This window comes from Tamandua tetradactyla, chromosome X, assembly GCF_023851605.1.
Source record: "Tamandua tetradactyla isolate mTamTet1 chromosome X, mTamTet1.pri, whole genome shotgun sequence".
In the NCBI taxonomy this organism is placed as follows: Eukaryota; Metazoa; Chordata; class Mammalia; order Pilosa; family Myrmecophagidae; genus Tamandua; species Tamandua tetradactyla.
Genome location: NC_135353.1, coordinates 46938145 through 47010233, shown reverse-complemented (window position 1 = coordinate 47010233; position 72089 = coordinate 46938145). Strand labels below are relative to the sequence as shown.

The 72089-nt window shown below is 38.4% G+C and overlaps 2 protein-coding genes, 1 non-coding gene and 1 pseudogene across 5 annotated transcripts; 1 reads left to right on the top strand and 3 right to left on the bottom strand.

The window, feature by feature from the left end:
• Positions 1-5569: 5569 nt before the first annotated feature.
• Positions 5570-9335, bottom strand: RPL39 (ribosomal protein L39). Its single transcript, XM_077147053.1, has 3 exons — positions 8952-9335; positions 7410-7513; positions 5570-5806 (listed from the first exon to the last, which is right to left on the bottom strand). Exons 1-3 carry the CDS (start codon positions 9129-9131, stop codon positions 5758-5760), a joined length of 333 nt encoding a protein of 110 aa, XP_077003168.1. The 5' UTR covers positions 9132-9335; the 3' UTR covers positions 5570-5757.
• Positions 6428-6557, bottom strand: LOC143672354 (small nucleolar RNA SNORA69). The gene has a single exon (XR_013169808.1). It is a non-coding gene; the product is annotated as a small nucleolar RNA SNORA69 (small nucleolar RNA).
• A 22964-nt stretch (positions 9336-32299) lies between the features above and the next one.
• Positions 32300-33220, top strand: LOC143671587 (sodium/potassium-transporting ATPase subunit beta-3 pseudogene; annotated as a pseudogene).
• Positions 33221-36556: 3336 nt separating this feature from the next.
• Positions 36557-51899, bottom strand: UPF3B (UPF3B regulator of nonsense mediated mRNA decay). 3 transcript variants are annotated; one of them, XM_077146647.1, is made up of 11 exons: positions 51691-51899; positions 50550-50656; positions 50265-50371; positions 47508-47606; positions 46043-46153; positions 44614-44657; positions 43954-44136; positions 43501-43539; positions 41529-41689; positions 40941-41235; positions 36557-37561 (listed from the first exon to the last, which is right to left on the bottom strand). In XM_077146647.1, exons 1-11 carry the CDS (start codon positions 51727-51729, stop codon positions 37412-37414), a joined length of 1335 nt encoding a protein of 444 aa, XP_077002762.1. In that variant the 5' UTR covers positions 51730-51899; the 3' UTR covers positions 36557-37411. The 3 variants fall into 3 exon arrangements, with proteins under 3 accessions (XP_077002762.1, XP_077002760.1, XP_077002761.1); XM_077146645.1 differs by having other exon boundaries at positions 51574-51893; XM_077146646.1 differs by lacking the exon at positions 43501-43539 and having other exon boundaries at positions 51574-51886.
• Positions 51900-72089: the final 20190 nt, after the last annotated feature.

Genomic DNA, 72089 nt, shown 5'->3' with positions numbered 1-72089 from the left:
AGCCTACTTAAAATTAGGCCTAAGAGTCACTCCCAAGAGAGCCTCTTTTGTTGTTCAGATGTGGCCTCTCTCTCCAGCCAACACAACAAGCAAACTCACCACCCTCCCCCGGTCTATGTGGGACATGACTCCCAAGGGTATGGACCTTCCTGGCAATGTAGGACAGAAATTCTAGAATGAGCTGAGACTCAGCATCAAGGGATTGAGAAAACCTGCTCGACCAAAAGGGGGAAGAGTGAAAAGAGACAAAATAAAGTGTCAATGGCTGAGAGATTCCAAACAGAGTCCAGAGGTTATCCTGGAGGTTATTCTTACTCACTAAATAGATATCACCTTGTTAGTCAAGATGCAATGGAGAGAGGGCGGGGCACGGTGGCTCAGCAAGCAAGAATGCTTGCCTGCCATGCCAGAGGACCCAGGTTCGATTCCTGGTGCCTGCCCATGTACAAAAAAAAAAAAAAAAAAAAAGATGTAATGGAGAGGCTGCAGGTAACTGCCTGAAAATATAGAGCTGTCTTCCAGTAGCCATGTCTCTTGAAGATGATTGTATAATGATACAGCTTTCACAATGTGATGTGTGATTGTGAAAACCTTGTGTCTGATGCTCCATTTATCTACCTACCTTATCAACAGATGAGTAAAACATATGGAATGGAATAAAAATAAATAATAGGAGGAACAAATGTTAAAATAAATTTAGATTGAAATGCTAGTGATCAATGAAAGGGAGGGGTAAGGAGTATGGTACGTATGAATTTTTTTCTGTTGTCTTTTTATTTTTTTCTGAATTGATGTAAATGTTCTAAGAAATGATCATGATGATGAATATGTAACTATGTGATGATATTGTGAATTACTGATTATATATGTAGAACGGAATGATCATAAAAAAATTAAAAATTAGAAAAAAATAAAAAAAAATGACTATGCCTGTCACATGAATGTGACTGTGTGATTGTGAAAACCTTGTGGGTGACACTCCCTTCATCCAGGGTACGGACAGATGTGTAAATAAGGACAAAAACTAAATAAATAACGGAAAGGGGGTAAGGGGTAAAAATTTAATAGATTGCAATACTAGTGGTCAATTAGAGGGAGGGGTAAGGGGTATGGGATGTATGGGTTTTTTTTTTTTTTTGCCTTTTTCTTTTTCTGGAGTGACTCAAATGTTCTAAAAACGATCATGGTGAAGAATACAGAACTACGTGATGATATTGTGAACCACTGTACAATATGGTTGGACTGTGTGTGTGGATATTTCTCAATAAAAATATTTTTTAAATTATCATGGTGATGAATACACAACTGTGTGATAATATTGTGAGCCATTGATTGTATCCTTTGGATGGACTGTGTGTACGTGAAGCTATTTTTTAAAAAAACAAAAGAATGACTGTGCTGGACCATTTACTTAGTTCAGCCTGATGTTTGTTTTCTAGGGTGAGGGTTCACCACATTTCCTCCTTTCACTCCCAGAGACACACTCCTACTGGTGCACATGCACAGTGCCTTGAGTGTGACAACCTCGAATGTCATACTTAACTCTGGCTCTCCAAACACTGACCAGTGCTTCACATAGGCAGGGGCTCTATGTTTGTTGGATGAACACTACTGAGTACAACATCATCAGGGAAGTGTAAAGGGTTATTGTTTTTACCTTCTTCTTTCCAAGAATCTCCCTCCCTATTCATTCCCATTCCTGCTAACAGCAGCTACCTGGGCCTGTTACAAACTCAAAAAACTACTCGTTGCTGTTAGCAGGAATGAGCGTTGCTTAACCTCTTTTATCTTATCTGTAAAACTGGACACTATCCGGTAGACCTTATCCTTTGTAGACATTGTAATTCAATCCTTACAAACCTGAGACCATGTTCCCAAAGCCAGTTCAGTGATGGAGCTAGGAGTCAACCGTAGGCCTGACTGCAAGGTCCAGAATTTTTCTTTTACTTTTTTTTTTTTACTGTATTTTATTTTATTTTTAAAATTTTATTTATTAAGCACACCAACATACAAACAAAACATTCTTACCATATGATCACTTCATTCCATATATACAATCAGTAACTCACAATATCATCACATATTTGTATATTCATCATTTGTTTATTTTTATTCCATATTTTACTGATCTGTTGATAAAAGGAGCATCAGACACAAGGTTTTCACAATCACAGTCACATTGTGAAAGCTATATCATTATTCAATCATCATCAAGAAACATGGCTACTGGAAGACAGCTCCACATTTTCAGGCAGTTCCCTCCAGCCTCTCCATTATATCATGGATAACAAGGTGATATCTACTTAATGCGTAAGAATAACCTCCAGGATAACCTCTCGACTCTGTTTGGAATCCCTCAGCCATTGACACTTTGTCTCATTTCACTCTTCCCCCTTTTGGTCGAGGTTTTCTCAATCCCTTGATGCTGACTCCCAGCTCAATCTACGATTTCCATCCCACATTAAGGCCCAGGAGTTTAACTGTCATCACTCTGACTCTTTTTTAAGGCCTTGAGGAGTTATTCCACCCCCTCCAAATTAAAATCCTAGAATTGATAAGGAACCCGGATATCATCCATCTAGTAGGTGACACAGCACACCAACCCCATGCCAGCTCTGCCTGACTCCTGAGTCGTCTCCCCTGTCAATCCCTCCCCACTACCTTCGCTCCACGGGCTTTATTTGAACTTTACCCAGCATACAGCACGTGTAAACTGGGGAAGGAATTAGATACCAAAGCTTTAATTCTGCTCCAATTCCTTTTCCTTTTAGTCTAAGTACTGAAAAAAGTGCTTTCATATACTACTTTTCATTCTCACAGCCCTATGAAGCCAGTCCTATTAGCCCCATGTTGCTGATGAAGACACTGAGACTCACAGGTGGTGAATGATGAAAAGCAGGGTTTGAATTCAGGCTGGTCATGCTCCAGTCTGCAAACTCTTGACTGCCACTCTGCTGCTGTCTCTCATTAGATCAACAGATAAACAGTATTACCACAGGGTAGGGTGACTTCAGGTCTTTCAAAGCTGACACGTCATGCTTTACTTCTTGTAGGTAAATGCCCTATTTCAGTAACTTCTTGAAATCTAAAACATCTCACAAGCTCCCACGCCTCCCTCCCTTCCCACTCACTACACAGATGAGGAAATGGGTACTGGCAGACAATTATACTAGCTGGAACCCAAACCCACATCCCAGACTCGGAGGCTCAAAAGAAACCCTATACAGAGCCATCCGCCACCCCTACTGTCCACATCACTTCCCTCTCAATTCTAATCCTACCTTTTCTAGAAATTCTATGTAAAGATGTGTGACCTTGGCCTTGTCACTTAGGCTCCCTGGGCTCAGTGGGAATGTCCCAAGCTATTATAATAACCTAGGCTATTTCTAATGGTCAGAAATTTCCGTGGCATGAGTGTTAACTGATCCAAGTCCCTCTGCTTTATACTTGAATAACATGCACATTAACATTCACCACCTGTTCAGTGGCAGCTGCCTTGGAGTATGAATGCAATTATCAACGCAATGAGAAAATACTTGAAATACAGAGGCCTGCAAGGGAAGATGTGTTCCAAAGGTTCTGGGGTTGGTTGGTCGTTCTACAGCCTACTCTGCAAATGTACAGGAAGCATGGTGGTCCTTAAGGTTTGCATTCAGTGTGGTTCTAGGCAGGAACCTCTTTGCTGCACAGTTCTCACTACCACTTGCTGCATGCTGTACACAGGCCTGGGGATCTACTGCCATTTGCCTTCTCAACTGCTGTCCTGCATAGGGCCTCTATGGGTAGGGAGTTACCACCAAACCTCATTTTCCTTTCCCTTGCTTGCAGTTTTACTAATTCTACAATCAGGGAACTTTATTCCCTTTCACAGATGTTTGCTATGGTTTGTGCATTGGCCTATATTAGCACTTATCACCTTCTAATAGTGTATTATAATTTATCCAGATTAATTTCAAGTATTTATAACAGTATCTGCCCCAGCACATGTATGTATTCATTTACAGAAACTTAAATGAGCATCTTACTCTCTAAATATTAAAATTATATTCATGAAGTTGCTAGTGGTTCTTTGTGAAGTGCTAAACATAAGCAATTCCCTGACGATTTTTCTTTTCAACAGGGAAACTAGAAGAGTTAAAGTGCACTACCTTTGTAAAAAGCCCATTAAGATTCAGGTACCTTAGAGCTTTGTTCCAGTATCCATGTTTCTTAAAGATGATTATATAATGATACAGCTTTTGCAATGTGACTGTGAAAACCTTGTGTCTGATGCACCTTTTATCTACGGTATGGACAGATGAGTAAAAAATATGGATAAAAATAAATATTAGGGGGAACAAAGTTTAAAATAAATTGAGTAGATTGAAATAGTGGTCAATGAAAGGTAAAGGGTATGGCATGTGTTCTAGTTTGCTAGCTGCTGGAATGCACCACACCAGAAACAGATTGGCTTTTAATAAAAGGGGATTTAATTTGTTAGTTCTTCAGAGGAAAGGCAGCTAGTTAACTTTCCACTGAGGTTCTTTCTTACGTGGGAAGGCACAGGATGGTCTCTTATGGCCTTCTCTCCAGGCCCTGGGTTCCAACAACTTTCACCGGGATGACTTCTTTCTGCCTCTCCAAAGGCCTGGGCTGAGCTGCTGAGTGCTGAGATGAGGAATGCCGAGCTGCTTAGACTGTGCTACCTCGCGCTCTTTCATTTAAGCACCAGCCAATTGAGTCAAACATCACTCATTGCAGCAGACACACCTCCTAGCCAACTGCAGATGTAATTAGCAACAGATGAGGTTCACGTACCATTGGCTTATGTCCACAGCAACAAGACTAGGTATGCTCACCTGGCCAAGTTGACAACTGAATCTAACTAACACAGCATGTATGAATTTTTCTTTCTGGCAATGCAAATGTTGGAAAAAATGATCATGGTGATGAACACACAACTATATGATGATATTGTAAACTACTGGCTGTAATCATATCAAGAATGTTGGTATATCTTTTCATTGTTTATAAAATATTAAAAAAAGATTCAGGCACTTTAACTTAGCCATACAGCTCTTCTGTATGGCAAGCCACACCATCAGCCCTTGACTGAACAATTAACCTAGATCTTTTAAGCAAGAGTAAATTCTCCTGAATCCAGGTGTTCAAATCAGGGTTTGGTATTTTTCTGTCAAGGGCCAAATATTTATAAATATTATTTATAAGGAACAGCAGGTCACATGATCTCCACTGCAATAGGGTAACAGGCACAAAAAAAATTGTAAATGAATGAGTATGGGTGTGTTTCAACAAAATTTTACTTATGGACACACACACACACAAATGTGAATTTCATCCAATTTTCAAATGTCAGTGACGGTGTTGTACCTGTGCCATCCAGTAGAGTTAGCCACCAGTCATATGAAGCTAGCTAAATATACTAAAAAAAAATAATAATTTAAAAACCTGTTGCAGAAAGAACATTTATATCATTGCAGAATGTTCTATCAAACAGTGCTATGCTAGATTATCTGACTGGGGGATGGGGGATAAATTCAGTATTTCATAAACCAGAATAAAACAGTAGTTCAAATAAAAAGTCTCACATATTTATTACTGAACCAATTTATTTATGCAAAAGCATAAAAACAAGGAAAACTCAGGTTTTCGCCCAATAAAATTAAGTCCAACTATTCAGAGAGGATGACTTCTTCACCTTAAAGGTGCTAGTGAATGTGGCACAGCATCAACATGTGTGCCATCATGTATGATTCCTTACAGACCCAGCTTGGTTCTTCTCCAATGTCTCCTCTTGGAGTTGTACCTACATAGAAACAAACTACAAGTTACAAAAGCATTCTGACTGATTTCTGGCCCATGCATTTCCCAAACAAACAAGCAAATAAATGAAAAACCAAACCAAACAAAAATTCAACAAATGGTACTGCAATGACGGGATACTCACATAGAAAAAGAATGAAATGTGACCCCCACCATACAGCATACAAAGGAGAAAAAAAAGCAGCCTGACCTCACTTTAGCTGTTCTCCACAGCCACAAACCTTGCCCTTTAGGTACACCACAAAATCCTCTAAAGGCAAAAGGTTCCACCTTCCCTTCCTTTAACAAGTCTGGAGCTCTTTATGAAGAATAAAACAGACGATCTGCTAGATATGTTTACCTTTCAAAATGATCCAAGGCTAGGAATAAGTACTGGCTCTTAACTGCATGCAAATAGTGGGGAAGCTCTTCCCTCCAAGTGTACTCACCTCACCCACTTTTGATTCAGCAGACACATATTTTGAACTCTCCTTCTTTGTAAACTACTTCAAGAACAGTTACTTCTATATACTGGGTCACACAAAAGTTCCTACCTAATTTTTACAATAGACCATTTCATTACAATCCCAGATCAAGTGATTTGTGGAACCAAAAGCCATCTCAAAGTTGTCCATGTCGATCTGTCATGATTTTACCCATATGGGCAAAATCGGAAACTATCAACACAGCTTTTCTTTCAGCAGGATAATGTCAATACTTCCACAAAACGAAGCACTGAAATTGCAACCTGCTTTCAATACATTTAAAAAGTATTTTTCCATTGCCCCCTTTCCACTATTATGCTGGGAACACTGGGTTCTAAAATCTAGCTGTACCTGTAACAGTGAGCATCCTCTAAACATATTAGCACACATAAATAAAGGCCTATGTTTAGTAAAAAGTAGACCAATCGTAAAAATTAACCGGTCTACAAAGGTACAGTGTGGTGATTTTTCATGTCTTTTTAACTGGCTAAATGTATTTAGGAAACAGGTCAATTTTATTACTGACAATTCACATGTCATATCAGCCAACGAATGCCATTAAATCTGCCACAGAACCAAACCAAAGTTCTGTACTAGCTGATCATGCACTAGTATCTTCATGTTTCAAGTGGTGACCTACTTGCTAGGCCCACTTTACAGTGTTATACTGAACAATCTCGGCCTAGTATTATAAAAGTGCTTTGACGTTAAGAATTTTGGTAAGCCTTTCTTATGGACTTCTAGGCTCATATTTGGGAACAAGCCAGGAAACCTGATACTTCATTTTAAACAAATCAAAGTTCTGAAAACTGTTTAACACACTGGGGCTGTCACTGGCTGCGTGAACCTGGGCAACCGGCAAAGATTCTTTTTCCTCCTCTCATGGTCAGTCTTCAAGGCACACCTGGCTCAAATAGAAGTGGGCTAAGGCAGGCAAGAGACCCACGTTTTAGTCCCAGTTGTGCCTGGAGTTGGCCTGAAAGACCTCAGAGATACTAGTAATGTCTTCTTGAAAGATAAAGACTTTAATTCTATGTTTATGCCCCCCAAATAATGATTTAAAATTTAACAACAACAACAACAAAAAAAAACAAGCGGGGTAATGGAGGCAGAGGGTCTCACCTGATTTTATTGCCAGTTTTCATTCGAATCCATTGAGGAATTGGACGATTCTGTTTTTGTTTCTTGGCCAGGAATCGCTTGATTCTAAAAGTCTTATGAGAAGACTGAGGAGGAAATGTATTTAATTTAGACAATCACAATAGAGCTTGTCCAAATGATGCAAGTCAAGAATCCCCTCAAACCAACAAACACAGGAGTGGCCTAATATATACCCCAAACATTCTTCTCAATGCTATACACATCATGCCCTTTGTTCCTCACAACTTCTGGGATTCAAATCCAGGTCATCTGCTCCAAGGCCCGATCACTTTCAAGTCTACCCTGTTGTCACCCAAAGACTCAGAAGACAGCATAAGGGATGGCTGAGGCTGGGAAGGCTTGGCTTCCTAGACAGAGTACAACTTCCAATCAACGAGAACAATATCACTTACAAGTCAACAGGTCTCAGTGCCCTATTTGGTAAAATGGGTCTACCTCTTTTCAAGGTTCATAGTGAGGATAACTAAAATTATTTATGCAGAAGTGCCTGGCAGCCAGTAGCTCTCTTCTCCGCCACTCACCACTTTGGTAATAACCCCAACTCAACCACTGGAGTCTAAATGTCACTTTTTCAAGGACGACCTCCAAATTTCCCGTTGCATCTTTTAGCTTTCACGAAGAATCTGGGTCCTCTAATTCCAACCCTCTTCCCACCAAGATATGCACGACAATTGAACGAAATGGCATAAGGACTGGTCTACAACTCGGCCCAACATATTCTTGCAAAAAGGGGCCATTAAAAAGCAAAGACAAAAAAGTCCTCTTTCCCAGCACACGGAGGTAGTTATGGTAAATTTTCTGTCAGGTAATAAACTAAATAAAACAGCTGATAATGATGGCCTCCCATGTCTAAAAGCTTATAAACATTTTAAATTTTTCATCAAGTATTACAGAAAAACCTGTTAACAGTGACTGATTGGCAGTTAGCTTTCACTAAGAACGCCCGAATGGGTTCACACCACAGCACCCCTTGTTCCAGCCGCTGCCACGACGTTCAAGGCTGTGAATACACGCCTTACGGTACGCTCCTGGCCCCCAGGTTAAAAACCTTCCGCAAACCAGTAGCCCACATTCCTCCCCCAATACCCAACATATTCCACAAGCCAAGAGCAGCCCTCAACCGGTCCGCGGTTTCAGGAGTGTCCCCCACCTTCACCCTCGACAGCTCTCCCTACTCCAATGATAGCAGCACGCTCCAGGCCTGGGACTTCGGCCTCAACCCGGACAGCCCCGGTAGACAGGCGACAGGAAGCATAAATCTCTACCCGTCTCGGAGGCGGCCCGGCACAAAAAAAAAATGCCCTCTTGGGCCCAGCGGCACCAGCGCAGCCACCCCCTGCCGAGGTGCACGTTAGCGTCCCGCCAGGCCCACGTACTGGAGCGGTGGCCAAAGTTGGCTTTCCCTTGAAAAAGCCTTAGAGAGGTCCCCTCATCTCGATACTCTGCGCGCGGCCCCAGGTCTTGGGAAGCCGCCCCGCGGCCGATGGCGACGGATTAGCTTACCATGTCGAAGGTAACAATCAAGCCCGCACACAACGATGGCGGACGAGGAGAAAGAGAGGGAAGCGAACGGAAGGACGCGTTTAGAAGGCGCCTCCGGAGGCGGGGCTTGGGAGATAACGTCAGGCACAGAGCACCGCCTCTTAATGTCCCGTCGGTCTGCACTCCCGTGGGAAATTGCATCAGGTCTGTGCGGAATTGAATTCGTTTTGACTCACTGTCGCGAATGGCTGCCCCAGGAGTCCGTCGGTGTGCTAGAACACCACTCTGTTCAGCGGGTGAGGGAGATAGCCTGTGATAAATGCAAAAGTAGAAGCCCTTCGCAGTACACAGGGGGCAGGGCTAACTCCTAGGAAGCGCGGAAAGGGCCTCAGGCCGAACCACGGGATCGTAGGTCCTGAGCTTGGGAGGAAGCGCGCGGAGGGGCGGGGCCTGGGAAGTCGTTGCCGAGACAGGCCGGCTTTTTTAAAAGACCTGGAAATACTTTCTGCCAAGCTGGTAGAGGCAGTGGTATTGCAGAAGGTGGGAGAGGACAAAGCGGACCCTGTAAGCCTAGGGACAGCCCTTAGGCTTTTAAGCCTAGGCAAATGGTTGCCAATAAAGGTTTTAAACTGAGAAAAGTAGGGGCATAACCTCGTCTTTGGCTACTAGGAAGCCCAGACTGGCATTGTAGTCCGCTTTTGGCAAAACATGCGAGAATTAATGGAATTAGTTTTGGCTATAAACGTTGCCCGTTTCCATCATTTTTCTTCTCCCCACTCGATAAATCTTTGCACTCACCTCTGACATTTTGCAGCAATGGATTATGGCAAGGATTTTTGACCTGAGGTTCATGTATAGAATTGAGAGGGTCACAAAACTGACTGAACTTGAGCTCTTTCTCCATTTACAAACGTAGGTAACAAACCGCGGTGATATTGGTAGTACAATAGAAGTCATATATGGTGTCATATAATATTACCGTTGATGCTGATGTTCTGAAATATTTATCATCAATTCTTTGAAATTACTGTAGTTGTTAGACCCACAAGTAGAACTGTTAAGAAACCCATATGTTACCAGACCCTGCATCAAATATTCTGCCTCCTTCCTGTTACTATAGATGAAGTGTTCTTGTTTTGGCCAGCCTTTCTACTTGTGCCCTAACCCCACTTGTTTATTCATGAACCCTGATCTGGGAGTTTTTCCCTTTGTCCTACGTCAACAATTTTTTGCATCCCACTGGATTGGTAAATAAGCTTTTTTTCTCCCATTTTAAAAAACTGCTATTCATGGTGAAGAATGCACAACTATGTGATGATATTGTGAGGTATTGATTGTATAATATGGTTGGACTGTACGTGTATGGATATTTCTCAATAAAAATATTTAAAAAGAACAGCCCGCAAAGCAACATAAAGTTTTATTGTGACTACTACCATACATACTTCACCCATTGACTCTCCATCTGTGAGAAAGACACACTGCAATGATACGAAACACAAAGAGAATGTGAAAGACTGCTATTAGAAATGGATGGAAAGCCTTAGAACTGTAAACTAGCAACTTATTAAATTCCGTTAAAAAAAAAAGAAATGGATGGAAGAGCAAGCTCAGAGCCTGATTGTCAAAACAACCTTTGCATTTCAACAAAGAACATACCTCCTACTCCATTTTTCTGCTCCTCCTCCTTCAGGGGCGATGATCCCACCTATCCCCAGTCTCCCAGGCCCCCCTGGGGCTGGGATGATCCAGCACTCTGTATGCCCCACCCCCCATAATGCCAATGATGGGCCTTCCTCCTCCTGGGATAATGCCAGTGGGACTTGCCACTGGAATGAGACTACATGCCAATGATGCCTTGACCCCCAATGATGAGACCTCCTGCCGGCCTCATGATGGTGCCCACTCGGCCACGAATGACCTGACCAGACAGATAAGGATAGAGGGGCTCTTCTTTGAATCAGTTTTATATTTCTTCACCAGGAGATATGGTGCTGTGAGTTTGTTGTTTTCTAACACTATGACAAGGAAGATTTGTGCCCCATTCCTATCAAAAAAAAAAAAGCATAGTTTTGGAGGGGATTAGTGGGACGAAAAAAGTAATTTTCATTTGTGTTATGAAATGTTGTGCTGGTTTGAAAAGATGTGTGTCCCCTAGAAAAGCCATGTTTTAATCCTTATCCCGTTTTGTAAAGACAGCCGTTTCTTCTAATCCCTATTCAGCGTTGTATGTTTGAAACTAATTAGATCATCTCCCTGGAGATGTGATGTAATCGAGAGTGGTTGTTAAACTGGATTAACTGATGACATGTCTCCACCCATTTGGGTGGGTCTTGATTAGTTTGTGAAGTCCTATAAAAGAGGAAACATTTTGGAGATAAGAGATTCAGAGGGAGCAGAGAATGCTGCAGCACCACGAAGCAGAGAGTCCACGATCCAGCGACCTTTGGAGATGAAGGAGGAAAATGCCTCCTGGGGAGCTTCATGAAACCGGGAGCCGGGAGAAGAAGCTAGCAGATGATGCCATGTCCGCCATGTGCCCTTCCAGATGAGAGAGAAACTGTGACTGTGTCTGCCATGTACCTTCTAACATGAGAGAGAAACCCTGAACTTCATTGGCCTTCTTGAACCAAGGTATCTTTACCTGGATGCCTTTGATTGGACATTTCTATAGACTTGTTTTAATTGGAACATTTTCTCGGCCTTAGAACTGTAAACTAGCAACTTATTAAATTCCCCCTTTTAAAAGCCATTCTATTTCTGGTATATTGCATTCCGGCAGCCAGCAAACTAGAACAAATGTTGTCAACTCTTATAGTAAAAAAAAAAAAAATTTTTTAAAGATCAAAAAAAAGAAACAACTGCTATTCACCCCAATTGCTTTTACAGCTCCTGCTTCTTTCCCTCCTTTTTATGACAAAATTCTGAAAGATTTGTTTATACTCATTGTTTTCAATTTCCTCCTGTTCACATTTTTTGTAAATTGAGATATAACTTACCTACCATAAAATTCACCAGTTTAAAGCATATAATCCAGTGTTTTTTCCTAGTATATTTACAAGGTTGTACAAATTGCATCATTATCTAATTCCAGAACATTTTCATTACCCCAAAAAGAAACCCTATAGCCATTAGCATTCACTCCCCCTTCCTCCCTACTCCAAGTCTCTGGCAACAAACAATCTAATTTTTATCTCTATGAATTTGCCTATCCTAGTCTGGACATTTCATATAAATAAGGAATATAACATATGGTCTTTTGTGTCTGGCTTCTTTCACTTAGCGTAATATTTTCAAGGTTCATCCATGTTGTTGCATGTATCAGAACTCCATTCCTTTCAATAGCTGAATAATATTCCATTGTATGAATATTGTACATTTTGTTTATCCATTCATTAGTCGATGGTCATTTGCGTTGTTTTTATGGTTGAGCTATTATGAGTAATACTGCTATGAACGTTTACATGTATACCTTTGTACGGAAATGTTTTAAATATTTCTTTTTAAATTTATCAATTAAAAAAATTTAACAAATGCACTAAAACATTAACGTGATCATTCCATTCTACATATATAATCAGTAAATCACAATATCATCACTTAGTTGCATACTCATCATTTCTTAGAACATTTGCATCATTTCAGAAAAAGAATTAAAAAGACAACAGAAAAAGAAAGAAAATGAAAACTGAAAAAAAAGATTGTACATACCATATCCCTTACCCCTTGCTTTCATTGATTGCTAGCATTCAAACTAAATTTATTTTAACATTTGTTCCTCCTATTATTTATTTTTATTCCATATGTTCTACTCATCTGTTGACAAGGTAGATAAAAGGAGCATCAGACACAAGGTTTTCGCAATCACACGGTCACATTGTGAAAGCAATATCATTATTCAATCATCCTCAAGAAACATGGCTTCTGGAACACAGCTCTACACTTTCAGGCAGTTCCCTCCAGCCTCTCCATTACATCTTAAATAACAAGGTGATATCTACTTAATGTGTAAGAATAACCTCCAGGATAACCTCTCGACTCTGTTTGGAATCTCTCAGCCATTGACACTTTGTCCCATTTCACTCTTCCCTCTTTTGGTCGAGAAGGTTTTCTCAATCCCTTGATGCTGAGTCTCAGCTCATTCTAGGGTTTTTCTCAATCTCTTGATGCTGAGTCTCAGCTCATTCTAGGATTTCTGTCCCACGTGGCCAGGAAGGTCCACACCCCTGGGAGTCATGTCCCACATAGACAGGGGGAGGGTGGTGAGTTAGCTTGTGTTGGCTAGAGAGAGAGGCCACATCTGAGCAACAAAAGAGGCTCTCTTGGGGATGACTCTTAGGCCTAAATTTTAAGTAAGATTGACCTATCCTTTGTGGGGTTAAGTTTCATATGAACAAACCCCAAGACTGGGGGCTCAGCCTATAGCTTTGGTTGTCCACACTGCTTGTGAGAATATCAAGAATTCAACTTGGGGAAGTTGGATTTCTCCCGGTTCTCACCATTCCCCGAAGGCGACTTTGCAAATACTTTTCCACGCACTGATAGAAGCACTCTGGGATTCATCGGGGCATCACTCTGGATGAACAAAAAAAATCTCACATCCTACTGAGATTCCAAGTACTTATGGTGTTCAATCAAGCTATCTACATAAGTTATATGAGGAAATGCTCTAGTCAAAATATAAATTTTGTACCAAATGTTTTATTTTTAGTCTCACACATAAGGTGAAATTTTAAAATATAATTGCCATGTATTTTCAGCACCATGCAGTAATGACATTCCTATGTTCTTCCTCATGCACAAATATTTTTAAAATTTGTACATTTAGTCACTATCGTTATACACTCTAGGCATTCCTAGATTATACCATCTCAATCTTTAACGTCTATCTTTCTTTCTGATTTCATTTATGCCCCCAGCCCTCCTCCCTCTATCATTCTCACATGCAGCTTCATTCAGTGTTTTAACATAATTGTATTACAGTTATGTAGTATTGTGCTGTCCATTTCTGAGTTTTTATATTCAGTCCTGTTGCACAATCTATATCCCTTCAGCTCCAATTACCCAATTATCTTACTCTATTTCTATCTCCTGGTGGTCTCTGTTACCAACGAAATATTCCGAGTTTATTCACTAATGTCAGTTCATATCAGTGAGACCAGACAGTATTTGTCCTTTTGTTTCTGGCCAATCTCACTCAGCATAATGTCCTCAAGGTCCATCCATGTTGTTACATAGTTCATAACTTTATTCTGTCTTACAGCTGCATAATATTCCATCGTATGTATATACCACAGTTTGTTTAGCCACTTGTCTGTTGATGGACAGTTTGGCTGTTTCCATCTCTTTGCAATTGTAAATAATACTGCTATAAACATTGATGTGCAAATATCCGTTTGTATCTTTCGCTTATGTCCTTTGAGTAGCAACCTAGCAATGGTATTGCCAGGTCATATGGCAATTCTATATTCCGCTTTTTGAGGAACTGCCAAACTGCCTTCCACAGCGGTTGCACCATTTGACATTCCCACCAATAGTGAATAAGTGTGCCTCTTTCTCCATATCCTCTCCAGCACTTGTCATTTTCTGTTTTGTTGATAATGGCCATTCTGGTGGGTGTGAGATGATATCTCGTTGTGTTTTTTTTTTTTAACTTTTTTTATTAATTAAAAAAATTAACAAACAAAGCATTAAGATTTCATTCCATTCTAGATATACAATCAGCAATTCTTTTTTTTTTTTGGAACTTGAATAAATTGAAGCAGTTTATTGTTTAACAAAAGACTAAAAAATGAAGATACAAGATAGAAGATGAAAACAGAAGTAGACCTGAAAAACACTGAATTTTTCACAGAGAAATAAATGAAGTTTCATACACATACACACACTTACACACATGTGCAAAATTTAAGCAATAGCAAGTTAATTATTATGGAGAATAGAGAATAAAAAGAAAAAGTGGCTGACATTTTCTTAAAACTATAAAATGTATGAATCCATGTGTTCAGAAACAGAAAAATATTTCAATTAGGATAAAGAAAAAGGAATAAATATCTGGTGTTTAGACATTTTTGTTTAACCTTCAAAGCTACCTTTTGTCTTTCTCAAGTCTTCTTTGTTACCTGGAATCTAAACAAATTGGACTGTAACAAGGAGCTTTCTGCTTTCGGTTTTGTTGAATATGGCCAAGAGGTAAGTACTGGTTTGAAACTGTAATGTACAGAAGAGAAGCCATGTTCTTCTAATCATGATTCAGTCTTGCAGGGCAGACCTATTGTTTAGAGTGGAAACTTTGCTTAGGCTGTTTCTTTGGAGATGTAATCCACTCAGTTGTGACTGTGAGCATTTGATTAGATAATTTCCATGGGGTTGTGACTCCACACATGCAATATGGACCTTAGTTTACTAGAATCCTCAAAAGAGCCAACACAAGAAAACATTTTTGGAGGAAGAACAGACACAGACGTTTAGAGATACTGGGAGTGCTGACACAGATGCTTGGAAAGGCGTTAGAAACCAGATCCCAACAAATATTGCCAGGGGCCTTCCCTGAGATGTTAAGCAACTCAGAACTTGGAGAAAGCCAATATTGAGTATCTAAGAGAGAGCCTCCAGATGCTTGGAAAGGAAGCCACTGAAATCAGAAGCACAATGCAATGAACCATGAGCAAGGACCTCAGGCACCAGCCACATGACTTCCTAGTGGACAGAGAAATCCTAGACACCATTTGGCTTTTCTTCATGGTCAAGGTATCTATCTCTGGATTCCTTAGTTTGGACATTTTTATGGCCTTAGTACTGTAAACTTGTAACTTAATAAATCCCCTTTATAAAAGCCAATCCATTTCCTGTATATTTCATTCCATCAGCATTAACAAAGTGGAACAAGGGGTCTTTCACAAAATCAGATGGCAGGAGATTAGTGTTTTCAAAAGAGTTTATTCTCAGTTCTTATTTTGTGGATGACCCTGAGGCTGGTAGACTTTTTTTTTTTTATTAATTAACAGAAAAAAAAATTAACCCAACATTTAGAAATCATACCATTCTACATATGCAATCAGTAATTCTTAACATCATCACATAGATGCATGAATATTGTTTCTTAGTACATTTGCATCGGTTTAGAAGAACTAGCAACACAACCGAAAAAGATATAGAATGTTAATATAGAGAAAAAAATAAAAGTAATAATAGTAAAATCAAAACAAAACAACACAAAACAAAACAAAAACCTATAGCTCAGATGCAGCTTCATTCAGTGTTTTAACATGATTACTTTACAATTAGGTATTATTGTGCTGTCCATTTTTGAGTTTTTGTATCTAGTCCTGTTGCACAGTCTGTATCCCTTCAGCTTCAATTACCCATTGTCTTACCCTGTTTCTAACTCCTGCTGAACTCTGTTACCAATGACATATTTCAAGTTTATTCTCGAATGTCCGTTCACATCAGTGGGACCATACAGTATTTGTCCTTTAGTTTTTGGCTGGATTCACTTAGCATAATATTCTCTAGGTCCATCCATGTTATTACATGGTTCATAAGTTTATCTTGTCTTAAAGCTGCATAATATTCCATCGTATGTATATACCACAGTTTGTTTAGCCACTCTTCTGTTGATGGAGATTTTGGCTGTTTCCATCTCTTTGCAATTGTAAATAATGCTGCTATAAACATTGGTGTGCAAATGTCCGTTTGTGTCTTTGCCCTTAAGTCCTTTGAGTAGATACCTAGCAATGGTATTGCTGGGTCGTATGGCAGTTCTATATTCAGCTTTTTGAGGAACCGCCAAACTGCCTTCCACAGTGGTTGCACCCTTTGACATTCCCACCAACAGTGGATAAGTGTGCCTCTTTCTCCGCATCCTCTCCAGCACTTGTCATTTTCTGTTTTGTTGATAATGGCCATTCTGGTGGGTGTGAGATGATATCTCATTGTGGTTTTGATTTGCATTTCTCTAATGGCCAGGGACATTGAGCATCTCTTCATGTGCCTTTTGGCCATTTGTATTTCCTCTTCTGGTAGGTGTCTGTTCAAGTCTTTTTCCCATTTTGTAATTGGGTTGGCTGTCTTTTTGTTGTTGAGTTGAACAATCTCTTTATAAATTCTGGATACTAGACCTTTATCTGATATGTCGTTTCCAAATATTGTCTCCCATTGTGTAGGCTGTCTTTCTACTTTCTTGATGAAGTTCTTTGATGCACAAAAGTGTTTAATTTTGAGGAGCTCCCATTTATTTATTTCCTTCTTCAGTGCTCTTGCTTTATGTTTAAGGTCCATGAAACCACCTCCAATTGTAAGTTTCATAAGATATCTCCCTACATTTTCCTCTAACTGTTTTATGGTCTTAGACCTAATGTTTAGATCTTTGATCCATTTTGAGTTAATTTTTGTATAGGGTGTGAGATATGGGTCTTCTTTCATTGTTTTGCATATGGATATCCAGTTCTCTAGGCACCATTTATTGAAGAGACTGTTCTGTCCCAGGTGAGTTGGTTTGACTGCCTTATCAAAGATCAAATGTCCATAGATGAGAGGGTCTATATCTGAGCACTCTATTCGATTCCATTGGTCGATATATCTATCTTTATGCCAATACCATGCTGTTTTGACCACTGTGGCTTCATAATATGCCTTAAAGTCAGGCAGTGCAAGACCTCCAGCTTCGTTTTTTTTCCTCAAGATGTTTTTAGCAATTCGGGGCACCCTGCCCTTCCAGATAAATTTGCTTATTGGTTTTTCTATTTCTGAAAAATAAGTTGTTGGGATTTGATTGGTATTGCATTGAATCTGTAGATCAATTTAGGTAGGATTGACATCTTAACTATATTTAGTCTTCCAATCCATGAACACGGTATGCCCTTCCATCTATTTAGGTCTTCTGTGATTTCTTTTAACAGTTTTTTGTAGTTTTCTTTATATATGTTTTTTGTCTCTTTAGTTAAATTTATTCCTAGGTATTTCATTCTTTTAGTTGCAATTGTAAATGGGATTCGTTTCTTGATTTCCCCCTCAGCTTGTTCATTACTAGTGTATAGAAATGCTACAGATTTTTGAATGTTGATCTTGTAACCTGCTACTTTGCTGTACTCATTTATTAGCTCTAGTAGTTTTGTTGTGGATTTTTCCGGATTTTCGATGTATAGTATCATATCGTCTGCAAACAGTGATAGTTTTACTTCTTCCTTTCCAATTTTGATGCCTTATACTTCTTTTTCTTGTCTAATTGCTCTGGCTAGAACCTCCAACACAATGTTGAATAATAGTGGTGATAGTGGACATCCTTGTCTTGTTCCTGATCTTAGGGGGAAAGTTTTCAATTTTTCCCCATTGAGGATGATTTTAGCTGTGGGTTTTTCATATATTCCCTCTATCATTTTAAGGAAGTTCCCTTGTATTCCTATTTTTTTGAAGTGTTTTCAACAGGAAAGGATGTTGAATCTTGTCAAATGCCTTCTCTGCATCAATTGAGATGATCATGTGATTTTTCTGCTTTGATTTGTTGATATGGTGTATTACATTAATTGATTTTCTTATGTTGAACCATCCTTGCATACCTGGGATGAATCCTACTTGGTCATGATGTATAATTCTTTTAATGTGTTGTTGGATACGATTTGCTAGAATTTTATTGAGGATTTTTGCATCTATATTCATTAGAGAAATTGGCCTGTAGTTTTCTTTTTTTGTAATACCTTTGCCTGGTTTTGGTATGAGGGTGATGTTGGCTTCATAGAATGAATTAGGTAGTTTTCCCTCCACTTCGATTTTTTTGAAGAGTTTGAGGAGAGTTGGTACTAATTCTTTCTGGAATGTTTGATAGAATTCACATGTGAAGCCGTCTGGTCCTGGACTTTTCTTTTTAGGAAGGTTTTGAATGAGTAATTCAATTTCTTTACTTGTGATTGGTTTGTTGAGGTCATCTATGTCTTCTTGAGTCAAAGTTGGTTGTTCATGTCTTTCCAGGAACCCGTCCATTTCATCTAAATTATTGTATTTATTAGCGTAAAGTTGTTCATAGTATCCTGTTATTAACTCCTTTATTTCTATGAGGTCAGTAGATATGTCTCCTCTTCCATTTCTGATCTTATTTATTTGCATCCTCTCTCTTCTTCTTTTTGTCAATCTTGATAAGGGCCCATCAATCTTATTGATTTTCTCATAGAACCAACTTCTGGTCTTATTGATTTTCTCTATTGTTTTCATGTTTTCAATTTCATTTATTTCTGCTCTAATCTTTGTTATTTCTTTCCTTTTGCTTGCTTTGGGATTCGTTTGCTCTTCTTTCTGCAGTTCTTCCAAGTGGACAGTTAATTTCTGAATTTTTGCCTTTTCTTCTTTTCTGATATAGGCATTTAGGGCAATAAATTTCCCTCTTAGCACTGCCTTTGCTGCGTCCCATAAGTTTTGATATGTTGTGTTTTCATTTTCATTCGCCTTGAGGTATTTGCTAATTTCTCTTGCAATTTCTTCTTTGACCCACTCGTTGTTTAAGAGTGTGTTGTTGAGCCTCCATGTATTTGTGAATTTTATGGCACTCGGCCTATTATTGATTTCCAACTTCATTCCTTTTTGATCCGAGAAAGTGTTGTGCATGATTTCAATCTTTTTAAATTTGTTACGACTTGCTTTGTGACCCAGCATATGGTCTATCTTTGAGAATGATCCATGAGCACTTGAGAAAAAGGTGTATCCTGCTGTTGTGGGATGTAATGTCCTATAAATGTCTGTTAAGTCTAGCTCATTTATAGTAATATTCAGATTCTCTATTTCTTTATTGATCCTCTGTCTAGATGTTCTGTTCATTGATGAGAGTGGTGAATTGAAGTCTCCAACTATTATGGTATATGAGTCTATTTCCCTTTTCAGTATTTGCAGTGTATTCCTCACGTATTTTGGGGCATTCTGGTTCGGTGCGTAAATATTTATGATTGTTATGTCTTCTTGTTTAATTGTTCCTTTTATTAGTAGATAGTGTCCTTCTTTGTCTCTTTTAACTGTTTTACATTTGAAGTCTAATTTGTTGGATATTAGTATAGCCACTCCTGCTCTTTTCTGGTTGTTATTTGCATGAAATATCTTTTCCCAACCTTTCACTTTCAACCTATGTTTATCTTTGGGTCTAAGATGTGTTTCCTGTAGACAGCATATGGAAGGATCCTGTTTTTTAATCCATTCTGCCAGTCTATGTCTTTTGATTGGGGAATTCAGTCCATTAACATTTAGTGTTATTGCTGTTTGGAATATATTTTCCTCTACCATTTTGCCTTTTGTATTATATGTATCATATCTGATTTTCCTTCTTTCTACACTCTTTTCCATACCTCTTTCTTCTGTCTTTTTGTATCTGACTCTAGTGCTCCCTTTAGTATTTCTTGCAGAGCTGGTCTCTTGGTCACAAATTCTCTCAGTGACTTTTTGTCTGAGAATGTTTTAATTTCTCCCTCATTTTTGAAGGACAATTTTGCTGGATATAGGAGTCTTGGTTGGCAGTTTTTCTCTTTTAGTAATTTAAATATATCATCCCACTGTCTTCTAGCTTCCATGGTTTCTGCTGAGAAATCTACACATAGTCTTATTGGGTTTCCCTTGTATGTGATGGATTGTTTTTCTCTTGTTGCTTTCAAGATCCTCTCTTTCTCTTTGACCTCTGACATTCTAACTAGTAAGTGTCTTGGAGAACGCCTATTTGGGTCTAATCTCTTTGGGGTGCGCTGCACTTCTTGGATCTGTAATTTTAGGTCTTTCATAAGAGTTGGGAAATTTTCAGTGATAATTCTTCCATTAGTTTTTCTCCTCCTTTTCCCTTCTCTTCTCCTTCTGGGACACCCACAACACGTATATTTGTGCGCTTCATATTGTCCTTGAGTTCCCTGATACCCTGTTCAAATTTTTCAATTCTTTTCCCGAAAGTTTCTGTTTCTTTTTGGAATTCAGATGTTCCATCCTCCAAATCACTAATTCTATCTTCTGTCTCTTTAAATCTATCATTGTAGGTATCCATTGTTTTTTCCATCTTTTCTACTTTGTCCTTCACTTCCATAAGTTCTGTGATTTGTTTTTTCAGTTTTTCTATTTCTTCTTTTTGTTCAGCCCATGTCTTCTTCATGTCCTCCCTCAATTTATCGATTTCGTTTTTGAAGAGGTTTTCCATTTCTGTTCGTATATTCAGCATTAGTTGTCTCAGCTCCTGTATCTCATTTGAACTATTGGTTTGTTCCTTTGACTGGGCCATATTCTCAATCTTCTGAGCGTGGACCGTTATCTTCTGCTGGCGTCTGGGCATTTAGTCAGATTTTCCTGGGTGTCGGACCCAACAGGTTGTAAGATTTTTCTGTGAAATCTCTGGCTTCTGTTTTTTCTTATCCTGCCCAGTAGGTGGCGCTCGTGGCACACGTTTGTCTCACGTGTTTGGAAAGGATCCCCCCCGGTCACCGTTCTCCGTGGCCTGGGGATTTCCGATCCAATTCTCTCAGTTGGTCCGGGGGGCCGCGCATGGTGGGGGCGTCAGCCGCCGCGGCTTGAGGGGACCCTACGGCTCCTATTATTAATGCCTCTATTGGTGTTTGGTTGGACCCAGTCCCTGCCACTGTCGGAAATTCCCTCCTCTCCCTGGAGGGGTGCCGGTCGCCGGCCGCCGTGGCCCTAGGAACTCGCCACCGGACCAGGAAGCCGCCCGTGGGGGAGGGGCGCCGGTTGCCGGCCACTGCGGCTTGGGTAGCCCTCTGATCCGAGACTCGTAGCCGGCCAGGCAGCCGCCCGCAAAAGAGGGGCGCCGGCCGCCGCGGCTTGGGAAACTTGCCTCTCCGAGACTCTCAGCCAGTCCGGGAAGGAGGGAGGGAGGTGCTCCAGCCGCCAGCTGCCGCTGCTCGGGGAATCGCGCACCGCTTGGGAATCTCACCGCAGCAGAGTCTCGCAGTAAGTCTAGCCATACCAGACTGGGGTACGCTGTGTGTCCATTCCCTGCCGTGGCCCCAGGAGCTGTTCTGCACTGTTTCTGTTCACCTAGTAGTTGCTCTGGAGGAGGAACTAAGATGCGTGTATCTTACTAAGCTGCCATCTTGGCCCCGCCTCTCAGCAATTCTTAATATCATCACAGTTGCATATTCATCATTTTTTAGAACATTTGCATCGATTTAGAAAAAGAAATGAAACGATAAAAGAAAAAAAAGATTATACATACGATACCCCTTACCCCTCGCTTTCATTTACCACTAGCATTTCAAACTAAATTTATTTTAACATTTGTTCCCTCTATTATTTATTTTTATTCCATATGTTCTACTCTTCTGTTGATATAGTAGCTAAAAGGAGCATCAGACACAAGGTTTTCACATTCACAGAGTCTCATTGTGAAAGCTATATCTTTGTTCAATCATCATCAAGAAACATGGCTACTGGAACACAGCTCTACATTTTCAGGCAGTTCCCTCCAGCCTCTCTGCTACATCTTGAACAACAAGGTGATATCTACTTAATGTATAAGAATAACCTCTGGGATAACCTCTCAACTCTGTTTGGAATCTCTCAGCCATTGACACTTATTCTCATTTCACTCTTCCCCCTTTGGTCGAGAAGGTTCTCTCAATCCCTTGCTGTTAATTCTCAGCTCATTCTAGGGTTTTTCTCAGTCCCTTGATGCTGAGTCTCAGCTCATTCCAGGATCTCTGTCCCACGTTGCCAGGAAGGTCCACACCCCTGGGAGTCATGTCCCATGCAGAGAGGGGGAGGGTGGTGAGACTGCTTGTCATGTTGACTGGAGAGAGAGGCCACATCTGAGCAACAGAAGAGGCTCTCTTGGGGGTGACTCTTAGGCTGAAACCTTAAGTAGACTTGACCTATCCTTTGTGGGGTTAAGTTTCACATGAACAACCCCCAAGACTGGGGGCTCAGCCTACAGCTTTGGTTGTCCACACTGCTTGTGAGAATATCAAGAATTCAACTTGGGGAAGTTGAATTTCTCCCCACTCTCACCATTCCCTGAAGGGGGCTTGCAGATACTTTTGTAGTCACTGATCAAATCACTCTGGGATTCATCGGGGCATCACTCTGGACAAACCAACAAAATCTCATGTCCTACCTGAGATTCCAAGTACATATGACATTCAATCAAACTATCTACATGAGTTATATTAGGAAATGCTCTAGTCACAATCTAAATTTTTTTTTTTATTAATTAAAAAAAGAATTAACAAAACAATTAGAAATCATTCCAATCTACATGTACAATCAGTAATTCTTAATAACATCACATAGTTGCATATTCATCATTTCTTAGTACATTTGCATCGATTTAGAAAAAGAAATAAAAAGACAACAGAATAAGAATTAAAACAATAATAGAAAGAAAAAAAAACAAAAAAAACAAAAACAAAAAACCTATACCTCACATGCAGCTTCATTCAGTGTTTTAACATAATTGCATTACAATTGGGTAGTATTGTGCTGTCCATTTCTGAGTTTTTATTTCCAGTCCCGTTGTACAGTCTGTATCCCTTCATCTCCAATTATCCCTTCTCTTTTTTTTTTTTTTTTAATTAACGGAAAAAAAGAAATTAACCCAACATTTAGAGATCATACCATTCTACACATGCAATCATTAATTCTTAACATCATCACATAGATGCATGATCATCATTTCTTAGTACATTTGCATTGGTTTAGAAGAACTAGCAACATAACCGAAAAAGATATAGAATGTTAATATAGAGAAAAAAAAAAAGTAATAATAGTAAAATCAAAACAAAACAAAACAAAACAAAACAAAAACCTATAGCTCAGATGCAGCTTCATTCAGTGTTTTAACATGATTACTTTACAATTAGGTATTATTGTGCTGTCCATTTTTGAGTTTTTGTATCTAGTCCTGTTGCACAGTCTGTATCCCTTCAGCTTCAATTACCCATTGTCTTACCCTGTTTCTAACTCCTGCTGAACTCTGTTACCAATGACATATTTCAAGTTTATTCTCGAATGTCCGTTCACATCAGTGGGACCATACAGTATTTGTCCTTTAGTTTTTGGCTGGATTCACTCAGCATAATATTCTCTAGGTCCATCCATGTTATTACATGGTTCATAAGTTTATCTTGTCTTAAAGCTGCATAATATTCCATCGTATGTATATACCACAGTTTGTTTAGCCACTCTTCTGTTGATGGAGATTTTGGCTGTTTCCATCTCTTTGCAATTGTAAATAATGCTGCTATAAACATTGGTGTGCAAATGTCCGTTTGTGTCTTTGCCCTTAAGTCCTTTGAGTAGATACCTAGCAATGCTATTGCTGGGTCGTATGGCAATTCTATATTCAGCTTTTTGAGGAACCGCCAAACTGCCTTCCACAGTGGTTGCACCCTTTGACATTCCCACCAACAGTGGATAAGTGTGCCTCTTTCTCCGCATCCTCTCCAGCACTTGTCATTTTCTGTTTTGTTGATAATGGCCATTCTGGTGGGTGTGAGATGATATCTCATTGTGGTTTTGATTTGCATTTCTCTAATGGCCAGGGACATTGAGCATCTCTTCATGTGCCTCTTGGCCATCCGTATTTCCTCTTCTGAGAGGTGTCTGTTCAAGTCTTTTTCCCATTTTGTAATTGGGTTGGCTGTCTTTTTGTTGTTCACAATCTAAATTTTGTAACAAATAAACATTTTTTAGTCTCACACATAAGGTGACATTTTAAAGTATTAGTTATCATCTATTTTCAGCACCCTGCAATAATAACATTCCTTTGTTCTTGCTCATGCAAAAACATTTTTAAAATTTGTACATTGTACATTTCATAATTATTATACACTCTAGGCATTCCTAGATTATACCATCTTGATCTTTACCATCTATCTTTCTTTCTGATTTCATTTATGTCCCCAGCCCTCCTCCCTCTATCATTCTCACATGCAGCTTCATTCAGTGTTTTAACATAATTACATTACTGTTAGGTAGTATTGTGCTGTCCATTTCTGAGTTTTTGTATGCAGTCCTGTTGCACAGTCTGTATCCCTTCAGCTCTAATTACCCAATCTCTCACCCTATTTCTAGCTCCTGATGGTCTCTGTTATTCCAAGTTTATTCACTAATGTCAGTTCATATCAGTGAGACCATACAGTATTTGTCCTTTTGTTTCTGGCTAATCACACTCAGCATAATGTCCTTAGAGTCCATTCACGTTGTTACATACTTCATAACTTTATTCTGTCTCACAGCTGCATAATATTCCATCTTATGTAAATGTCGCAGTTTGTTTAGTCAGCTGTCTGTTGATGGACATTTTGGCTTTTTCCATCTCTTGGTAATTGTTAATAATGCTGCTATAAACATTGGTGTGTAAATGTCCATTTGTGTCCTTGGCCTCGTGTCCTTTGAGTAGAGACACCGTATAGATGGGTCCTGTTTTTTAATCCATTCTGCCAGACTATGTCTTTTGATTGGGGAGTTTGATCCATTAACATTCAGTGTTATTACTGCATGGGTAGTACTTTCTTCTACTATTTTGCCTTCTGGATTTTCTATGTCATATCTAATTTTCCTTCTTTTTACCTTTACTCGTAGTCTTCCTTTCTACACTCTTCCGCATACCTCTCTCTTCTGTCTTCGTATCTGTCTCTAGTGCTCCCTTTAGTATTTCTTGCAGAGCTGGTCTCTTGGTCACAGATTCTCTCAGTGATTTTTTGTCTGAAAATGTTTTAATTTCTCCCTCATTTTTGAAGGACAATTTTGCTGAATATAGAATTCTTGGTTGGCAGTTTTTCTCTTTTAATAATTTAAACATATTATCCCACTGTCTTCTTGCCTCCATGGTTTCTGCTGAGAGATCTGAGCATAGTCTTATTGGGCTTCCCTTGTATGTGATGGATTGCTTTTCTCTTGCTGCTTTCAAGATTCTCTCTTCCTCTTTGACCTCTGACATTCTGATTATTAAATGTCTTGGAGTATGTCTATTTGGATCTATTCTCTTTGGGGTACGCTGCACTTCTTGGATCTGTAATTTTAAGTCTTTCATAAGAGTTGGGAAATTTTCAGTAATAATTTCCTCCATGAGTTTTTCTCCTCCTTTTCCCTTCTCTTCTCCTTCTGGCACACCCACAACACGTATATTCGTGCACTTCATATTGTCTTTCAATTCCCTGAGTCCCTGCTCATATTTTTCCATTTTTTTCCCTATAGTTTCTGTTTCTTGTCAGATTTCAGATGTTCCTTCCTCCAGTTTAGAAATCCTATGTTCTGTCTCTCGAAATCTACCATTGTAGGTTTCCATTGTTTTTTTCATCTCTTCTACTGTGTCTTTCATTCCCATAAGTTCTGTGATTTGTTTTTTCAGACTTTCCGTTTCTTCATTTTATTCTTTCCTTGCCTTCTTTATATCCTCCCTCAATTCATTGATTTGGTTTTTGTTGAGGTTTTCCATGTCTGTTTGTACATTCTGAATTAATTGTTTCAGCTCCTGTATGTCATTTGAATTGTTGGTTTGTTCCTTTGACTGGGCCATATCTTCAATTTTACTAGTGTGATTTGTTATTTTTTGCTGGCGTCTAGGCATTTAATTACCTTAATTAGTTTATTCTGGAGTTTGCTTTCACTTCTTTTATCTAGAGTTTTCTTGCTGGATGAATTTGTTGTCTATCTGTTCTTTGACATTCCGTTCAGCTTTATCTGGACCTTTAGCTTAAGTTTTGTTTAAGAGGAGAAAATTTTTCAGTTCTTGTTTTCTTGTTTCTTGCCTTGCTTGTGTGGTGCCTTTCCCCCACACACACACACTTAGGAGGGTCTACTTAGATATTATAGACCCCAGCCAGATTTTCCCAGATCAAACTGGCCTCCTATCAGGAGGAAAGAGTCACCTGCGTCGGTTTTCCCTGAGGGTGAGACCCAGCAGGTTGAAAGACTTTCCTGTGAAGTCTCTGGACTCTGTTTTTCTTATCCTGCCCTGTGTGTGGCGCTTGTCTGACGGCAGGTCCCACCAGCATAAGATGACGCGGTATCTTTAACTTTGGCAGACTCTCCCTGCTGGGGGCATGGTGGAGACAGAGGAGAAGTTGTAGGCTGGTTTTAATGGCTTCAAATGACCAAGCCCTGGTGTCTGAATTCCTTGATGGAGGGATTCCACCTAAGTTGGGCTTCACCCCTCCCCTGGGGAAGGCACAGTCGCCAGACGAGCCCCCAAAAGAGCTCACTTCTGCCTATGCCTGGGGCAGTTGCAGCCTGAAAAGTCCTGCCACTGTATCCAGAAGCAGTCAAGCCTTTGTAGATACACATCCACAAAAACCTCTGTTTACTTCTTTTTTTTTCCCCCTTTTTCTGTCAGTCCTGCCCCCTTGGTGCTGGGGCAAAAATGAGCAACCTCCACTTTGATCAGGTTCACCTAAGCTGGGGGCCTATTTTTAGTAGTCAGAATTTGTTAACTAGTTCCACAATTGGCATTTGATTGTGCCCAGTCCCTGCTTCTGGTAAAGTCCTTTCCTTTCCCCTCTGGGAAGCGGCCTGTGGGGAAGGGGCGCTGGCCGCTGCAGCTTTGGGAACTCACGATTCTGGGGGGTGCTCACAGCCGGTCCAGCTGGTCCAGACTGGGGTACACTGTGTGTCTGGTCACTGACGTGGCCCCAGGAGCTGTTCTGTACTGTTTCTGGTTATTTAGTAGTTGTTCTGGAGGGCAAACTAAAACGCACACGTTGTTAAGCCGCCATCTTGACCAGGAAGTCTCTCATTGTGGTTTTGATTTGCATTTCTCTAATGGCCAGGGACATTAAGCATCTCTTCATGTGCCTTTTGGCCATTTGTATTTCCTCTTCTGAGAAGTGTCTGTTCAAATCTTTTTCCCATTTTGTAATTGGACTGGCTGTCTTTTTGTTGTTGAGTTGAACAATCTCTTTACATATTCAAGATACTAGACCTTTATCTGATATGTCATTTCCAAATATTGTCTCCCATGTGTAGGCTGTCTTTTCACTTTCTTGATGAAGTTCTTTGATGCTCAAAAGTGTTTAATTTTGAGGAGTTCCCATTTCTTTCTTTCTTTCTTCAGTGCTCTTGCTTTGGTTGTAAGGTCTATAAAACTGCCTCCAAGTATAAGATTTATAACATATTTCCCTACATTTTCTTCTGTTTTATTGTCTTAGACCTAATGTTTAGATCTTTGATCCATTTTGAGTTAACTTTTTTAAAAATTTATTTATTAATTAAAAAATTTAACAAACAAACTAAAACATTAATATGTGATCATTCCCTTCTACATATATAATCAGTAATTCACAATATCATCACTTAGTTGCATATTCGTTTCTTAGAACATTTGCATCAATTCAGAAAAAGAAATAAAAAGTCAACAGAAAAAGAAATAAAATGAAAAAAAAATTATACATACCATACCCCTTACCGCTCGCCTTCACTGATCACTAGCATTTCAAACTAAATTTATTTTAACATTTGTTCCCCCTATTATTTATTTATTTATTTATTTTAACTTGGGCAGGCACCGGGAATCGAACCCAGGTCCTCTGGCATGGCAGGCGAGCATTCTTGCCTGCTGAGCCACCGTGGCCCGCCCTTTGACCCCTATTATTTATTTTTATTCCATATGTTCTACTTGTCTGTTGACAAGGTAGATAAAAGGAGCATCAGACACAAGGTTTTCACAATCACACAGTCACATTGTGAAAGCTAAATCATTACACAATCATCATCAAGAAACATGGCTACTGGAAGACAGCTCCACATTTTCAGGCAGTTCCCTCTAGCCTCTCCATTACATCTTGAATAACAAGGTGACATCTACTCAGGGCATAAGAATAATCTCCAGATTAACCTCTCGACTCTGTTCATTTTGAGTTAATTTTTGTATAGGGTATGAGATATGGGTCCTCTTTCATTCTTTTGCATATGGATATCCAGTTCTCTAGGCACCATTTATTGAAGAGACTGTTCTGTCCCAGGTGAGTTGGCTTGACTGCCTTATCAAAGATCAGTTGTCCATGGAAGAGAGGGTCTGTATCTGAACACTCGATTCGATTCCATTGGTCAATATATCTATCTTTATGCCAGTACCATGCTGTTTTTCTATTTCTGAAAAGTTTAAATATTTCTTAAGTAGATGCCTAGGAGTGGAATTGTTGGGTCACTTGGTAACTCTGTGTTTAACGTTCTGAGGTACTGTTAAATTGTTTTCCATAGCCACTGCACCATTTTACATTCCTGAAAGCAGTATGTGAAGGTTGCAACTTCTCCATATCATCACCAATACTTATTTTTTGATTTTTAATTTTTATTTTTATTATAGACTCTGTCTTAGTTTGTCAGGGCTGCTACAACAAATACCACAAGCTGGTTGTTTAAGCAACAGGAATTTATTGTTTTATAGTTTTGAAGGCTAGAAGTTTAAAATTAAGGTCTCAACAGGCTATACCTTCTCCCAGAGTCTGTAATTTGCTAGTGCTTGCTTGTTGCAATCCTTGGGGTTCTTTGGCTTGCATCTCTCCCTCTGTTGTGGGGAGATCTGTCTCCTTGGTCTCCTCCCATGGCTCTGGTTTTTATTGACTTCTGGTTTCTTTGACTGACTAGTTTGAATTTCCTATACTTATAATGACTCCAGTTATATGGCTTAAGGCCCACCCTTATGCAGTTTGGCCTCATCTAAATAGAATCTTTGAAGATTCTGTTTGGAAATGAATTCACACTTTACCTAATAATAACATGTTCAAAGGTTCTATTTACAAATGGGTTCACACCCACAGGAGTGCAGATTAAGACTTGAACATGACTTTCGTTGGGGACAAGCCTCATTCCCCAACACCATCCTGATTGGTGCCTATCCTCTCATTACCCCACTGCAACCAGGTTATCACCTGGTTAATTTCTCTGATTTATTTCTAAATTAGTTTCTCTGATTCCATCTTATTTGACCTATCCACAATATTTGTCTTAATTGACTCTTCCTTGGAAAGTATTCCATATAATCCATATAACTTCACGTGGCTTCCAGGACACCACACTTGCTTGGTTTCCTTCCTATCTTTTTAGCTGCTCCTTCAGAATCTCTTTTTATGGTTCTTCCTTGTTTCATTTTAAAGGCTTAAAGGTTCCAGAACTCATTGGATTTCTTCTCTTTTCAATCTACATCCATGGCCATGGTGATCTCATTCAGTCTCATGACTTTATATGAGCTCCTGATAGCCCCCTCTGCCACCACCACCATCAACACACACACACACACACACACACACACACACACACACACACCTGTTTCTCTTGCAGTTTTCTTCATCTCATTTCTTCTAATTGCTTAAGTAATCTTTGCCTCTTTTCTCTCACACCCTACATCTGGTCAGCCATCAATTTCTGTTGGCTCCACCTTCAAAATGTATCTGAGATTTGATCACTTCTGACAACTTCCACGGCTACCACCCTTGTCCAAGCCACCATTAGCTCTCTGATATATCATGCAATGGCCTAACTTCTCTCCCTCCTTCTAACCTTTCTCTTTTTTGGTCTGTTCTCAATACAGCAGCCAGAGTGATCCTTAAATTTTAAAATATTAAGTCTGATTATGTCACTCCTCTGCCCAAGAATGCCAATGACTCCCATACCATTAAGAATAAAAGCCCAAGTCCTAACTATGACCTACAGGATCGTGTCCCTGTTAGCTCTCTAACTTCATTCTGTCCCCTTCTACTACTCTGCCCCCTCGCTCACTCTACTCCAGTCACTTTGGCCTCTTTGCCATTCCTGGACCAGGCCAGGCACACTCCAATCCCAGGGCCTTTTCATATATTGTTTCTTCTCGAAGGCTCTTCCTTCAAATATTCCACAAGGCTAAACTCCCTCAATTCCATCTCAAGTCTTTACTCAAAACTCAAAATTCATCTTCTCAATGAGACCTTTCAACCCCTGCCCACAAACATATCCTGCTTCCTTGCTTTATGTTTTCTCCGAAGTACTTGTCACTTTCTAGCAATACATATTTTACATATGTTTCACTTTTCTTTCCACTTGAATGTAAGCTCCATGGAGACAGGATTTTTGTCTGTTTTGCTCACTGATGTAATTCCAAAGCCTATGTAATATGAAGGGCACATGGCATGTACTAAAACAATACTTAGGGAATGAATAAATGAATGAATGATGGTGACCTGAACTAGGGCAGCAGGAGGATGGAGAGGAGGGAGATAGATTGGACAAACAAAATATAATGAATGCTGTCTGATTATCCTTTTAGCCAACGTATGAACAGATGGATAAAAAACATAATGGGGGGGGCAATAAAGGGTAAAATGAATTGGGTAGATGGAAATACTGGTGGTCAATGAGCAGGAGAGGTAAGGGGTATGGGATGTATGAGTTTTTTCTTTTTATTTCTTTTTCTGGAGTGACCAAATGTTCTAAAAAATGATCATGGTGATGAATACACAGCTATGTGATGATATTGTGAGCCATTGATTGTACACCATGTATGGACTATATGTGTGTGAAGATGTGTCAATAAAAATATTTTTAAAAATATATAATGAATTCCTGGCTATGGGGAGCGAGAATAGGGTCAAATATGACCCTCAGTGCCTGAGTGGATAGTTGGTGAACATTCTCTGTGATATGGGAGTGAAGGTTAGAGGACCTTGAGTTTGGGACCTGAGATTGCTTGTGGGTAATCTGAGTACAGATGTCCAGTGGGCAGCTGGGTATGACATCACAGAAGTGGTCAGGGCCTGGAGATAGAGGATAACATTAAGGTCTGGAAATATAGATAATATATCATTTTATTACAATAGTAATAAATAATTTATTACATATTTACCCATGTCTCCCATAGTAAGAATTTAATACATATTTGGAGAGTGAATAAATGAAATGAGTTCTGTGAGGTTTCTAAGAAAACCTCTAAGGATGGCTAATCCTATGTACCTAGCTGTCAGCACATACTTTCTAAGAATGCACCATGTGTAAGTTTATCTTTGCAATCCTGCCTTCCCTAATGACATTAATGGTCATAATAAATTTTTGTGGTGTAAAGGACACCCTTGAAAGAAAATTATGGGCAGCCCCCATAAAAATATACAACATACTGTGTTCTAAATGCCAACAAAGCTACAAAATTCCTTTAACTAACTCTTTCTCTATGGAATTATTTTAAAGACAAAATCTGGGAATAGCATAGAATGTTAGATCTTAATCTTGTAATCAGAGTTAATTACAATCTCAGGTCCTCATGTATGCTTGCTGGGGGAAGGAGGCCTGGTTCCTGACTTTGAAGGCATTAAAACCTCATGAATGGGCCCGGTGCGGCGCGGCGCAGTCGGCTCGAGTGCTCACCGCAGCCAGGGTCTCGGGCCGTCCCGCCCTCCGCCGCGGTCGCCGGGCTGCCCGCCTGAGCCGGAACGCCCTCCGCGCCGGTCGCCGCCTCCGCCCCCCCGGCCGCAGCCTGCTCGCCGTCCCCACACACACCATGACGAAGAAAGACAAGAAGCCCTTCAACGAGAGCCTGGCGGAGTGGAAGCTCTTCGTCTACAACCCGACCACCGGAGAGTTCCTGGGGCGCACGGCCAAGAGCTGGGGTTTGATCTTGCTCTTCTACCTGGTCTTCTACGGGTTCCTGGCTGCACTCTTCACGTTTACAATGTGGGTTATGCTTCAGACTCTGAGCGATGAGGTTCCAAAATATCGTGACCAGATTCCTAGTCCAGGACTTATGGTTTTTCCAAAACCATTTACGGCGTTGGAATATACTATCAGTATGTCTGATTCAGGTTCCTATAAAGCATACATTGAAGACCTTACTAACTTTCTTAGGCCATATTATTTAGAAGAACAGAAGAATCTCACAGTCTGTCCTGATGGAGTACTTTTTGAACAGAAGGGCTCAGATTATCATGCATGTCAGTTTCCTGTTCACTTACTTGAAGAATGCAGTGATGTGAAAGATCCTGATTTTGACTATTCCCAAGGAAAACCTTGTATTCTTGTGAAAATGAACAGAGATGGAAACGCAGCAATTTTATCAACTTATCCACATGATGGAGTGGTAGACTTAAAATATTTTCCATATTATGGGAAAAAACTGCATGTGGGCTATTTACAGCCAGTAGTTGCTGTCCGGCCAGTCTTCAACTCGAACAGTACCAAGAAAGAGACGACAGTTGAGTGCAAGATTGATGGGTCACCCAACCTAAAAAACCAGGATGATCGCGACAAGTTTTGGGGACGAGTTGTGTTCAAAGTCACAGTGAATGCATAGCATTAGTAGGGTATTTCCACAGAGTAAATTTCCTGTTGTCTTGTCTTCATTCTGTATCAGTTGGACCTGCCACTCTAGACGTGGCTGCCTGTTGCCTCTGCTGCCCTTTGAACCAGTGTAGAGACGCCTGACCCCCAACACCTGGGGTGGGGGTTGTGTCCTGTTTTTTTGTGGTTTAATTGCCGGGTGTCTGAAACTTAACATGCTGTGCTTTGTAAATATTTTATGGATTTAACACTGGTTAACTGTCGTATTTTGATGCCAACAAGTTTTAGGGATAAAATGATAAAACAATAAATGGTACCTGACCAACATCAAGTGACTTTATAGCTGCAATGAATGTGGTTATGTAGAGACCCCTGAGAGAAGTTCTATATGTTGAGGAGGAAAAAAGAAAATAAAAATGGTTTTGAAAGTGTTAAAAAAAAAACAAAAAAACAAAAAAAAACCTCATGAATGCCCAAGCCATCCCTTTTCACTGCCCTGGCCATACCCACCCACACCTCCTCACCCCATTTTTTCCTGCCTACTACCCTTAGCATCACTTCTCTCCCCAGAGCAGTGAATCCCCCATGACTGTAAGCTCCATAAAGACAGGGACCTGTATTGTTCAGTACCATATTGTCAGCATGAACACACAGGAGGTGCTCAACAAATGTTCAGATATCCAGTGTCTGAGTTCTCTCAATCCCAAGTCTTTATTTCAAAAGGGTAACAGAAATCAAACTTTTGTCTGAAGAAAAGTGGGCAAAAATCAAATGAACTCTCTTGATTTTCTGTTGTCCACAACAGTTTATTTTTTTCTTGTTTAAAAAAAAAATGTTTTAATTGAAGAGGAAATAAATGCATATGGCAAAAAGCACAAAAGGTACAAAAGGATGTACAATAAAGTCTCACTCTCATTCACGTTCTCCAATTCTTTTTTTTTTTTTTTTTTTTTTACAATTCAATGATTCTTAGTTTATTTACAAACTGATGCAACCATTTCTAGTTTAGAACATTTCCATCACCCCCTTCCCCCTCCAAAAGGATTCTCATTCCCATTACGGTCTCTCCTCATTTCCACCCTCAGTCTTGGGCAACCAGTAATCTATTTTCTGCCTTTTTTACATTTGCCTTTTCTGGATATTTCATATAAATGGAATCAAACAATATTTTCCTTTCAGCATGTCTAGCTTTTTTCAATTCACATAGTTTTTATTATTTTTTATTAATTTTTAATTTTTTTAAAACATAACAACATATAAACAAACATTCTTACCATATGATCATTCCATGCTTGTTATATAAACAATAACACATTATCATCACATAGTTGTATATTCTATTCACAATCACCTCTCAGAACATTTGCATCAATCCAGAAAAAAAAATAAAAAAGAAGAAAATTTGAACATACCATACCCCTACCCTTCCCCCTCACCGATCACCAGCATTTCAATGTATTAAATTTGTTTTAATATTTGTTCCCTCTATTTATTTTTAATCCGTATGTTTTACTCATCTCTTGACAAGGTTTTCACAATCACACAGTCACATTGACATAGTTTATTTTTATTAAGAACATGAGATTATGATTTATGAGGAAGTGATTCAACATCCCCCCCTTCTACACACACACACACACACACACACACACACACACAAAGAACAAGGGAGCAATAGAGAAAGAAAGAAAGGTTGCATAGTGGAAAAGGAAGTCAAATCAAGACGCATTACAAAAATTGCTTAGCAGGAGGGAGGTCCCTCCTCTAGTCTCTCTAGTTGATCTGGTTTGGGGATTTTTCTTCAGCAACAGTTGGCAGTGCAGGAACAGGAGGCTCTCACATCATGCCATGTCACTACAGCCCTTGTCACATTGTGCACATATGCTCTAATTGTTTCTAGTTTTTCTCCTGCCACCACTGGACTGTGAGTTCCTCAAGAACAAGGACATGTTCAATTTCTTGACCTCCAGGGCCTGGCACATAGTCAGCAATTAGCAAATGTTTGCTAAATGAATAGAGTGGAAGAAATTTAAGAGGGATGGGGGAACTGTGGTTTACCCTGAGTTGGACTGGCAAAGCAGGTAGAACAAGAGGTGCTGACATGAAAACAGCTTTGAAATGGCTGGCTACGGGGTCCAGGGCTGTGTAATGAGGTGAGTGATGCCAACTCGTGAATGATGGCTCGTTCAGGGGTGTCCCCACCTCCTAAGCCAACTCCTCTCACTTCTAATTTGGCTTCCATTTTCATCTGCCTTCTCAGGAAACCTATACTATTGGTTATCATTTCCCTTCGGTATTCATTCTTTCTCTACTAGAGCTTTCCTTCTGGTTCCTAAACATTCTATGTTTCTCCTATTTAAAACAATCCTCCAAAGACACTGTTCATCCTATGTGCCAGTTATTCCCATTGCCAACCTCTCTAAAAAGTTGTCTATGCTGTTTCCATTTCTTCATCTCCCAACTATTCTTCCAACCCAATCTGGCTTCTATTCCCCATCATTCTGTCATCAATGATTTGTAAGTCACTGAATCCAATGGCCTTTTTTTCAAGCATCATACTTGACCTTTCAGCAGCATACCACCCTGTTGGCTACTCCCTCTAGTTCTTGAAACTCTCTTTTCTCTTTAATTAACACAGTCTTTTGGATTTCTTTCCTACTCTCTGGCAACTCATTCTCTATCTTGATAGATTCATTTCCCTACCTGCACACTGTTAGAGTTCTTCAAGGCTGGGCCTTAGGTGCTTCTTTTCTTACTTCGCTCTCTCCCTAAGTGATTGAATTCATGCCTGTGCCTTCAAAGACTATGTAAATAATAGATGAATTCCAAATCTGTATCTCCAGCCCAAATCTCTTCTCTGATCTCCAAGACTTGTCCAACAGCCCCATCTCTATTCCCACCTCTCCCTCCTGCCTTACTGTAACATGGTTTCTGCCCCACCAGTTCACTATTGACTGCCAAATCCAATGAACACTTCACATTTCTTATCTTCCTTAAACTCTCAGTGGCATGGGACATTGTTGACCATTCCCTTTCTTCCGGAAAAGTTCCCTTTACTTATTTTAGTTCTCTCCCAAGTGAGGATCATTCTCTTTCAATCATCTTCAATGGCTGGTTTCTAAAAGCTGAGGAAAATATAAAGCAGTGATTTATTACTAAGGGCAAACTGGTACAGTGTTATGAGGAGGTGGCAGGATGAAAATTAAGCCCCAGCTCAAGGATGTTCTCCAAACATTTGGGTTCTTACGGAATAAGAGTAAAATCATGATTGATCCTCTCCTTGGCAGGCAAAATAAAAGCATGCTAGGGAAGGCTGAAACTACTATCACTCATTTCCTTTCAAAATTCCCTGGTTAATTCATTTACAAAAGTTTAATTTCTCAAAACTAAGAGCTACTTAGTAAAATTAAAACACACACAAATTTATACTTGAATGCTGTTGACATTTATTGACATCAATTGCAAAACAAGCTAAGACTGAAAGGTGTTATTTAATAGGAACAAATGTTGGTGACGTTTTCTTCCCGAAGAGGGTATAGACTCAGATCATGAGACCTAAGATAAAATAAAGACTGGATTGTCAAGAACAAACAATGGCTAAATTTTACCTATTAATATAAAAATGCTAAAGGCAAATGAGACATTTCAAAATAGTCTTTATGCTAAGCTCATATAAGCAAACAAAAAACTAAAACAAATCCTAAAACTTTAGGACATAGGATACAGATGTAACATGACTATTTAAATTTATGCATCAGCAAAAATTTCTTATATCCTTCACTGTACTTGTACTACAATCACAAGATTGTTGCTTCTACCCTAAACAAACTCAACAGCTTATCACCAACAATGCTACATAAGTAAATCTGAATAAGACTTCAAATTACCTTCGCTCCACTCAAATTAAGAAAATTCAATCCGGGATTGACAAGATCTTTTGACTTTAGATCCAGTTCTCTTATTTGCTCTAGTGCCATACATAATTAAGTTCTCACTTGACATTTCTAGTCTTTAATGGCAATGCATGTCACCTCCCTCATCTTTTCCTTTACTTTAAAATTAATTTGTACAAACTGCAAAAACAATGAAATTGTACTTCAAATTCTGAACCTGCCATCAGATTCTTGCTTTGACACAAAACAACTCCTCTGCAATGTACCTCACCAGCACAGCGACCCCCTTCTTTCTATCCTTTTGCCCTGAAGGCACTTCTGGATTGCTTAATAGTGCTCTTTGGCTGCCTAGACAGTCAGGACACCTAAGGCCATTTAGACTCGTCACTCCTCTCCACCCTCTTTTCTATGACTAATACCACTTTCCTGCTTTTTCTCTATTGTCAGATCAGCAGACTTGGTGCTGTCATCAGGGGGACACAGTCGATTTCTGCTTCGCGCTCCTGGTTGGTAAAGCTGCATTGCTGGACGATCCTAAAGTATAATAAAATATGTTAATATTACAACATCACTACTAAACTTTTACATGGGATCTGCAGAGTCATATATTTTGTATTAAGATTAACCCCAAACAATTCACAGAAGACCAAAAATGTGAGGGTGTGGTACATGATAGCACTGATGATTAATTTGCTTTCAGCTGTCTGCCTTCCTCTCCTGTACCTCCAAAGGAAAGCAACCATTCATATCAGTACACTTAATCTGAACCATTAAGGAGTTGAGGAATGATTAGAATACAAAAAATTAAAGGTCACTGGAAATGTCTACAAAAAAATAGGTTAAGGAGATTACAAGAGTTGAAAATCATTGGGGATTCCATATACTTCTGTTACTTTAACAAATATGCAGAATGCTTTTATGAAGATAACTATCACACTAATCATTTTTGTATATATTTTTTGAACTTTGAAAAGCTGAGAGTCTTTTACCTTAAACAGTTTAATTTTAATAGTGTTTAATTTGCCACGACAACATGATTTGTTTTTAAATTCAGGTATGACAATATAATACCTCAACTTGAGACTACTCTGGTGGCACTCTGGATCTCAAATTCATAAATAAGTCTCAATAAAGTCATCAGTTCAAGTAATATGTTTGGTTTATGATAATATGATCTTGGAAAAATTTTTGCATAGGGCTTTTTTAGAATTCAACAAAAAATTGCATGAGCCTTCCTTAACCTTTCTGATTTATGAAAATTATCTTTGAAGCATTATTCTTTTTTTTTTCTTGGAACATTTGCATCTATTCAGACAAATACATACCATACCCCTTACCCCTTGCTTTCACTGATCACTAGCATTTCAAACTAATTTATTTTAATATTTGTTCCCCCATTATTTATTTTTATTCCATATGTTCTACTTATCTGTTGACAAGGTAGATAAAAGGAGCATCAGACACAAGGTTTTCACAATCACACAGTCACATTGTGAAAGCTAAATCATTACAGAATCATCATCAAGAAACATGGCTACTGGAAGACAGCTCCACATTTTCAGGCAGTTCCCTCCAGCCTCTCCATTACATCTTGAATAACAAGGTGATATCTACTTAATGCGTAAGAATAACCTCCAGGATAACCTCTCAACTCTGTTTGGAATCTCTCAGCCATTGACACTTTGTCTCATTTCACTCTTCCCCCTTTTGGTCTAGAAGGTCTTCTCAATCCCTTGATGCTGAGCCTCAGCTCATTCTATTATTTCTGTCCCACGTTGCCAGGAAGGTCCACACCCTAGGAGTCATGTCCCATGTAGAGAGGGGGAGGGTGGTGAGTTTGCTTGTTGTGTTGGCTGGAGAGAGAGGCAGCATCTGAGCAACAAAAGAGGTTCTCTTGGGGGTGACTCTTAGGCCTAATTTTAAGTAGACTTGACCTATCCTTTGTGGGGTTAAGTTCCATATGAACAAACCCCAAGACTGGGGGCTCAGCTGTTAGCTTTTGTTGTCCACACTGCTTTGAGAATATCAAGAATTCATCCAACTTGGGGAAGCTGAATTTTCCCCCGTTCTCACCATTCCCCAAAGGGGATTTTTGAAGCATTATTCTCATTGAATATTCTAGCAAATTATTTCATCATTTTCAAAAGATGAAATAAATGTTAAAACAGAGGAGAAACCTGCACAGTATTTAAAGAAACTGATGATGGGGCTCCCACTGTGCAAAGATGGAACAATGTGAACATCAAGGACAATAACTTCAACAAATTGGACTATACCAAGTATTTCTAAATCCATAAGTTCTTTTTTTTAAAATCCATGAGTTCTTAAAGACCAACACAAAATAAAACAAAACCAAAAACCTCATTGATAACCTCTAGGAGTTCCTGGGATGCCAACTAATCACTCTGAACACTGGTAAATAAAGGGACAGAATCAAGTGCTTATCTTGCCTTTCTTATATAAACTGTATTTCAGGCTAACCATAGTTGATGAGGGAAAATTCTTCTTAAAGAAGAGACGATTAGCTAATAAATTCCGAAGGAAAGTCAGAATTTGAATATCAACATTTTGTAGCCCCTAATGAAATAATCAATCTAGGCAAAATCATTAGAATCTGATAAATTTTTATAATAGATGTATCAGGCTTACGCTACCTGAACCTACTGATCAACTGTTAATTAACATTTTATTTTGAAAACTCATAAATCTATAGAATCATTGCAAAAGTGGTACAATAACTACCCACAATCACTTTTCCTAGTTTCTTCATTTGTTAACATTTTGCCACATTTGCTGTCTAATGTACACCCACACAAACACACACACACACACTGCAGAACCATTTGACAAGTTGCAGACATCATGACACTTCCACCCCTAAATACTTCAACTTGTATCTTCTAACATCAAGGATATAATCACTTCAAATTACTACTGATCAAAAAAAAAAAGACTCCAGACATTATATGCTTCCTGATCTGAGACAATAAAAAGTACATAGCACCACTTATGAAACATTCTTTTCAAAAAAGTTGAATCTGAAAATAAGCCAGCCTCTAGATAAGGGGCCACCTGTTTTGTAAACAAACTTTGACTGGCACACAGCCATGCTCATTCTTTTACATATTGCTATAGCTGCTTTTTGTGCAGGGTTGAGTTGTGACGACCACATGGCCCACAAAGCCTAAAATATTTACAGTGTGGCCTTTTAGAGAAAAAGTTTGCTAACCCCTGTCCTAGACATAACTATCAGTTTTAAAGGAAACACAGAAGATAGAGGAACAAGACAGATGATGTCACAGGGATAATTAGCCAATCCAGAAGGTGAGAAGCTCTACAGGACAAATTGGCTTCTGTAACAAATAAATGGTAGAAAAACAAAATGAGGGGGAAATATTTAGAATAAAAGAGATTTAAGAACATTGCAAGAAATACAATTTGTGGACCTTGTTTAGAGCTCATAAAGAGACAACTGGTAAAATGTGAACACTGACTAGATAGGATATTAAGAAATTATTGTTAAATTCTGGTGTGAAAATGCTACTAGTGTTATATTTTTAAGAAAAGAGAACTTTTATCTTTTATAGGGAAGTATCTAAAGAAGAACTATATTTGGGATTTGCTTTAAAATAATCCAGTGGGGGTATAGGGGTGGGGAAGAGTTGAAACAAAGTTAACCAGAGTTGATAACTGCTGAAGCTGGGTGATGTCACATTATTCTTCTTGCTCTTCTTTTGTGTATGTTTGAAATTTCCATAGTAAGTTAGAAAAAAGAACCTGGCGAAGACTGAAAGAGTACTTAAAGGCTGCTTTGAAAATTCTACAATAAATAATGAGGTACCCTTTCCTTTATACTTGCAAGATAAGAAAAAAGATCCTCATGAAAATAAACAAATTTGTCAAAAAGTAGCACCTTGTTTCTGATGCGGTCTCTTTTAACCACTTCCTCTTTTTTTTCAATTTTTTCTGAGCTGCCTATCGATTCTGTACTTTCGTTCTTCTTTCCTTTATCCCGAAGTGCTTCTTTCTCTTTTTTCATTTCTTCCTCCTTTCTTTTAAAAGCCTTCTCTTTCTCATAGCGCTCCTTCTGCCTCCGGCGCTCTTCTTCTTGTCGCTTCAGTCTCTCCCTCTCCCGGAGTATGCGCTCCTGATCTCGTTCGTAATCCCTTTCCCTCTCCCTGTAGTCTCTGACACTCTCATCTTCAGGTCTGCATGAAAAACAAATCTGAGAATGAGCCTTCAAATACCTTGTAATCACCAATGCAGGAACACTGTGAATCTGAGTTGGCCACTGCAATGAGGCTGCACTTTGGGAGCGGGGTAAAAAAAACATCAGAAAACAAATCATTCATCCAGATTAAGATACGAGAATACTTTAAACCTTTCCTCCGCCCCTAATAGTTTATCATAATCCAGATAATAGTATAGGACATAGCAGCAACACTAGGATCTAGAAACACATCTAAATAAAACATACCAAACAGCACTCTTCACCACTAACCTCTTTGGCTTTTCATCTTTAAGTTCGCCATCAGAACGTCTGACCAATGTACAGCTTTGTCCACTGGCTCTCTCATCATTCAGATTCTCTTTGTCCAATTTCTTGGCTTTTTCTCTTTTGTCCAATTCTTTTTCATCTCCTTTTTCTGGCTTCTTGAGCAGCTTTAAAGAGAACAACCTTATTTTTATTCTGAAGGATGAGACATTGTCTTCTTCTATCAGGGCCTCCCATATCTGCAGATGCTCTTAAGTTTTTAAGTGAATAACTGGTACACCAGAGTAGAAATTTACTAAAAGGTTGCTAATTAATGTGAAAATGTTATCTACTCAAATGGAGTGGTTTAATCACTTTGTGGCAATAGGATCAAGACTCTTGGCTTTAAATGGGTCAACCTTTAAGTAAACCAATGCACACTCCCCAGTATGTCTTCTGTAGCAAATGAGCATTTCAGTATAACTTGATATGAACATATATCACAAATTTAAAATACTAGGTGGGTCACTACTGTTGGATTATTCTCATTTAGTACATGGAACGACAAATACCTTGGTCCCTAAAGGAGTGATCCATTGCAGAAATAATTTTGCCTTGAGTCTAAGAATAACAAATTTTCCTTATGATGGTACAATCATACTACCATTAGAGATGAATAGCAAGAATTATTTGCCATTTGATTGAAAAATCCAAATGCCTTAGATTGGTGAAGTTCCATCTGCATGGAGTAGGAACTTTGTGCTCAATGTGTGTGTGTGCTTATATATATAAATATATACACATACATATATATTTATTTATTTAAAAATAAATGTTAAAATACCATTCTAAAAAGTTCAAATTGTTAACAAGACAGCTTCTTTCTCCCACCACTGCTAGAATACACCCAAGTACTGGATATTCAGAGAGATTCTTAGGTAAAATAGAAGAATTTCAAGCCTCAGAATGAAGGGGTCATATAAAGGTTCACCTTAGGATGAAGGCATCATACAAATCACCAAGCAAAAGGTAAAGCAGCACAAAAGACTCAAGCACAAAGTATTTAAGCAGACATCCATTGCAAATGGTGAGTCCAAAATGAACACTAAGAATGCACCAGTGTATCAGAATGAGGATACCATGTGCAGGTTTCATTGGAAGTATTCTTATTTCTCTAATGAACATCTTTATCAGAGGCCAAGATGTTCATTACTCTAATAAGAACATTAATGAATGTCTCTAGCATGGCTGGCTCTACCTCCTGCCTTGCTGATACTTAGGGATAGCAAGTCAATTCATTGTGGTATAGCAGGTAAATTTATTTATTTCTGAAAGGAATAAAGATGGGAAACCACCTCCTCCTTGAGCCCATTATCACCAATAAGCCCTGTAGAGACTCAGAGAACCCTAGCCACATAAACTGCTGAGTTTTCAGAAGGTAGAAGAGGGAGACCCTTCTACCACTTCTGTGAGAGTTTCTCTTTCCCCAAAGTACTAAGGAATCGATTCCCCAGGATGTTTGTCGGAGTAAGAGCTGACCAAGCCATGGCCCCAGAGGGAAGCAGCGAGGTGGGGATCTTTCTATAGTTTTCTTCTTCCTAAGTGCAATGCATAAATCAGAATCTGCTGCTTACAGGTTCCCAGCTAGAAGCAAGATGTGGGAATTATAGGAGAGGGAAAAGCACATAATGCAGGATATTCATCTGTATTCCCATAAGGCAGTCATGAGTGGCATATAAGATGAGAAAGAGCTATTTAAGCACAATTGTCCTCTGGCTGTATATAGTTGAAGCTCTGGGTAGACAGCAGAGCATGAGGAAGTCACTTGAACTTCCTTTTAAAGAAGGTGTGTAAATAGCTCAGCTTTTAAGAAGACCCAAGTCAGTTTGAAGGGGTTTTCTACAGGTAACTCTAACACCACCACCGAAAGGAGTTATTAACTAAGACCTGTGTGTGTGACATGATACTAGGTACTCTGTATCATGTGCTTGGTCCTTACATTTTTCTGATTCACAGCTTGTAACAGAAACCTGTGTACCTGAAGACAGTGGAAAACAAACAGATGAGGCAACTTCATGTATCAAATATGAAGGAAAAGCTGAATAAAACCCATAATTAATGCCAGCCAGCCCTAAATTCTTATTTACTATGGACTGAGAGAATAGTAATCCAAAAATTGAACATTTTCAATGATAAAAATAACACAGATTTGCACTGAAGAAATGATTAGCATCATGTAAACTACTTAATCCTTTTAAATGATATTAAATTTAAAAAATACTACTATAAGTATTGTAGGAAAGTACTTTTTAAAATCAGTTCACTTCCTTCCCCCTTAAATCAAAGACAAAAACAAAAAACCCCATATTTATACCAACACAAGATATATGCATAAAGAAGAAGACACATGCAATTTTCAGCAACGTGCAGTCTGCATAAATTACTTTCATACCTTAATCTTTGGTTCATCTTTTAATTTGTCCCTTTCTGGAATTCTGTCTATCTTCTTTAGCTTTTCTATATCTTTTCGTTTCCGTTTTTCCTCTTCCTTCCATTTCCTCCTCTCTTCTTCTCTTTGTCTTTTTCTTTCTATTTCTCGTCTCCTCCTTTCTTCTCTCTTTTCTTCTCTCATTCTCTAGAAAGAAACATCAACACAAGTCTTCAAACAAGAAAATCCACCAAAATCTTAATCAATCCCGAAGGCATGGTGGGCACCCACTAAACTGGACTCCTCTTTTCTTCCTACTGTCTACAAAATGGTATTTTACCTCCTTAACACCCATCCCACGCCATTCAGAATATGAAAGGCCCAGGGCCTGCTAGTATGAGAGTCTCTTATTGCTGCCTTGCTATACTAACAGAAACTTTCAGAATATCAAGAGAATGTCTCTGGGACAAGCTAAGGACTCTCCAGGTTTGCAGAGTGAATTCCTAATCCAACAACCAGAATGAAGAAGAAGGCCAGAGAGTGAGACCAATAGGTCAGATCTTTAAAGAATGATGGTAGAAAAAGCTATTTATCTTACAGGACCCCAATGCTCTGAAAACATTTATAGAATGTGAATGAATGAAATAAAAGTATGGAGAGAAACTATAAAATCAAAAGGTTTACCTGCTTGTTTTTCAGGAAGCTCAAAAGTGGGGTTGTCTTTTTAGCTACATAAATGTAAACAGATTATTAATAATACTTATCAACCCCTCAAAAGGATTCCATTTTCTGACATTCCCTGCCACCCACCCAAGGTGGGAAAACTACACCCCTTAAACAGAAAGTTCACAAGTGTATTATTGGAACGGGCTTAACAGTATCCCATTTCAACTCTGCAGATTTAAAATACTTTTGAAAAGGTGAAGAAATTCAAATTAAAATAATAAAACTGTAAAAGAGTAATTCCCAGGGCCAGTGAGAATTAAGAGCAAAGGCATTCTCTTGTTTTATGATTCGAGTATAAATTTGTTCAAATTTCTCTGGGAGGATATTGGGGGAGGGGGGCTAAAAATATCTATCCCTTTTACCCCATAATTCCACTTCTGGGAATTTATTCTAAGGAAACGATCAGCGATAGGCTGATATTATGCAGCCATTAAAAATCAAGTTTTACCTTTTATTTGATGCTCCTTTTATCCAGGGTATGGACAGATGAGTAAAAAAATATGGATAAAAGATAAATAAATAATGGGGGGATAAGGCGTAAAATAAATTGGGCAGATGGAAATACTAGCGGTCAACAAGGGAGAGGGGTAAGGGTTATGTGATGTATGAGTTTTTTTCTTTTTATTTCTTTTTCTGGAATGATGCAAATGTTCTAAAAAATGATCATGGTGATGAATACACAACTATGCGATGACACTGTGAGCCACTGATTGTATATGATGGATGGACTGTATGTATGTGAAGATTTGTCAATAAAAATTTTTTTAAAAAACATCAAGTTTTAGAAGATATTTAAGTGTACTTTTCAATATTCTGAACAAAGTTGCCTAGATTTGAAGCTAGATTTTTTTGGGTGGGGTGGATGTTGTAGCTACATTATTGAAAATATACTTCTTTAGGATAAATTCCTAGAAGTAGAAATGCTAGGTCAAAGACTATGCTAATGCTTATAGCTGATACATTTTAGAACCAACATCCAAGCTAGGATTTCTCAAGATTTCAATTTTGCAGAAAGTAACTATATTTTTTGCTATTTTCAGACCCAAATAATTTTTTAGGAATATGAACTACTTAATCCAATAGCAATGTATCTTCAAAGGCTTACCCCTATTGAAAGGTCCATATTAGTCTTCAAAATTTTTATACTTATGTTACATTTTTGTGGCACTCAATAGGTCATAGAGAATTTTTTTCCCATCTTATCAACCTATTTTCATAATCCTACAAGGCAGGTTTTATCACCTGCACTTTATGGTAGAAGAAACAGAACCTCAGAGAAGTCAGTGACACCCCCAAGGTAATAAATCTACAAAGTGAATGGAAGTAGGAGCCAGACATAGGTATTCTGAGAAAAAGCTGTTGCCCTTAATTCCTTTTACCTACTTACCTATTAATTCTCTATTTTTTGCTTCTATTTCCTCTAGCAATGTCTCTGGAGTAGAAGTCATTTTCTCATTATCTGCAGCATAACTTTCCAAAAACTTTCTATACTCTGGATCTAAATAATCAATAAAGAAAACAGAAAAGCAGACTTTAAACAAAATAAGGAATATTATCTAGGATACTTATGTATCAAAGAAGATAATTTTCTACTTCATAAAAGATTGGAAAATACATCAAATCATATCCATACAAGATAGACTAAATTTTACTGAGGACTTATTCTCAGAACTCCAATTACTGATACCTACCATGAGAGTTTTGTATAACACAGGTATCAGGGAAAATGAGACATCATGCTTTATAACAGACACACTAGGCATGTCATATAATTTCCTTTTAAATGTCATTGTTCCTACTAATCCCACTTACAGGAGAACTAAAAGGTATAGCCACAGGATCTTCAGAGGGTATTAAACATTGCATGTAAGCAATCCCTACATGGGTATATCCCACTGTAAGTGAACTTAACATGAAAACCAAGTGTCCCTAAAAGATAAATCATGGGGAAATCCTAGATGTGGCACCGGAAGTGATGATAATTCTTGGAGTTTTCCTTAGACACCTAATATCAGAAAGAGTAACACATCTGAGTCATTATATTGCTTTTATTTGGACTTTCTATGCACTGTTGAGCATGTCACTTGATCCAGACTTCTGGATCTGAATACATGATATAATCAGTAAGTGGCTGTGTGTTATTTGGTCCTTATTGTGTTTTCTTTATAAAATACCAGTTACAGAAGTGAATGAGACATCAAACAAGATAATTCTAAAATATCAATCTGATATAAAATATCGGGGCCAAGGCCTTATCCAAAGAACAGAAAAAACTGGTTACAGAGAGCTTTACCTTAAATGGCAGTTATTCCTGTTTGTCATTTCCTATACGTCAGTTCAACCTAATTATTGTAGGTAACTGCACAGTCAAAGCCTAGAAATAGGATTGACCACTTCAGCTGCTTTATATTAAGTTATTCAGACATGGAAAATTTTCCATCATGGCTCTCAATAATACACCTTTTACTTATATAAGGATAATGAAAACTAAACGTCAATCATGAAAATGTTAAGAGATCTCAAGAAACAGCTGTTATACTTTGAAACATTTGATTTTTTCCATTGTCTTCTAATCAATAGACTTATGGTGGTTTGCAACTCAATAATTAATACTATACTACTTGATTATGGAGACTGAAATGCCACCAGCAAAAGAGAGTGGAAACTCTTTGCAGGAAACCTATCTCCATTCTAACAATTAAAAACACCTCCTTTGGCAAACATTTCTCATTAATTTTATTCAGTATACTTTCTTATGCAAAGTACTGGGGTCTAACTAGCTTTCACAAAGGTAATATTAAAAAAAAACAAAAACACGGCAATAGCATTACATAACTATAGCTATAGCGTACCATCATCAATAGTCCCAACTTTGGTATCTCTTTTCTTAGTCTTCTTTTTTGCAGCTTTTTGAAAGGGGGCAAATTCTACTATAGCAGGATATTCTTGACCTATTTAGAAAAAGGAAAACAACACACCTGCTATAACAAAGAAAATGTCAAAAGTGGATACAAGTGAGTCAACCCACAGTTTTCTAGGGCCTCTTTGATGACACCTCTCAATGAGCATAAAACACACTGACACAACTAGAGTCAATATGGTATCAGAGGAGTCCAAATGTCACACTGACAACATAATGAAAAAAATGTGCCAGGAAAGAAAAAATATTTATTTAAATTCAACTTCTAAAATGTGATATTTTGATATGTGAAACCTAAATACAATCTAATTTTCAATAAAAAAAAATCAGAAATATCCAGAATAGGTACAGCTATAGAAACAGAGAGTAGATTAGTGATTGTCTAGAACTGGGGGAGGGGTGAGGAGAATAGAGACTAACAGCTAAAGTATATGGGGTTTCTTTGTGGGGTTGATGAATGGTTTCTAAAATTAGGTTACAGTGATGGCTGCACAGCCCTGTGAATATACTAAAAACCACTGAACTGTATACTTTAAAAGGGTGAGTTTATATGTAAGAATCTCAATAAAGTTGTTATGTAAAAAATATGTATCAGTTCCCAATCAGAGAACAGTGTCGCACAAGGTATAAGATATTATCTTTAGATCACTGGCATAGAGGCAAGCCAGAATGAAATAACAAGAATTGGCCAGGAGGCATCACAAAGCAGTCATGGAAAAAACATGATTCTGGAAATCCTAGTGAATGTAGAATCAGATTAGGTTAATAACTGTGTTATATTTTAGGAGAGGATAGAGACCATTCTGTAGCAGAGGGAAACTGAAGATAGGCTCAAAAAAACACCAGAAGGGAGTTTAGACCACGGGGGATCCTGAATACCAAGTTAAGGAGTTTGAACTTTTTTTTTTTTTTTTTTTTTTGCATGGGCAGGCACCGGCATGGCAGGGAGAACTCTGCCTGCTGAGCCACCCTGGCCCGCCCTGGACTTTTTTTTTATATGATTGCTATATCTTAAAATCAGTATTTTCAAAAAGATTAATTTCCTGGTAATATAATAGACTGAGTTATATATAAATGGAAAATTCTACAAGTTTAGAGGCAGTGATTGTCCAAGCATTAGATGAAGACATAAACCGTGAAAGTGTAAGTCTACATGAAAAAAAAATGTCATAAAGTGTGAAAGTTTAAGTCTGCATCAAAAAAATCAAGAATTGACAAAATTCATCATTTATTTAAATGTAAGGGATGAAAAAGGAAGAAAAGTTAAACACAATTCAGATCAGGCTAAATGATTAGGAAATCATTACTATATACTGGAATAAAGAAGCAGCTGGTTTGGGGTATTAATAAAAGTTGGCCAAACACAGTTAGCAATCCAACTTTTACTGGCATATTTGCTGATAAAGAATGAAAATTTTTTTACCATATGATTATTCCATTCTTGTTATATAATCAATAACTCACAATATCATCACATAGTTGTATATTCATTATCATGATCATTTCTTGGAACATTTGCATCAATTCAGAAAAAGAATTAAAAAGAAAACAGAAAAAAATTCAAACATACCATACCCCATACCCCTCCCTTTCATTGATCACTAGCATTTCAATCTACTAAATTTATTTTAACATTTGTTCCCCCTATTATTTATTTATTTTTAGTTAATATATTTTTCTCATCTGTTGATAAGGTAGATAAAAGGAGTTTCAGACACAAGGTTTTCACAATCACACAGTTACATTGCAAAAGCTCTATCATCTTAAAGAAACATGGCTACTGGAGCACTGCTCCACACTTTCAGGCAGTTCCCTCCAGCTTCTCCATTAACATCTTAACTAAAAAGGTGATATCTATTTAATATAAGAATAACCTCCAGGATAGCCTCTTGACTCTGTTTGTAATCTCTCAGCCACTGACACTTTATTTTGTCTCATTTCACTCTTCCCCCTTTTGGTCGAGAAGGTTTTCTCAATTCCTTGATGCTGAGTCCCAGCTCATTCAAGAATGACTTTTTATCAACTTTGAAATAATACCGAAAAAACAAAACAAACGACACTCCATTTACCTAGGATTGCAGAACTAAAGGAAAAGTGACCAATGGCAGTTTAGACATTCCCTATCTATAGCTTATAAGCAGCAGATAATAAAAAGAAAGCTAAGGTGAAAATGTTTCTTCCCTATAGATTGGATCCTCCTGGGTACAAAGAGGAACATCATCAAATTTCATGTCTTAATTACATACAAAATAGGGAGAATTCTGTGTTGCATGTAGAATACATTAAACAGTATTCTAACTGGAAACTATGGGCTATAAGGGATTTGAATTAAATAATTAAATAAATGTTGGTCCTTGAAGCAAGATGATAAGTAAATATATAAAACTTGTCTTACAAGTTCAAAGAGTCATTTATCAGTACTGCTGTTGAGACTAGTAAATAATCCAAATAACGTTATGTAATCCAGGGCACAAAATTTATTGTATGAAAAAAAATTGGTGGCAATTTCATGCAGGTGATCAAACCACAGAAATAACAGATCAATAAAAATACTCAAGGGCTGTGAAAAATCACATATATATTTAAAAGACTGCAATAAGGTTTTCACATGTGTAAAACTTTTTAAATGTTGTATATTTTACCACCCAGGATTTTAGAAACGCTATGAAGGCACTGAGGATATGCTCACCTTTATTGTCAAGGAATACATAACCATCAAAGCGATCCCTGAATAAAATAATGTCCTCTTGGTTTTTAAAGTTGATGTATGCTCTGGCATACATATGAGGATACAGACTGCAGAGAGGAAAGCAATTGTGTTAATAAACTGGTGGGTATCTGGTTGAATTACAAGTATATGTACATTAAATAAAGAGACAGTTTCAAAAATCAAATTGAAAATATTAGTAGAATGCAAAGAACAGAAGAAATCTTTTTCTAATTTACCACCCCATCCCACTTTTTTTTTTTTTACCTAGTATCATTAGAAAAAAACTCAAAATAATCATGCTCTGGCATAGGCTGAAGATGTTCCTGAAGCTGCTCCTTGGTCAAAGTGGGAGGTAATCTCCGAATCACCACCTTAAAAAAATGAATAAAGGAATTAGTAAAAATCAATTTCCTGTCAATCCTGAAGGAATCATAATCCCTAAGGAAGGATGAGATTTAAAAGTCATTACTTACAAAAACCCAGGAGAAAATATTTTCTGTAGCCTAACGATCAGAATTAGTCAAACATAATAGTAAGGCGGTTTTAAAAAAATTCCTACAAATGAGAACCGCTTGGCATTAGGAAAATCTTAGAGTCTGCTCTTAACTCGCAGTCCCGCGGTATTCTAGGTTTACGCACCATTTTTCTATTACCCATTTTTCAACAGGTCTAGTGGTAAATCAGTAAGTCAACCCTGGTCTTTTGTGGGTGCCAAGGACTCTTGATTCATTAATCTTTCTCTCCCACATCTAACACCTCCTAAAACAAAATCCTTCATTCAATTCAATGAATTCAAACTCTAACGAGCATGAAAACATTCACACCACTGCCCCCGAAATAAGATGCTCCCCATTCGCCTTCCACAGACCATTAATTCCCCCTACACTCTTCCCCAACTCGCTTCCATTAATATTGCTATCACAGGCTACTCCCGCACCTGATGTTCCCTTCACTTCCTAATAATTTTCCTCAATAAACTTTTAAATTTCCGATTCTCCTCACTGTCGCGCACCGTCTCACTTCATAATTATCATCTCACAGGTTTGACCTAAACCCTTCTCGTCTGGGGAGCCCCCCTTTTTCCTCATTCCCACGGCCGGGCTTGGCCGGTAGGAGCTCCCCCCTCCCCTCATTTCGAGCAAGTGGATGAGGCACTGTGGTGCGATTTTCATTCAGGCGAGGGAGGAAGAGGGGGACGAGGAGATGAAGAGGGCACCCCCATTCCCAGCCATCATCCACTGGCGGCGGGGCGTTCCGCCCTCTCCCCGGCCAACAGTCGACCGAGTACCTTGCTCATTGCCTCTTTCTTCTCCTTACTGCGATCCAGCTTATCTTCTCCCTTGGCACTGTCCCCCAAAGTCCCACAGCTGCTGCCGGTAGCCCCCGGCGGCGTTAGCAGGGTTACCCGCTTCTCCTTCGGCCTATGCTCCTTTTCTTCCTTCATGGCCACGGCTACGCTCTTCACAGATCTGCTCCGCCAGAACGCTGCTGCGCCGGGAACCTAACGAAGCCAGCCCAGCTCCCGTCAGAGCTCCGCCCCCAACAATGCCCCTAGTTACGAGCTCCGCCGCTCGTTTGATTGGGCAGTGCCAAGACCTCGCGAGATTTCATGCACCAGGCTTCCCTCCGAAGAAAAGTTTCAACACCTGGTGCTTACTTCTCGCACGGCCGAATCCTGTCATATCCCAGACTCCCTTGGGGCCCGCTCCTTCGCACAGGATTGGCTAACACCACCGTCTTAAATAAAAAGACTCTTTCGAAAACTACAAGTCCCGGCATACAAAGCAGTTGCCCCTTCTGGTTGAGAGAGGCCAGGGTCCCTATTTGTAAGTAAATCCAATCCTTTAATCTTGAAAGATATAGGTTCTGCGGGCTGCACTTAGCTTTGTTTTCCTCGTATAAATCCAGTGTTATCCAAAATTTGCCTTGCTACGGGAACGGCTTGTATTTTCTTGATATTCTGAAGTGTACTTTCAGAAACTTCAGTATTTTCCTTATATTGATTAGGATCCATAGCTGATTCCCAGATACTTAATAAATACTCATAAGATTTGGTATATGAAGGATTTAATATGACTAAAATATGTGAGATTTGTTTTCATCACTCGTTTATAATTTAAGAAAGGATTCTATTATTGTATTGATGCCTCACAAGGAGGAAAAAATAAAGTAAAACCTACTTTGACTTAGTTGGGGTAACCCTCCTCAGTTAAAAAAAGTCAATTATACATTATTCTTTTTTTAAATTATTTTATTTTATTTTTTTAAATACCAAAAAACACCTAACAAACACAAACATTCCTATTTTGATCATTCCGTTCTACATATATAATCAGTAATTCACAATATCATCACATAGTTGCATATTCATCATCATACTCATTTCTTGGAACATTTGCATCTATTCAGAAAAAGAAATAAAACAAAAACAGAAAAAAATTTTATACATACCATACCCCTTACCCCTCCCTTTCATTGATCACTAGCATTTCAAACTAAATTTATTTTAACATTTGTTCCCTACATTATTCTTAATAGACCCAAACTGGAGAGAGTCCAGTGTCGGTCAAGTGATGAATGATTAAAAAAAAAAAGTGCGTTGGTACGAGGAAATACACCGCAACAAAACGAACTGATATCACGCATCAGAATTGATGAATCTCAAGCTAAGTATGCTAAGTAAAAGAATGCAGACGCAAAGAGAGGACATGAGGACATGCTGTATGATTCCACTTACATGAAATTCTAAAGAAGGGCAAAATTGTAGTGATAGAAACCAGATCAGTGATTGCCAGGTACAAGGGAAAACATTTAGGGAAAAAGGGGAGAAATGGAAGAGAAAACAAATGATAAGCTAGAGAGATACACAGATATTCACATAAGGCAGGATACCAACTTAAGGATACATTAGGAGCCCAAAGCAGAAAGTTGGCTCAGTACCAAATTCCTACTTTTGCTAATGTCTAGAATATATTATTCAGATCTGTACTAAAATTTTCCCACCCCTATTTCCCAGCCTATGCTGAGTTCCTAATGCCTGTTGCAAAGACTGTTTCCCTGAATTTGTGGCCTGTTTTGCACTTTTGCTTTCAATACCTGCCTGTTCTTATAAGCCTTGCTTAAGTATATTCCTTTGACATCCTCCATAACTCTGCACTTACATCTTGGTGTATACCCCCATTTTGAATGCTCATTAGCTTTAAACCACCAGTTACATATCAGTTATTGGAAATAGAGTGTCCCAGGGCTCGGTCCTTAGAACTCTTTTCTATCGATACTCCTTTGTTGAGCTTATCCAGTCTTCTGACAACTCTAAATGTATATATCCACTGTGTATCTCTCTCTCTGAATTCCAGACTCATAGCGAATTGTTTACTTGACATCTCCTCTTGGGTATCTAATGTCTCCAGTATCTCTGAACACATTTGTTTCGGTTTCCTTGTTGCTAAAGCAAATACAATTCAATGGGTTATCGTAAACAATTGGAATTTGGTGGCTTATGGTTTGAGGTTAAGAGAAGTCTTAATTGAGGTGTTATTAATGCAATGCTTTCTCCCAGAAGACTGGAGTTGTTTGCTGCTGCCTGCAATGCTTGGACCTTGGCTTTTCTGTCACATGGCAATGCATATGGCAGACTCTCCTGGCTTCTCCTTTCTCTTCTGGGTTCCATTGACTTTCAGCTTTTGGCTGCTCCCTCTGGCTATCTCTCTTTCTGTAACCGTCCATTTAAGGCTTTCAGTGATAGGGTTAAGACCCATACTGATTCAGCTGGGCCACACCTTAATTGAAAAAACCTCATCAAACATTTCTATATACAACAATTCATACCCACAGGAATGGATTAAGTTTAAGAATATTTTTCTTGGTTACATAGCTCTAAAACATCACAACATCCAAAACATAACACTTGATCTTCCCCCACACCAATTGTGTTAGTCCTAGTGTTGCCGTAGCAAATTATCACAAACTTAATGGGTTAAAATATCACAAATTTATCTTGTGGTTCTGTAGGTTGAAAGTCCAACATGGGTGTGCTAGTTTGAAGCTGTTATGTACCCCAGAAAAGGCCATGCTCTTTTAATCCATTCCTTTGGGTGCAGACCTGTTGTAGGTGGGACTTTTTTTTCAATTAATTTTTAAATTTTTAGAAAAGATATGACAAGAAAGAAACACAAATATTCTTAACATATGATCATTCCATTCAACATATATAAATCATTAATTCACAGTATCATCACATAGTTGCATATTTATCATCATGATCATTTCTTAGAACATTTGCATCAATTCAGAAAAAGAAAAAGGAATAGAAAAATTCATACATGCCATACTCCTTACCCCTCCCTTTCATTGATCACTAGCATTTCAATCTAAATTTTAACATTTGTTCCCCCGATTATTTATTTTTATTTCATATGTTTTACTCGTCTGTTGATAAGATAGATAAAAGGAGCATCAGAAACAAGGTTTTCCCAATCACACAGTCACATTGTGAAAGCTGTTTCATTATACGATCATCTTCAAGAAACATGGCTACTAGAACACAGCTCTACATTTTCAGACAGTTCCTTCTAGCCTCTCCATTACATCTTAAGGTGATATGTATTTAATCCGTAAGAATAACCTCCAGGATAACCTCTCAACTCTGTTTGGAATCTCTCAGCCATTGACACTTTGTCTCATTTCACTCTTACCCATTTTGGTCAAGAAGGTTTTCTCAATCCCTTGATGCTGAGTCCCAGCTCATTCTATTATTTCTGTCCCACGTTGCCAGGAAGGTCCACACCTTTGAGAGTCATGTCCCTCGTAGACAGGGGGAGGGCAGAGAGTTTGCTTGTTGTGTTGGCTAGAGAGAGAGGCCACATCTGAGCAACAAAAGAGGTTCTCCTGGGCGTGACTCTTAGGCCTAATTTTAAGTAGACTTGACCTATCTTTTGTGGGGTTAAGTTTCATATGGACAAACCCCAAGATTGGGGGCTCAGCCTATAGCTTTGGTTGTCCTCACTGCTTGTGAGAATATCAAGAATTCAACTTGGGGAAGTTGAATTTTCCCCCTTTCTCACCATTCCTCGAAGGGGACTTTGCACATACTTTTTTATTCACTGTTAAAATCACTCTGGGATTTATCGGGGCATCACTCTGGACAAACCAACAAAATATCATGCCCTACTCAGGGTTCCATGTACTTACGGTATTCAATTAAGCCATCTACATAAGTTATATTAGGAAATGCACTAGTCAAAATATAAATTTTGTACCAAAACATTTTTTGCTATAGTGTGACACATAGTTAAAATTTTAAAATATTAATTACTATCAATTTTCAACACCCTGCAGTAATGACGTTCCTATGTTCTTGTAGGTGGGACCTGTTGATTAGGGTTTTTCAATAGAGATGTGACCCAACCCGTTAAATGTGGGTCTTAATCCTTTTGCTAGACTCCTTTAGGAGAGAAATGACAGAAAAAAACCCAGAGAATTTCATAGAGAAAACCCGCAGGGAAGTTAAGAGAAGACCTACAGAAGCTCAGAGAGGAAGCCACTGAAGCCAGAAGCTGGAAGCAGTAAAACCCAGGAGAGAAGGACTAACAGACGCCGGCCATGTACCTTCCCATGTGCAGAGGTTTCCCAGATGCCAGTGGCCTGTCTTCAGAGTCAGGTGTCATCCTGTTGATGCCTTAATTGGGACATTTTCATGGCCTTAGAACTGTAAATTAAAACTATAGGTTGTAATTAATGAATCCCCATTTTAAAAGCCAATCCATTTCTGGTATATTGCATTCTGGCAGCTTTAGCAAACTGAAAGAGTGGGTCTCATTGGGCTAAAATCAAGGTGTTGGCATGACTGAGTTCCTTTCTGTAGGCTTTAGGAGTGAATCTACTTCCTTGATTTCTTTGTCTTTTCCAGATTCTTGAGATTTTACTCATTTTCATTGATTTGTGGCCCCTTCATCCGTCTCCAAAACTAGCAACATAACATCTTTCTAACCCTGCTTCTGTTATCATGTCTCTTTCCATGATCCTCTTTTCTGCCTCCACCATCCACTTTAGGGAACTCTGAGTATATTGGTCTCACCTGGATAATCCAGGCTAATCTCCCTATTTTAATAGTCAATTAGTAATCTTAATAACACCTGCAACCATAAATGCCCTTTGCCATGTAACCTAACATAGTCACAGTTCCAGGGAATAGGATGTGGACATCTTGGGTGATGTTGGTACTGCAGCATTATTATGCATATCAAACACTGTAAACTTTCTTTTTAATTAAACTTTTAAAATTTTTTATTAGAGAAGTTGTGGTAATTAAACTTTTAACTAAAGTATAACACATGTATAGACAAGTGCCCAAGTAATAAGTGTATAGCTTGATGAATTTTCACAAGGTGAACACACTCATGTAACTAGTTTTGAGATTGAAACAAAATATTGCCAGGATTCCAGAAGCTTCTTTAGTGCCTCTTCCCCATCACTCCCCCCACCAAGAATACCACCTCCTTACTTCTAACATTGCTGATTAATTTTGCATGTTTTTGTACTTGATGTAAAATGACTCATACAGAATGCATTCTTTTATTGTTGGGGTTCTTTCAATATTTACAACTATGAGATTTATCTGTGTTATTGTATGGAGATGTGAATTGTTCATTTTCATTGCTTTGGTATTCCGTTGTATGAATCGACCACAATTTAACCATTCCACTGTTTGTGGCTGTTACAAATAGTGCTGCTGTGAACATTCTAGTACATGTCTTTTGGTGATGATATGTATGCATTTCTGTTGAATACATACCCAGGAGGGGAATTGCTCCATCATAGCATAAGCATATGCTCAGCTCTAGTAGATACTGCTAAACAGTTTTCCAAAATGGTTATACCAGTTAACACTCTTAGAAGCAGTGTGTTGAGAGTCCAAATTGAATCACACCTTTGCCAACACTTGTTATTGTCTAGTGGGTGTGTAGTGGTATCTCTTTGTAGTTTGATTTTTGTTTTAAATTTTTATCGTGAGAACAAGCAATGGGGACAACCAAAGCAATAGGCTGAGTCCCCAGTCTTGGGGTTTGTTCATATGAAACTTAACCCCACAAAGGATAGGTCAAACCTATTTAAAATTAGGCCTAAGAGTCACCCCCAAGAGAACCTCTTTTGTTGCTCAGATGTGGCCTCTCTCTCCAGCCAACACAACAAGCAAACGCACTGCCCTCCGCCTGTCTACATGAGACATGACTCTCAGGGGTGTGGACCTTCCTGGCCACGTGGGACAGAAATCCTAGAATGAGCTGAGACTCAGCATCAAGGGATTGAGAAAACCTTCTCGACCAAAAGGGGGAAGAGTGAAATGAGACAAAGTGTCAATGGCTGAGAGATTCCAAACAGAGTCGAGAGGTTATCCTGGAGGTTATACTTATGTATTAAATAGATATCACCTTGTTATTCAAGATGTAATGGAGAGGCTGGAGGGAGCTGCCTGAAAATGTAGAGCTGTGTTCCAGTAGCCATGTTTCTTGAAGATGATCATATAATGATATAGCTTTCACAATGTGATTGTGTGATTGTGAAAACCTTGTGTCTCATGCTCCTTTTATTACCTTATCAACAGACGAGTAGCACATATGTAATAGAAATAAATAATAGGGGGAACAAATGTTAAAATAAATTTAGATTGAAATGCCAGTGATCAGTGAAAGGGAGAGGTAAGGGGAATGGTATGTATGAATTTTTTCTGTTTTCTTTTTATTTCTTTTTCTGAATTAATGCAAATGTTCTAAGAAATTATCATGATGATGAATATGCAACTATGTGACGATATTGTGAATTACTGATGATATATGTAGAATGGAATGATCATAAGTTAAGAATGTTTGTGTTTGTTGTATTTTTTCAAAAAATTTTAATTAATAAAAAAAATTTTATTGTGAGACATATGCCTAACATAAAATTTGCCATTTTAACCGTTTTTAAATATACAATTTAGTGACATTAATTATATTTACTGTATTGTGCTACCATCACTACTATACATTACCAAATTTTTTTCATCACCCAAAACAGAAACTCTGTACCCATTACATAATAACTGCTAATTCCCATTCTCCCAACTCCTGGTAGCCTCTAATTTACTTTTTGTGTTTATAAATTTACTTATTCTAGATATTTCATATAAGTGGATAAATATTATATTTATCCTTTCATGTCTGGCTTCTGTCACTTAGCATAACGTTTTCAAGGTTCATCCATGTTGTAGCATGTTTCAGACTTCATTTCCTTTCATGACTGAATAATCTATTTTATGTATATACCACATTTTGTTTATTCATTCATCTGTTGATGGACACTTGGGTTGCTTCCACCTTTTGGCTGTTGTGAATAATGCTTCTATTAACATTGCTATACAGATATCTTTTTGAGTGTCTGCTTTTACTTAACCTTGCAATTATGTACCTAGTAGTGGAATTGCCAGATCATCTTTTAATTCTATAATTATAATTAGCTTTCTGAGGAACCCCCAGACTGTTTTCCACAGTGGCTGCACCATTCTACATACCCATCAACAATGTATGAGGGTTCCTATTTCTTCACATCCTCGCCAACACTTGTTATTTATTTATTAATAATAGCCATCCCAGTGGGTGAAGTGGTATCTCATTGTGGCTTGATTTGCATTTCCCTGATGAATAATGATATTAAACATCTTTTCATGTGCTTATGCCATGTATAGAACTCCTTTGGAGAAACATCTATTCAAGTTTTTAGCCCATTTTTTCTTTTGATTTTTAACTTTTTATTGTATAGTATAACATGTATGCAAAACAAAGAAATAAAAAACAATAGTTTTCAAAGCATTCTTCCACAAATGATTACAGGACAGGTCCCTGAGTTTGTCAAGGGCTACCATATGATCCTCTCATATTTTTTTTCTAGCTGCTCCAGAATATAGGAGGCTAGAGGGCTTAATTTTTTTTTTATCATCACAATCAAAATTTTTTCCTTTGTTTGTGAAAATTAACATATCTCCAAAAAAGCTATAAATTTCAAAGCACAGCACTACAATTAGTTGTAGAACATATTTCAGAGTTTGACATGGGTTACAATTCTACAATTTTAGGTTTTTGCTTCTAGCTGCTCTAAAATACTGGAGACTAAAAGAGATAGCAATCTAATGATTCAGCATTTATACTCATTTATTAAATCCTATCTTCTTTGTATAATTCTACCATCACCTTTGATCTTTCCATCTCTCTCTTTAGGGTTGTTTAGACTATGGCAATTCTAAATTTTTGATATTGGAAGGGTCTGTCACTAATACGGGGTAGGGAAATGGAATTATCTGATGTTCTAGAGAGGCTGGGCTAGGTTTCAGGACTTATCTGGACCGGGGACCTATGTGGAGGTTGTAGGTTTCTGGAAAGTTACTCTAGTGCCTGGAACCCTTGTAGAATCTTATATATTGCTCTAGGTGTTCTTTAGGATTGGCTGGAATGGTCCTGGTTGGGGGTTGGCAGGTTATGATAGGTAGCAAAGTCTACCTGAAGCTTGCGTAAGAGCGACCTTGACTCTATTTGAACTCTCTCTGCCACTGATACTTTGCTCTCTCTGCCACTGATACTTTTTTTTTAAAAGCTAGAGATTTATTGTTATTTTGTGATTAATAAATCGTCAAACTGGTTATGACACTATCCCACACTTTATACCACCATTAGCAAGGTACAAAAGATTTAAACCAGACTTAAGCATAAGGCATAAAGAGCAAAGACACGTGACTATCATCCTTAACACTTACTCTACTCATGCCTCTATGACTTCTGTACATGTCTTCCTTCTAGGTAAAGTGTCAGAACAGTGCACGGACTGGTGGGCAGCATGCTGCAAGCATCTACAGAAGTAATGGAATTCAACTTGTATTTCCCTTGATTTTATTGGCCTGACTCATTTTACATTACTTAAACATTTTAATTTCCTGTAACTGTATATGAGAGAATATAATGACCTGAGAGAATACTGAGCCAGTGTCAGCCAAATATATCACTGACTCCAACATTATGTTTTCGTTGGTCCTAAAGGAATGCCCCATCCCAACAGTTTCAAAGTTAGGGAACAGGATTTCTTTGGGAAGAGAAGAAAAAGGCTATAGAATGGCCAGATATTCTCAACACTGATAAAATGCTCTTTGTTTTTCACCCCTGAATGATACTTCTTTACTACACTATATGCACAGAAACCCTAATAAAACCTTGGTTGCCAATATCATCTAGGCTGGCCCAATACAAATAGATAGTCCCCCCAATCCTGAATCTCCCTTCTCTGAAGCTCTGAAAAGCACAATATTTAACTATTTCTGAAGAGAACTATGAAAACACTTCAGAAACACCACTGATACTTTTAACCCATTTTTAAATTGGGTTCTCTTTTTGTTGGTTCATTGTAAAAGTACTTTATATATTCTGGATATCAACCCTTATCAGATACATGGTTTCCAAAGATTTTCTCCTGTTCTGTAGGTTGTCTTTTCATTTTTTTGGTAATGTCCTATGATGCACAAAGGTTTCTAATTTTGATGAAGTCCTATTTATCTATTTTTCTTTTGTTTCTAATGCTTTGGTGTAAAGTCTAAGAATCTATCACCTAATAAAAGGTCCTGAAGATGAAGATATTTCCCCTATGTTTTCTTCTAAGAGTTTTATAGTTTGAACTCTTATATTTAGGTCATTGATCCACTTTGAGTTAATTTTTGTAAATGATACAAGGTAGGGAGGTGTTTTTATTTATTTATTTATTTATTTATTTTTGTTGTTTTGTTTTTTTTGGGTTTTTTTTTATTAATTAACGGAAAAAAAGAAATTAACCCAACATTTAGAAATCATACCATTCTACATATGCAATCAGTAATTCTTAACATCATCACATAGATGCATGATCATCGTTTCTTAGTACATTTGCATCAGTTTAGAAGAACTAGCAACACAACAGAAAAAGATATAGAACGTTAATATAGAGAAAAAAATAAAAGTAATAATAATAGTAAAAAAAAAACCTATAGCTCAGTTGCAGCTTCATTCAATGTTTTAACATGATTACTTTACAATTAGGTATTATTGTGCTGTCCATTTTTGAGTTTTTGTATCTAGTCCTGTTGCACAGTCTGTATCCCTTCAGCTCCAATTACGCATTATCTTACCCTGTTTCTAACTCCTGCTGGTCTCTGTTACCAATGACATATTCCAAGTTTATTCTGGAATGTCGGTTCACATCAGTGGGACCATACAGTATTTGTCCTTTAGTTTTTGGCTAGACTCACTCAGCATAATGTTCTCTAGGTCCAACCATGTTATTACATGCTTCATAAGTTTATCCTGTTTTAAAGCTGCATAATATGCCATCGTATGTATATACCACAGTTTGTTTAGCCACTCTTCTGTTGATGGACATTTTGGCTGTTTCCATCTCTTTGCAATTGTAAATAATGCTGCTATAAACATTGGTGTGCAAATGTCTGTTTGTGTCTTTGCCCTTAAGTCCTTTGAGTAGATACCCAGCAATGGTATTGCTGGGTCGTATGGCAATTCTATATTCAGCTTTTTGAGGAACCGCCAAACTGCCTTCCACAGTGGTTGCACCATTTGACATTCCCACCAACAGTGGATAAGTGTGCCTCTTTCTCCGCATCCTCTCCAGCACTTGTCATTTTCTGTTTTGTTGATAATGGCCATTCTGGTGGGTGTGAGATGATATCTCATTGTGGTTTTGATTTGCATTTCTCTAATGGCCAGGGAAATTGAGCATCTCTTCATGTGTCTTTTGGCCATTTGTATTTCCTCTTCTGAGAGGTGTCTGTTCAAGTCTTTTCCCCATTTTGTAATTGGGTTGGCTAACCTTTTGTTGTTGTTGAGTTGAACAATCTCTTTATAAATTCTGGATACTAGACCTTTATCTGATATGTCATTTCCAAATATTGTCTCCCATTGTGTAGGCTGTCTTTCTACTTTCTTGATGAAGTTCTTTGATGCACAAAAGTGTTTAATTTTGAGGAGCTCCCATTTATTTATTTCCTTCTTCAGTGCTCTTGCTTTAGGTGTAAGGTCCATAAAACCGCCTCCAGTTGTAAGATCCATAAGATATCTCCCAACATTTTCCTCTAACTTTTTTATGGTCTTAGACCTAATGTTTAGATCTTTGATCCATTTTGAGTTAACTTTTGTATAGGGTGTGAGAGATGGGTCTTCTTTCATTCTTTTGCATATGGATATCCAGTTCTCTAGGCACCATTTATTGAAGAGACTGTTCTGTCCCAGGTGAGTTGGTTTGACTGCCTTATCAAAGATCAAATGTCCATAGATGAGAGGGTCTATATCTAAGCACTCTATTCGATTCCATTGGTCGATATATCTATCTTTATGCCAATACCATGCTGTTTTGACCACTGTGGCTTCATAATATGCCTTAAAGTCAGGCAGCACGAGACCTCCAGCTTCGTTTTTTTTCCTCAAGATGTTTTTAGCAATTTGGGGCACCCTGCCCTTCCAGATAAATTTGCTTATTGGTTTTTCTATTTCTGAAAAATAAGTTGTTGGGATTTTGATTGGTATTGCATTGAATCTGTAAATCAATTTAGGTAGGATTGACATCTTAACTATATTTAGTCTTCCAATCCATGAACATGGTATGCCCTTCCATCTATTTAGGTCTTCTGTGATTTCTTTTAACAGTTTTTTGTAGTTTTCTTTATATAGGTTTTTTGTCTCTTTAGTTAAATTTATTCCTAGGTATTTTATTCTTTTAGTTGCAATTGTAAATGGGATTCGTTTCTTGATTTCCCCCTCAGCTTGTTCATTACTAGTGTATAGAAATGCTACAGATTTTTGAATGTTGATCTTGTAACCTGCTACTTTGCTGTACTCATTTATTAGCTCTAGTAGTTTTGTTGTGGATTTTTCTGGGTTTTCTACGTATAGTATCATATCGTCTGCAAACAGTGATAGTTTTACTTCTTCCTTTCCAATTTTGATGCCTTGTATTTCTTTTTCTTGTCTAATTGCTTTGGCTAGAACCTCCAACACAATGTTGAATAATAGTGGTGATAGTGGACATCCTTGTCTTGTTCCTGATCTTAGGGGGAAAGTTTTCAATTTTTCCCCATTGAGGATGATATTAGCTGTGGGTTTTTCATATATTCCCTCTATCATTTTAAGGAAGTTCCCTTGTATTCCTATCCTTTGAAGTGTTTTCAACAGGAAAGGATGTTGAATCTTGTCAAATGCCTTCTCTGCATCAATTGAGATGATCACGTGATTTTTCTGCTTTGATTTGTTGATATGGTCTATTACATTAATTGATTTTCTTATGTTGAACCATCCTTGCATACCTGGGATGAATCCTACTTGGTCATGATGTATAATTCTTTTAATGTGTTGTTGGATATGATTTGCTAGAATTTTATTGAGGATTTTTGCATCTATATTCATTAGAGAAATTGGTCTGTAGTTTTCTTTTTTTGTAATATCTTTGCCTGGTTTTGGTACGACGGTGATGTTGGCTTCATAGAATGAATTAGGTAGTTTTCCCTCCACTTCGATTTTTTTGAAGAGTTTGAGGAGAGTTGGTACTAATTCTTTCTGGAATGTTTGATAGAATTCAGATGTGAAGCCGTCTGGTCCTGGACTTTTCTTTTTAGGAAGCTTTTGAATGACTGATTCAATTTCTTTACTTGTGATTGGTTTGTTGAGGTCATCTGTGTCTTCTTGAGTCAAAGTTGGTTGTTCATGTCTTTCCAGGAACCCGTCCATTTCATCTAAATTGTTGTATTTATTAGCGTAAAGTTGTTCATAGTATCCTGTTATTACCTCCTTTATTTCTGTGAGGTCAGTAGTTATGTCTCCTCTTCCATTTCTGATCTTATTTATTTGTATCCTCTCTCTTCTTCTTTTTGTCAATCTTGCTAAGGGCCCATCAATCTTATTGATTTTCTCATAGAACCAACTTCTGGTCTTATTGATTTTCTCTATTGTTTTCATGTTTTCAATTTCATTTATTTCTGCTCTAATCTTTGTTATTTCTTTCCTTTTGCTTGCTTTGGGATTAATTTGCTGTTCTTTCTCCAGTTCTTCCAAGTGGACAGTTAATTCCTGCATTTTTGCCTTTTCTTCTTTTCTGATATAGGCATTTAGGGCAATAAATTTCCCTCTTAGCACTGCCTTTGCTGTGTCCCATAAGTTTTGATATGTTGTGTTTTCATTTTCATTCGCCTCGAGGTATTTACTAATTTCTCTTGCAATTTCTTCTTTGACCCACTCGTTTTTTAAGAGTGTGTTGTTGAGCCTCCATGTATTTGTGAATTTTCTGGCACTCGGCCTATTATTGATTTCCAACTTCATTCTTTTATGATCCGAGAAAGTGTTGTGTACGATTTCAATCTTTTTAAATTTGTTAAGACTTGCTTTGTGACCCAGCATATGGTCTATCTTTGAGAATGATTCATGAGCACTTGAGAAAAAGGTGTATCCTGCTGTTGTGGGATGTAATGTCCTATAAATATCTGTTAAGTCTAGCTCATTTATAGTAATATTCAGATTCTCTATTTCATTATTGATCCTCTGTCTAGATGTTCTGTCCATTGATGAGAGTGGTGAATTGAAGTCTCCAACTATTATGGTATATGTGTCTATTTCCCTTTTCAGTGTTTGCAGTGTATTCCTCACGTATTTTGGGGCATTCTGGTTCGGTGCGTAAATATTTATGATTGTTATGTCTTCTTGTTTAATTGTTCCTTTTACTAGTAGATAGTGTCCTTCTTTGTCTCTTTTAACTGTGTTACATTTGAAGTCTAATTTGTTGGATATTAATATAGCTACTCCTGCTCTTTTCTGGTTGTTATTTGCATGAAATATCTTTTCCCAACCTTTCACTTTCAACCTATGTTTATCTTTGGGTCTAAGATGTGTTTCCATAGACAGCATATGGAAGTATCCTGTTTTTTAATCCATTCTGCCAGTCTATGTCTTTTGATTGGTAATTCATTCCATTAACATTTAGTGTTATTACTGTTTGGATAATATTTTCCTCTAACATTTTGCCTTTTGTATTATATATATCATATCTGACTTTCCTTCTTTCTACACTCTTCTCCATACCTCTCTCTTCTGTCTTTTCATATCTGACTCTAGTGCTCCCTTTAGTATTTCTTGCAGAGCTGGTCTCTTGGTCACAAATTCTCTCAGTGACTTTTTGTCTGAGAATGGTTTAATTTCTCCCTCATTTTTGAAGGACAATTTTGCTGGATATAGGAGTCTTGGTTGGCAGTTTTTCTCTTTTAGTAATTTAAATATATCATCCCACTGTCTTCTAGCATCCATGGTTTCTGCTGAGAAATCTACACATAGTCTTATTGGGTTTCCCTTGTATGTGATGGATTGTTTTTCTCTTGTTGCTTTCAAGATCCTCTCTTTCTCTTTGACCTCTGACATTATAACTAGTAAGTGTCTTGGAGAACGCCTATTTGGGTCTAATCTCTTTGGGGTGTACTGCACTTCTTGGATCTGTAATTTTAGGTTTTTCATAAGAGTTAGGAAATTTTCAGTGATAATTTCTTCCATTGGTGTTTCTCCTCCTTTTCCCTTCTCTTCTCCTTCTGGGACACCCACAATATGTATATTTGTGTGGTTCATATTGTCCTTGAGTTCCCTGATACCCTGTTCAAATTTTTCCATTCTTTTCCTGAAAGTTTCTGTTTCTTTTTGGAATTTAGATGTGCCATCCTCCAAATCACTAATTCTATCTTCTGTCTCTTTAAATCTATCATTGTAGGTATCGTTTTTTCCATCTTTTCTACTTTATCCTTCACTTCCATAAGTTCTGTGATTTGTTTTTTCAGTTTTTCTATTTCTTCTTTTTGTTCAGCCCATGTCTTCTTCATGTCCTCCCTCAATTTTTCGATTTCGTTTTTGAAGAGGTTTTCCATTTGTGTTCATATATTCAGCATTAGTTGTCTCACCTCCTGTATCTCATTTGAACTATTGGTTTGTTCCTTTGACTGGGCCATATTTTCAATTTTTTTAGTGTGATCCGTTATCTTCTGCTGGCATCTGGGCATTTAGTCACATTTCCCTAGGTGTTGGACCCAACAGGTTGAAAGATTTTTCTGTGAAATCTCTAGGTTCTGTTTTTCTTATCCTGCCCAGTAGGTGGCGCTCGTGGCACACGTTTGTCTGCGGGTCCCAGCAGTAAAAGGTGCTGTGGGTCCTTTAACTTTGGAAAACTCTCACCATGGGGGGGGGGGGTTGCCAGCCGAAGCAGCTTGGAAGAGTGCCAGCTGGCCCGGGGGTCCTAACGCAGGGAGGGTCGCCGGCCATCGCATCCCGGGAGAGTGCCCGTCCGAATTTCCTAGTCGGCCCGGGGCGCCAAGCGTGGCGGGAGGGTGCCAGCCGCCGCGGCCCGGGAGAGTGCACCGTTCCCAGCCGGACCGGGGAGTCATGTGTTTGGAAGGGACCCCCCCGATCACCGTTCTCCGCGGCCTGGGGATTTCCGATCCAATTCTCTCAGTTGGTCCGTGGGGCCGCGCGTGGTGGGGGCACCAGTCTCCGCGGTTTGAGGGGACCGCCTGCCCAATTCTGCCAGCTGGCCTGGGAAGGAGGAAGGGAGGGACTCCAGCCGCTTGCCGCCCCGCCCGGGAAAGCCCACGCCCCTCGGCGATCTCACCGGAGCGGGTTCTCTCAGCCAGTCAGCCGTTCCAGGATGGGGTACGCTGTCTTTTTTATCTCTGTCGTAGCTCCAGGAGCTGTTCTCTCTCGTTTCTACTCCCCTAGTAGCTGTTCTGGAGGAGGAACTAAGATCCACGCGTCTTACTAAGCCGCCATCTTCTCCAGAAGTCCCTATTTATTTTTTATTGATATATATTATATATGCACATACCATGTAATCATCCAAAGGGTACAATCAGTGGTTCGCAATATCATCATATACCTGTGCATTTATCAACAGTTTTTTTCTTTTTTGTGTGAAAAATAACATATATACAAAAAAAGCACTAAATTTCAAAGCATATTGCAACAATTTGTTGTAGAACAGATTTTAAAGTTTGGTATTGATTACAGTTCCACAATTTTAGGTTTTTATTTCTAGCTGCTCTCAGATACTGGAGACTAAAAGAAATGTCAGTATAATGATACAGCAGTCATACTCATTTGTTAAACCCTTCCTTCTCTGTATAACTCCACCATCACGTTTGGTCTTTCTCCCTCTCTTAAGGGGTATTTGGGCTATGGCCATTCTATCTTTTTCATATTGGAAGGGGCTGTTTATAATATGGGATAGCAGAATGGAAGTAGTTGATATTCTGGAGAGGCTTGCCTCTCTGCATTTCAGGACTTATCTGGTCTTGGGACCCATCTAGAGGCCATAGGTTTCTGGAAAGTTACCCTAGTACCTGGAACCTTTGTAGAATCATATATTTTGCCCTAGGTGTTCTTTAGGATTGACAGGTCTGGTTTTGGTTGGGGTTTGGCACATTATGATAGGTAGCAGTGTCTAACTGAAGCTTGCATAAGAGCAACCTCCGGAGTAACTTCTCGACTCTTTTTGAACTCTCTCAGAAACTGATACAGTATTTGTAAAACTTCTCTTCCCCATTTTTGTCAGGGTGGCATTGTTGATGCCCTGATGCAGGGCCAGGCTCATCCCTAGGACTCATCTCCCACCTTGCCAGGGAGACTTCACTCCTGGATGTCATGTCCCATGTAGGAGGGCAATGATTTCACTTGCAGAGTTGGGCTTAGAGAGAGAGAGGACCCATGTGAGTAACTAAAGAGGTACTCTGGAAGTAACTCTTAGTTGTACCTATAGGTAGGGTAAATGTCTCCCCTACATACATAAACTTCACAAGAGCAAGCCTCAAAAGCAAGGACTTAGCCTATTGATTTGGGTATCCCTAATGTTTGACACAGAACCAGGAGTTTCCCCAGTGGTAAAATTGAACAATTCCAGGGAAAATTCAACTTCCCCAAGTTGAATTCTTGATATTCTCACAAGCAGTGTGGACAACCAAAGCTATAGGCTGAGCCCCTAATCTTGGGGTTTGTTCATATAAAACTTAACCCCACAAAGAATAGGCCAAGCCTACTTAAAATTAGGCATAAGAGTCACCCCCAAGAGAACCTCTTTTGTTGCTCAGATGTGGCCTCTCTCTCCCCAGCCAACACAACAAGCAAACTCACTGCCCCCCACACTCCCCTGTCTACATGGGACATGACTCCCAGGGGTGTGGACCTTCCCGGCAATGTGAGGCAGAAATCCTAAGATGAGCTGAGACTCAGCATCAAGGGATTGAGAAAACCTTCTTGACCAAAAGGGGGAAGAGCAAAATGAGACCAAATAAAGTGTCAATGGCTGAGAGATCCAGAGTCGAGAGGTTATCCTGGAGGTTGTTCTTAGGTATTAAATAGATGTCACCTTGTTAGTCAAGACGTAATGGAGAGGCTGGAGGGATCTGCCTGAAAATGTAGAGCTGTGTTCCAGTAGCCATGTTTCTTGGAGATGATTATGGTATAAAGATGTAGCTTTCACAATGTGATGTGTGATTGTAAAAACCTTGTGTCTGATGCCCCTTTTATCTACCGTATCAGCAGATGAGTAAAACATATGGAATAAAAATAAAAATAGGGGGAACAAATGTTAAAATAAATTTAGATTGAAATGTTAGTGACCAATGAAAGGGAGGGGTAAGGGGTATGGTATGCATGTATTTTTTTCTGTTTTCTTTTTATTTCTTTTTCTGAATAGATGAAAATGTTGTAAGAAATGATCATGATGATGAATATGCAACTATGTGATGATATTTTGACTTACTGATTATATGTAGAACAGAATGATCAAAAGTTAAGAATGTTTGCGTTTGTTGTTATATATATATATTTTAAATTAAAAATTAATAAAAAATTTAATGGTTCCGTATTTTTTCTCCCATCCAGTAAGGAGGTTTTTAATTGCTGATTCAATCTTTTAACTTGTTCTTGGTCTGTTGAGATTTTCTATTTTGTTTTTCTTTTTCTATTTCTTTTTGAGTCAGTTTAGGTAATTTGTGTTTCTCTAGGAATTTGTCCATTTCATCTGGATTGTCTAATTTGTTGCTATGCAACTGTATATAGCATTCTCTTATAATTGTTTTTCTTTCTGTAAGGTCAGTGTACGTCCCCATTTTCATTTCTGATTTTAGTTGAGTTTTCTTTCTTTTTCCCTTTGTCAGACTAGCTAAAGGTTTGTTGACTTTAGTGACCTTTTCAAAGAACCAACTTTTAGTTCCCTTGATTTTCTCAATTGTTTTTCTGTTCTTTATTTCATTTATCTTTACTTTATTCTTTATAATATCCTCCTTTCTGGTCACTTTAGGGTTTAGTTTGTTCTTTGCTTGCTAGTTCCTCAAAGTGTAAAGTTAGGTTATTGATTTGAGATTTGTTCTTTTTTTTTTTTTTGGTGTGTGGAATTGTATGGTCCAGTAATTGAACCAGGGTCTCCCACATGAAAGGGGAGCATTCTACCAGTGAACCACCTGTTTACCCTCTTCTTTTTTAATGTATACATTTACAGCTATAAATTCCTCTTTTAGTATTGCTTTTTATCCATCTACCCAATTTATTTTACCCTTCGTCCCACCTATTATTATTATTATTAATTAATTTATTTATTTACATGGGCAGGTACTGGGGATCGAACCCAGGTCTCAGGCATGGCAGGTGAGAACTCTGCCTGCTGAACCACTGTGACCAGCCCTGCCCACCTATTATTTGTTTATTTTTTAGCCATATTTTTTTACTTATCTGTCCATAAACTGGGTAAAAGGAGTATCAGACACAATGTTTTTGCAATCACACAGTCACATTGTAAACCTTATATCTTTATACAATCGTCTTCAAGAATCAGGGTTACTGGAACACAGCTTAGCAGTTTTGGGTACTTCCCTCCAGCCACTCCCTTATACCATAAACTAAAAACGGATATCTATATAATGCATAAGAATACCCTCCAGGATAACCTCTCGACTCTGAAATCTCTCAGCCACTGAAACTTTATTTTGTCTCATTTCTTTCTCCTCCCTTTTGGTCAAGAAGGCTTTCTCAATCCCTTGATACCGGGTTCTGGCTCATCCCAGAATTTCTGTCCCCCGTTGCTTAGTGTGCTTTTGAGGCCTCCCATAAGTTTTGGTATATTGTATGTGGTTTTACTTTGCATTTTTCTAATGATTCATGATGTCGTGAACCTTTTCATGTATTTATTTTTCATTGTGTACCTTTTTAGCTCTTTTGTAATTGAACTATGTCAATATAGTATTTTTTATTAATATTTTATTGTAAGAACTTAACATACAAATATATGAACATTCTTGACATACAGACATTCCATACATGGTGTATAATCAATGGCTCACAATTTTATCACATAGTTGTATATTCATCATCATGATCATTTTTTAAAACATTTGCAGAGCTCCAGAAAAAGAAAGAAAAAAGAAAAAAGAAAAAACTCATACATCCCATATCCTTTACCACTCCCCCTCATTGACCACTAGTATTTCAATCTACTCAACTTATTTTAACCTTGCCCCCTATTATTTATTTATTTTTATCCATATTTTTTACTCATCTATCCATTCCCCAGATGAAAGGAGCATCAAACACAAGGTTTTCACAATCACACAGTCACACTGTAAAAAGCTATATCATTTTACAATCATCTTCAAGAAACATGGCTACTGGGATACAGCTCTACAGTTTCAGGTTCTTCCCTCTAGCCATTCTAGTACACCATAAACTAAAAAGGGAATATCAATATAATGCATAAGAAAAACCTCCAGGATAACCTCTCAACTCTGTTTGAAATCTCTCACCACTGACTCTTTACTTTGTCTTATTTCTCTCTTACCCCTTTTGGCCAAGAAGGTTTTCTCAATCCCTTGATGCTGGCTCCTGGCTCATCCCGGGATTTCTGTCCCACAGTACAAAGGAGATTTATACTCCTGGGAGTCATGTCCCATGTAGAATGGGGAGGGCAGTGAGTTCACTTGATGTGTCTGCTTAGAGAGAGAGAGGCCACATCTGAGCAACAACAGAGATTGTCTTGGGGTGACTCTAAGTCCTAATTTTAAGTAGGCTTACTCTAACCTTTGCAAGGATAAGTTTCATAGGGCAAACTGCAAGATCAAGGGATCAGCCTATTGATTTGGTTGTCCCCACTACTTGCAAGGATACCAGAAATTCTCCAAATGGGAAAGTTGAATATTTTCCTCTTTCTTCCCATTTCCCCAAGGGGACTTTGCAAATACTTCTTTATTCACCGTCCAAATCACTCTGGGATTTATTGGGGCATCACACTAACCTGGATGAACCAACAAAATCTTATGCCCTATTCAAGATTACATGTACTTATGGTGTTCAATTAAACTTACCATACAAATTAAATTAGGAAATGCACCACTCAAAATATAAATTTTGCACCAAATAAATCTATCTCTCTTTAGTCTCACAAAGAAGTTTAAGTTTTAAAATATGGTCGATATCATCCTTTACCCAGTCTTATGATATAGCTTAGTCCTGTCCACATCAGCTTCATTCATATATCTACTCAATGTCTGATCACTTTTTCAATTTTTTAAACAGTTCCTGTGTGGGGTACTGCTTACTTTCATAGCTACAGAGCTCTAACTCTGAATCTCAGGTGTCACATAAATACCTCATGTTTCTGGGAAAGACCATGTGGTATACAAACAGCACATTATCTGAGGATTTAGAATTAGCAGTACACCTCCTGAATATATATGAC

What these genes read in the sequence shown, in the direction of transcription:
- UPF3B (XM_077146645.1), bottom strand. Translation starts at nt 51,729, where the DNA reads ATGAAGGAAGAAAAGGAGCATAGGCCGAAGGAGAAGCGGGTAACCCTG. An exon ending in AAGATGAACCAAAGATTAAG is followed by an intron (nt 43,540 to 43,953) that starts GTATGAAAGTAA and finishes CACTGTCTTCAG; the next exon opens with GTACACAGGTTTCTGTTACA. An exon ending in GAGACCGCATCAGAAACAAG is followed by an intron (nt 37,562 to 40,940) that starts GTGCTACTTTTT and finishes ATTATACTTTAG; the next exon opens with GATCGTCCAGCAATGCAGCT.
- RPL39 (XM_077147053.1), bottom strand. Translation starts at nt 9,131, where the DNA reads ATGCAATTTCCCACGGGAGTGCAGACCGACGGGACATTAAGAGGCGGT. An exon ending in TGATTGTTACCTTCGACATG is followed by an intron (nt 7,514 to 8,951) that starts GTAAGCTAATCC and finishes TTTCCTCCTCAG; the next exon opens with TCTTCTCATAAGACTTTTAG. An exon ending in AAAACTGGCAATAAAATCAG is followed by an intron (nt 5,807 to 7,409) that starts GTGAGACCCTCT and finishes GTTTCTATGTAG; the next exon opens with GTACAACTCCAAGAGGAGAC.